The 72,089-nt window shown below is 38.9% G+C and overlaps 1 protein-coding gene and 1 long non-coding RNA gene across 2 annotated transcripts; both read left to right on the top strand.

The window, feature by feature from the left end:
* The first annotated feature begins 24,409 nt into the window (after positions 1-24,409).
* LOC113975147 lies at positions 24,410-27,443 on the top strand. Its single transcript, XR_003536763.1, has 3 exons — positions 24,410-24,531; positions 25,037-25,697; positions 27,310-27,443. It is a non-coding gene; the product is annotated as an uncharacterized LOC113975147 (long non-coding RNA).
* Positions 27,444-31,022: 3,579 nt separating this feature from the next.
* IL15 (interleukin 15) lies at positions 31,023-62,254 on the top strand. The gene is given in 8 exon segments (XM_027698890.1): positions 31,023-31,119; positions 36,160-36,257; positions 36,260-36,289; positions 58,744-58,847; positions 59,255-59,336; positions 59,783-59,824; positions 61,370-61,513; positions 62,049-62,254. Coding segments are annotated over 7 exon segments (564 nt in total). The 5' UTR covers positions 31,023-31,119; positions 36,160-36,209; the 3' UTR covers positions 62,163-62,254.
* The last annotated feature ends 9,835 nt before the right edge of the window (positions 62,255-72,089 follow it).

Below are 72,089 nucleotides of genomic sequence, written 5' to 3'. Positions count from 1 at the left end.
ATCTGGAAAGACTACAGGAAAAAAAAACTAAGGCAACATTTGTTGTAGCTAGAAGATAACAAGCAGCTTATCAGTGACAGCCAGTTTCTGTGCCTGCATTTAGACAGAAGAGTTCTTCTGATTTTACATGTTATCAAAAAGTACACGAAGATATTGCTATAATCCTAAAAAAGGATCTATAAGCAGTAAAAAATAATTTATCTCACAAAAAAAAAAGGCCACACTTTCTATTGCTGCATTGAGTAAACATTGTGCGAGAAAAAAATTTCTCTTAGAATGTCCAAGTAGTTAAGGAATATTAAGCAAGACAGAAAATAGGATTCATAGCAAGATCATGGAAGACAGTGGGAAAGAAAAAACCCATCCTACTAACTTCAGTGACTCCAAGATCATTCACAAGATACCTACATTTGATTAGTATTAAAAGAGGGTATTGGAAATCAAGTCCTGAGCTGGGATTTACAGAGAGTGATCTGATCTCTGCCTATGGCAAGAGGGTTGGACTAGATGACCTTTAAAAGTCCCTTCCAAACCAAACTATTCTATGATTCTATGATAAGCAACAATTTAGTTTTTTTTCTACACAGAGATGTTTTAAAAACTTTCAAATATACTTGCACTAAGCTTTTCCTTTTTTATTTCTTCTTTGGTGTTTCGTTTTTCTTTCTTTTTTGAGCATGAAGATGTAATTCCTAAAATCTTTTCAGCCAGCTGTGTGTATTTTGCCCAAAGTTGTCTCCATATGTCTTATTGCTTTGGCTTTGTAGCATATGGCTTTAAAACAGTTTCAAAGGTAGCAGAAATACGTGTTGTGAACAACCTCAAATAATTAAAGGAATAGGAAAGAAAGTTCATTTAAAAAATTTCCACTGCACATCAAACAACAGCAGCATTAAATGCAGTGATAAAAGTACTGCAGTCAGTGTTACTGGACAATTTCTCCTGCTGAATCCAAAAATCAATGTTACTATTTCCACACTGGAAAGTTCCAGAATTATTGGATTTGAACCGTCATTTGGGTTTTTTTGGAAAAGTCTAAACAAGCCAACCAGCATTTTAAAAGAACCTCCAAACCTTGGCATTTTATTGTATCTCTAGTCTTGTCTCTAGGTTTTTCCTCTGAACTAAGAATTGTCAGCATCTCTCCTTGAGCTGGGTTGTCATTTTCTTCCTACTGTTCCTGTATTTATGAAGCTAGAGTCAAGAAAAGGCTAACATGAACAAGAATTAAACTGCAATGGAAGTGTTTATGCCCAAAGGCGTAATTAATACATCCCCCACACTTCTTTCCCCCTGCAGGCATGTCGCTGCTCACCAGTATTTTACGCACTAAACTTCACACCCCCCTCTTTTCTTGACTAGACTAAACTTCACATTTCTCCAGGCATCTGCAATTAGATTTCCAGACATACTCGAAAATGCCAGTCCTAGTTCACTATCTGAGTCGGGCTGCATTTCAAAACAAGATGGAAAGTCTCCATCTAATAGATGTTCTCACAGTACATTCCTACACCACAAAACCCAGGTCTCTGCAAGACATTGTGCTAACCTCATTCTTTTGAAATTGTACATTTGAGCCTCCCAGTTTCGAGAAGCTCAGGTTTTCTTTGCTGTGCTTCCTCTGGCCAGTAGCAGTCAAGTTATTTAAGCACACACCCTTTCCTCACTCTACGTCAAGAGCTGTAGGCAGCACAGGCATGGAATTGGGAGCAGCCTGTTGTATTTCAGACAGGTTTTATTTTCCTCCTTCAGATAAGAGTCAAAAAACAACATTGTACCTACTTTACTAATTAAAACATTCAATTAAGGATATCACACCTGCTTCTAGTTATATCACCTTCTAGAACAGATACAGTCACGTAGCAACAGTATCACAAAGAAAAGTGTCACCTTTATTCCAAAGCGGTCCTAACACAAAGCATTAGGCACAGTAAAACAGAGGCCCAGGAGCTCAGCTGAGGGCTCACACTGTACTCTGCATCTGGAGCTACAGTATTACAGGAATGCCAAACAACGGACTTTTAATAGAAAAGTGTGACACTGTGGTTTTCATTGAAAGCAAGGATGTAATTAATCAAAATCTGGCAGCCTCGAGGCCGTGGATTTGAACAGAGAGAGGTATTAGGAAGAGGAAATCAAATGGCCAAAAAGGCCAGGAGTTTAAAATTACCACTTAGCACCTCAAAATATATTCATGCCCAAGAAACAGAAAAAGAATGACACAGATACAAAAAATTGTACCTCTCATTTTCAGATGTTATAGAAACATGTACAACCTCATTTATACTTAAAGAATCAAAGAGAAGTTATTAGCTGAAAGTTGAATGGTACTGGATATCTGCAGAGAATGCCAATAGGAATTTAGGTACACTCATTCCCCCCAACCAGCATCAAATCTTTGAGGACAACCTTGCTCTGTGCTCCCAAGAAAAGCAGAGTTTAGAAGAAATGATGCCCTAGTCACAAGGTAACTAAATGCTCTCACACAATTTCTCTTATCCATTCAGCTGCAAGTTAGAAAGGTCTTGTAACATTCTAGTAAAATCTCTGTTAAAAAAGATTTTGGAGAGGAACGTTTCTGACCATTTATTCTGTTATTTAAATTTAGAAGTCAAAAGGAGCAGAAAAAAACTTCTCCTCTAGCTTTGTGTTGAAAGAGTTGCCTCTGTAGTAGCAACGAGAACTCACACAGAAAACATGTTCCTGATCAGTGGCATTTATCCATGTCAATATTCACCTTCAGAAGAGAGAACAGGTGAGGCCACATACAAGCTGTGCATTTGAGAAGCTCTGATGTAGGCCTGTCTTTACTCGTGTTCATTAATAAATTCTAGATTCAAGCCATTTCGATGTCCTCAGTACTGCTCTTGGTAACCAAGGAAGTTCTCCACGAGAGACACGGAGATGCAGAGAATTCTGCTTTTAGGTTCCCAGTGTGTTATAATGTCTGCACAGGTGCACTGCATCATTAAGAGAGGGAAAGAGATGCTGCATTGCACAGTCCTCGGTGTTCTTGGCTACCACAACCTTAACTGGAATTAGGGTACTTAACGCCTTGAAATACCCATTTTTCAAAGTGTCAGTTCTCTTAATGAGTCTGTCTGAAAGACAACATACAATCTATATCACCTCAGAATTACACTCTAAATACTCAGTTAAATGATCTATTAAGTAATGCTACTTCTGGGCACACTCCACATTAAGAAACGAAAGGGAATGGACCCTGTAAAAAATTTCACAAAGAGACACTCTTCAGGAAGGATTCCCCACATGAAACATTTACTGTCCAGTCCTCTGTCCACTTGCCTTCCCTGGCTGCAGCTGTTTTACACTTGTGTTCTGAGGACTGAACCCCAACTAAATAATATTCATTTTTTTGCCACAAGCTGTCACAAGTCCTTTAACTCTGCTCACTGTCAAGCTACGCTTCATGCACATTTTCATTTCTTTTTGGAAACAGAAAAAAACCCCACAACTATTTTGAAAAGTTATTCTGAAAGCTGGATAAAAAATGCCAGAGGACAAGCCGGACAAAAAAAAATCTTACAAGATACACAAGACAGAGTTAGTGATCCATCTTCACATTTTGATTTTGAAGTTTTGAGCAATAAAACTTGTTTATAAAACTAGCATGGCTCAAACTATTCTATTACTTGCTATTGAGTTCAGGCAAACTTAACAGATACTTATATATCAAACTGACATCATATTGTAGGAATTTCTTTCCTGCCTGCATTTTTACCAATCCCCAATTCATCTTTCCTCCTTTCATCTGTAATCCTGAAATGTCCTTTTTATTTGCTTCTGAGTTGCATCGGGGATTATTTAAACCTCACCCTAGCTTCTATCTGCCTTTAACTTTCACAGCTAATTTTCACTTCAATGTGTCTAAAAGCCATTCTGGTCTCCTGATCCCAGTAAAGGCTTCTGCAATCCCATCTGCCACTTGAAGGCACTCAAATTTGCAAGATACCAACAGCAGGTACAAGTACACTGAAAAACTGCTGCAGTCACAAAGCTGTTCCCCATGAGCCTTTGCTAGGCAATGCACAGGTTAACTCTTTCCCATGCCTTAAATTTGCTCCTTTTGCCAGTTGGACACGATGATCTTAAAGGTCTTTTCCAACCTGAATTTTTCTATGATTACTCACAGGGTCTACTGCAGAGATGTCTATTCTTTTTTACAATACCTGAAGCTAAGAAAAAATCCTCAGTGCTGTAACATGAAAGACCTACTGGGAAGAGGCACCAGAGTAAGATGAATATTTCTGTGAAGAAAACATAGAATTAAAATTAATATTTAAAATAAATATTAGATCAAAAATTAGTAAGCCAAGGGTCTCGGAACAAAAATGTATTGAAATGGAAATTGCTACTGAACTAACAGAAAACATGGAGAGAGTAGAAAGAACAGGAAAGGCTGTTTAAGGATAGGACTGGAAGTGCAGGGGAGTAATATATCTGGGTTTTAATGCTGATGTCCTGCTGCAGCTGCACAGGCCCGCACAGAAAAGATAATTCTGGACAGCTGGGTTAAGTGGAACTCTGACTCATAAATTTCACCCTCCCAGATTCCTACACAGTGCAGGTATACTCTGGATAAGGACACAGATGAATGCTTAGCTTGGGTTTTAGTAGACAGAATTGATGAGAACAGCTCCCTGCAGACTATAGAGCAGTGATACTTCAGCTTCCCTTCACAAGGTAACAGGAGTGATGCAGCTCTGCTAGTTTCCCAGACAGATAAAGTGAGCGCAGGGAGAGCTACAGAGTGATTGTGTCTGGTACATGAGTCAACTCTCTCACAGCATCTTTCGGGACAAAATGTCCAGCACACAGCTGAATAAACAGATCCTGTGGTGGGTGAGCAATTGGCTCACGGGTCAAGCACAGAGGGGAATAGTGAATAGCGAAGGGATACTAAGCAAGTTGGCAGACAACACAAACTCGGAGGAGCTGTTGACTCCCTGGAAGGCAGGGACATCCTGCAGAGAAATCTGGACAAATTAAAGGGCTGGGCAATCACCAACCATATGAAGTTCAACAAGGGAAAGTTCTGGATTCTACAGTGGGGATGGGGCAGCCCTGAATGTTCATACAGACTGCGGAATGAGATGCTGGACCTGGGGGTCCTCGTTGACAGCAAGTTGAATAGTCAGCAGTGCCCTGGCAGCCAGGAGGGCCAACTGTGTCCTGGGGGGCATCAGGCAAACATCGCCAGCTGGTTGAGGAAGGGGATTGCCCCACTCTGCTCTGCACTGGGGTGGCCTCACCTTGAATATTGTGGCAGTTTTGGGTGCAACAATATAAGAAAGATATTAAGCTTATAGAGAGTGTCCAAAGGAAGACCGTGAGGATGGTGAAGGGCCTTGAGAGGAAGCCGTGTGAGGAGCGGCTGAGATCACTTGGTCTGCTCATCCTGGAGAAGAGGAGACTGAGGGGAGACCTCACTCCAGTTACAACTTCCTTGTGAGGGGAAAGAGGAAGAGGAGGGGCAGACACTGATCTCTTCTCTGTGATGACCAGGGACAGGACCTGAGGGAATGGCCTGAAGTTGTGTCAGGGGAGGTTTAGGCTGGATATTAGAAAACAGTTCTTCCCCTAGAGGGTGGCTGGGCACTGGAACAGGCTCCCCAGGGAAGTGGTCACAGCACCAAGGCTGACAGAGTTAAAGAAGCATTTGGACAATGCTCTCAGGCACATGGTGTGACTCTTGGGGATGGTCCTGTGCAGAGCCAGGAGCTGGACTTCAATGATCCTTGTGGGTCTCTTCCAACTCTGTAATCTGTGATTCTGTGAACCCACTTAGTGGAGGGACCCATGTTTGTGCCACACAGCCACGAAAGTTAATAGGCAGCCCCCTTTGTATAACAGCCAGTACACTACTGCCTAGGACTTCTCTTTCACCCCTTTGCCTTTTCCTTTTGCCTATTTTCAGGCAGATAAAAAGGAAGATGTAATAATTTCATACTTGGACTACAAGGTATCAGACTTATGAGATGTTCTCCTCATTATCTACCCATTCCATTTTACTTTCAGGTAACATAATTTTACATTATTCCTATTACTTCAATAGTCAAAAATTAGTCATTGTTTTTTCTTGTGGTCATCCAAATTATCTCAGCTGTTATATGTACTCTATAAAAATGAGATAAGCAGTTCCTACTTCAAAAATTATGTGATCTAAAAATGGAATCATTGTCTATCAGCATTAGATGAATTGCTGGTGACCAAAGAGATGGAATAGGGTACACAGGGATATCCACTGAAATTATTGGTGGAGCATACACACAAAAAGTCCTGTTGGTTGTCACAGAATGGTGTCTTCTCCTCTGGTCACTCGTGTGTAACCTGCTACTGTAACAGCACCTCCTGTTCTGCATCCTACCCCTACTCTATATGATGCTGTATAAAATTAAATTAAACAGTATTCCCTGAATATAAAACAAACAAACAGTTTCAGAACAAATATGAGGCCTTGATACTTATTTTAAAATTGTTCTTTAAGCTTCAATGATTGTTTGCTACTACCCTTATCTACAGTCACGCTGAATAAAGCTATAGCTAAATGGAAAGTTAAATGTATTCACGAGGTGTTAATGTCTACATCTTATTATTTGCAGTCTCTCAGAGAAAAGCAAAAGTAACTACAAATAGCGCTATGCCAAAAACTGGTTTCTTGACCAACAATGTTGCTTCAGCATGCAATGAAGTCGTTCATTCTAAAGTGGTCACAGTTGTTGATGACAAGAGGCTTTGTATTTGAATATTACAGGTCTTTTGGTCCATGTGAAAACGAAGTTTGAATGTTAAATATGGGCCAGAAAAAATTTGGCCCTGCCAAGGCTCTGCTACTTCAGTATAAGGGAGCCTCTCCTGAGATTTCTGGCATACCAAGTAGCCCTGCACAGTTCAAAATACTGTATTTGCACGGACAAGTTACTCCTGTAGCTTCAATTTTATAGAAGACAGAAAGCAGTAATCCATTTGCCTGTGATTTTCAGCAAGTTACTTACAAAAATTCAGAGGGGAAATATCAGGCTAAGGGAAATGATATATCCTGCATTCAGACCTGCATGATGAAAAATTCTTGTTACCCCCACTAAGTTGCTTCTACTATTAGTGGGAATGCTTCATGTTCTTGAAGAGAATCATAGTTTTAGCTGAAACCAGAGTAGCACAAAGCACTCTTCCCAATTCTGGGAGTGCAAACAGCAGGGTCCTTTCAGCAACAGTAGCAGCGGGTGCAAAGAACTTAACCCAACACAGCTGAGATACTCAAGCTACAAACACAAGGGTAGGCTAACAGCTTTCAACCAAGCACGAAAATAATTGTGTGAAGCTGAGAAGAAGCCAAACATGTGGAAATACTTGTAAGACAGAGGATTTGTGGCATGATATCTTAGAAAAACAAGAATTGTTGTTGTGTATATTCAGAAAAACAGGACTGTTATGTAAATTTCTTTGTCTAACTAAGTATGCCCAGGTAAAATCTTCCTTTTTTTCATCAGTTTTCATCCCAGAAGTTTTCATCTTCAATCATAAGAGGTCATAAATATGAAACACTTAGGTCAAAGGAAAGCAAGTACTTATTGTATACAGCACATTGAAGTTACTTTAACTTACCTTCTAGAGATATAAAACATATACTACCCATTGTGTTATTTGTACCTAGTATTAAGGAGACACAACCAGGACCTCAAAATCCTTGAAAATAGCATCCTGATCTGTATCAGAAACAGTGTGACCAGCAGGACCAGGAAAGTGATTATCCCTGTATACTCTTGCAGTGGTGAGGTTGCACCTCTAATTCCATTTTCACTTTTGAGTCACTCACTAGAAGGAGGACACTGGGGCACTGGAGCATGTCCAGAGAAGGGCAATGGAGCTGGGGAAATGTTTGGAATACAAGTCTTATGAGGAACATCTGAGGGAGTTGGGGCTGCTTGACCTGGAGAAAAGGAGGCTCAAGGGAGACCTTAATGCTCTCTACAACTACCTGAAAAGAGCTTGCAGCAAGGTGGGGGTTGGTCTCTTCTCCCAAGTAACAACCAAAAGAAGTGGACATAGCCTCAAGTTGCACCAGAGGAGATTTAGATTGGATATTGGGAAAAATTTTTTTGCTGAAAGGGTTATCAAGCACTGGAACAAGCTGCCCAGGGGAGTGGTTACCATACCATACCACCGGCCCTGGAGGTATTTAAAAGATGTGTAGATGTGGCACCTGGGGACACGGTTTAGTGGCAGACTTCGCAGTGCTGCGGAATGGTCGGACTACATGACTTTAAAGGTCTTTTCCAACCTAAACGATTTCATTATTCTATGAAACTCTTGACCAGATCTAAGGGTGACTTGTGAGCCTAACAGCAAGATTTGTAACAGCAAGAAGTCAGTAAGCTGAGTAGAAGCTTCCCGTTACACTTTTGTGGTGTGTAATAAGCAGAGGCAAGCAAGATTCAAGCAGTCCTCTGGAAGGAAAGCTGTCTTCCTTTTGCCTCTCCTGAAATCTCCCAAGTACAAAGAAGGAAGTACTCAGAGACTTTCCTTGCCTCAGTTTTTTACCACTTTGGAATTATCTGATTTTACTTGCCAATCATGGGACCCTCTGAGGGAGTCAAGGATTTTTGCTCCTACAGCTCCCACTTCTGCTTCACAACAACTGATTTTTCCCCCCATGGCTGCCTGTGGCTTGTCTTGTACTTACAGTTGGCTTTTCCCTTTCATCTCCAACTGCGAAATTGCATCCCTTCTTACCTCTCCTTTACTTTGCTGCATCTCCCAAATTCAGCATGCCATCCTGACAGCTACCTTCTTTGTCAGCTCACTGGAATACCTCCATTTTTTTCCTTCATCAGTCTCTGCATACAAAACCATATCTGAGCTCTAGGCAACACCTGAAGAGAGCCACAGGATTTTCTAGAGCAGTCAAGCTGACTGTCTCTCTAGAGCCAAACAAATAGTCTAGGATAAGCATGTCTGCAATCATCTCCAAATTCAGAGAGACAGTCAGTATTAGAGCAATCTCCATAATTGCAACTTGACCTTATCATTTGGAGCCCACCAAAGAACCTGTGAAATCCTTGTCACAGTAGGACTCTAAGGTCTAACAAATATTTCTTCAGAAATGGTATTGGTTTAGACAGCCTGCTCGAGGAGGAAGAGGGACTAGGTGACCTCTCGCTTCTCTTTCAATCTTACTTTTCTCTGATTTTCTATGATCTCATAGAGAGATTCTACAAAGGGCATTAAATTTTCATGGGCTGAAAAGATAATTATTTTTAATGAGTACCAGGATTCTAGTCTCACAGTGTAACTTCAGGGGTGTTGTAGTAATGCTAAGTATATTATTCAGGTCCTGTGGAGTTTTCCCATGTTAAAAAATGCTGCAACCATTCCTTCCCTGATGTTCTGTCTGAATGGCAGTATCGAGTCACTAATGACAGCTTTTTCATCCTTTTCTCCTGCTATTAAAACAAACAAAACAAACAAATGAAAAAACCCCAAACAAACAAACAACAACAAAAAAGAAAAAACAGTTATGACTTCCTTCTTTATATTAGTGCTTTAGTGCTTCTTTATATTGTTGATTTTTCACTGTATCTTGAGAGTAATTAGAAAAAAACCTAATGTTTCTATGTACTTGCACAGGTAGGGAGTTTGATCTTTCATGGGATTTTACCTTAATTAAAATAATCTAAAACAAGTGAAGTTTGCTTCTTTTCAAAGTAATTGGATTAATGCAAACATTTTCAGTACCTACTTCCAACTAGTATAAATGATCTGACATTAAATGAGGTTAAAAAGTCCCCTATAAACTACCACTATTGTTATTAAATTTAATTAAGATAGGACACCAGGCAGTTTCATTGGGAAAGTGTTGTTCAAAAATGGCAGCACAGAAAAATTATTTCGATATTGTCATTAAAGCTAATTGGAAGCCAGGGTTTCTAAATGACAGTATAATTAACAGGCTAATGAGTACCAGATTGTTATTAACAATGAAATTTGCAAACATACATGGAAAAATAGTTAGGGATATCACACTATTAGAGATATTACAAAGTAAAAATCTACAAAGAAATTATACAGCACTTCGTCTGATGATGACACAGTGCTCCAGCCACGTAGCAGCAATTAAACCCTTTGCCCTCTCACACCCCTCTTCTCCAAATTAAGTTATAATTATCCAAAATTAGCTATAAAAATGTGTGTTTTGAGAAATTCTGCCATCCTAAAATTCTGCACAGAGCTCATCGAAGTAACATTTTTTGAAGAGGCAATGATCAAAGCTGGGGGAAGGCCCTTGATTACACGCAGCCCATACCCTGAGACTGAAAACAAGCCACCGCTGGGATTCATCACCGGACAAATACTCCACACAGCTGAGGAACAAGGCTTCTGCTAAATTAAACTAATGTATTTTTATGCATAAATGAAATTATTTCCACTTTCACTAGGAGTATTTGGGCTGGCTACCTTTCCAGGAGTCCCTGCTAAACAGCAGATGGGGCAGTGCTGGCTCAGATCTAGGACACTGTCCCTTGCAGGGCAGTTTGTCACTGTTTCAGTGCTTGAAGTGAAACTTCAAGGACAGGGCAGGAAGGATAAGAGCTCTCAGTGAGGAGGAGACCATAATAAACAACATGAACGATGACAAAGTGAATGAATTACAAGAGAGCCTGATGGTGGCTTAAGATTTTTTGCTCCCAAAGAGCTTGGCTGAGTTCACAGTGCCGTAAGGATCCCAGGATTCTTACTGGCTTGAGATAGTCTAACTGGAAGGTATTACACTTGAGCAAATAATATCATAACATGCCCTTCTCACTGGGCATGGTTTAGGTTTCATTCTGTTGCTGAAGAATGTGTCACAGGTTTTTGTACATGAAAACCACGTTTGCAGGTTTGGGTTTAGGCATGTAATAAGACCTGCTTGTCCTGATCTGTTAACAACTGCCATTATTACTTCTAGTCAGGAACAAAGGCTCTAGAAAGAAGTGCTTTGATTTTACAGGCTTTTCAATAATGCAAAGAGAATTGGTAAGACAGTAATTAAGCAGACTTGTGACAGATCTTTGCCTCTGGTTGGTTTCTGAAACATGGATACTTGTATATGCATTTAACAACACATTCGTAGCAAGATGGGTTTATCTTCTGTGAAATTTGTTAACGTGAAGGACCGAGTAAGAAGAATTGTCTTTCAGAAAAAAAAGAAAGACAAATATAACCTCAAATGGCTTAGCATAGTCAAGTAAGTTAATTTTCCCAGAGGCTGCAAATGGACAAACATATAGGCCTGAAAAGAATATAGAGTGTTTCACAGAACAACAAAAATTGCTGGATTTAAACTATTTATTTGAACTATATGCCAAAATTTCAGGATTTTGTAAGAAATCTGGGAGGGAAAAAGTGAAGTGCTGATTAAAAACTTAAGAGCAGAATTTTAAAGAAAGATTTTACTTAACTTGCAAATACTAGGTGAGAAAATGTGATACAAGAGTAAAGGTGTGAGTAAAAGAAGGAAGGAAGAAAATAATAAGAAGTGCTTTTCTGCAATTGTACTAGACTGATTCTTAGAAGACATTGCAAATTTCAGTTTATAAGCATTTTTACAGGTCAGAAAGACTCAACTTTTGTCATGAAAAAGAATTTTGAGTGCTCCAATCTGGAGATTCAGACTTCTAAGTTGGAATATTAAACAGTATCATAAACAACAAGTAAACTATTGAATATGCACATGAAAAGTTGTGCAATTTCCTCTGCCTTTACAAATTAACGTATCTAGATAAAGATATATTTCATCCTTACTTGGGGTATCCAAACAAAATGAAGTGCATTGAACAAATTCAACCCCAAACTATTTTATGGAAAACTAAAAACATCTGGAGGAGACAGCATGAGAAACAAGCTCAATGACAATTTGTAGGAAAAGATGGCCTAGATAACCCAAGGTTTATCTCATATCCCTTGACTCAAAAATTGAGATTGCTTCAAAGTCAAGATTATTTTCTTCACCATTGTGACCTAAAGAAAATTTTCAGCAACTACTCTTTTGCCAAGATTGCATTGGTTCACATCCTTTAAACACAAATCTCTTTACATAATCCTTGCCTCATGGTATTTGGTGGAGCCAGTTATGTGGACAGAATGAAATTCTTAAAATGTCAATAAAACTGATCATATTGAGCCCTGAAAGAAACTGCATCTTGCAGGATAAGAAGTAGATTATTTCAGCAGTTACCAAAATGACATCCTATCAGAAGATTAAAATCTTTGGCTGGCATATACGTTTCTCACCTGTAATCCCTTGGAAGGGAAAGGTATACCTTTACTTTTAGGTTGCTACTGAAATGATCTCAGCTAAAGTCACTTTATTGCCAAATGAAGGCAACAGAACACAGATGTTAAAGCCTTAATTTACGCATATCACTCACTCTGCTTTGCCTGAGTTTTTCTGAATATCTCTGGGTGGAGAAGCTCTTACATGGGTTAGCATCTAAGTTGTTACAACTGTGATATTCAGACTTACATAACACACTCTTTGGTTGTTGATGGAAATATTAGGAAACCCACATTCATGCTAGTGCAAATTATGTCCTAAAGGAATCTTCTTAAGATTGGCAGCAAAAGCACAACTAACTGAAACAACTATTGCTTTGTTACTGAATCTTGAAGCTTCTCAAAACCAGCAGGGAAAAAAAGCCACTACTTGTTTCAACTGACTATAAAATAAATACTTGTTGGAAACAAGACGTGGTTTCATTTGAAGTAATCAATCCTCTCTCTGCTCTGCTGCAGATTGCTCTCGTTGTCTGTAAGAGTTTGCCTTCTGTATGGTCCAGAAAACACACGCTCACCCTGGTTTTAGCTACACCAGTTGCTGTAGTCCAGCTGGCTTTCTGGCAGCCAGGACACTTCTCAGCAAATTTATGGCTACGTGGGGCCATAAGCATTACAGCACATATCCACAGGCACAGAGTGGTCCTGCTTTTTAAATCAAAGTATGCCCCAGTACTGTTGGCAGTGTTTGCCTTGGTAGTGAAGACAGCAATATGTCAAGAAACTGAGCACTTCCAAAGGGTGACTAGCTGGCAACTGCTCCATGCAGCTTCTGTTTCTATGCCTCTTGTGTGTAAAGTCCCTGTTTTTTAAGCATGGTAGGAAGGGTCAAGGGGAGATGGAGCTCCCCAGAGAGAAATTTTTCCCTAATATGTGTCAACAGATAGACACAGTACCAGTTCTGTCTGCTGGAGCTACCAGCACAATAGTTTAACAGTTACATTTTCTCCACTCTGTTGGCTTGAAAAATCAGTAATAAAAAAGTAGAGTTTGCACAATTATTTTCCTTATTGTTGTAAACACTTCAGTTCCTGGACAATCTCCCATCAGTTACATCTACTAATGAAAAGTTCTTCTCAAGACTCTTTTGGCTATAAAAGCCTGGAAGAAATAAAAGCTTCAATTCTGTAGAATAAACCTCCATTGACTGCAGAAAAAATCCACAGTGAGCTGAGCAAGCAGTGAATTCTTCAAGTACACACTTTTTTGGTCTAGTATTCATTAATATTCCCCATTCAACAGTGTGTGAGGGAGAACTGAATTGTAAGATTTATTTAGTCAAGAAGAGGAAGCTTAAAAAGGTCAGGTCATGTAAAGAAAAAAGAGACATATTACCACATATCTGCACATACTGCTCACTATGAAAGCATACAGTAAATAAATTGGAATTCCTAGATTTTATGTAGTATTTTAAGTTGCACATGAAACAAAGCTAACACATGAATTTGCAGTGCTAATTCCAAACACATAAAAGAGAGTAATCTTACCAAAGTCAAGATTCTTTCACAAATTGCAGGATAACTTGATTTATGATGCAAGTCTTCCATAGCCATTATAAACTAATTTTTCATTCAAAAGGTTAAGAAACTGGAGTTGCTCCATCTATTTATCTTCTAAGGTGGGTGAAGGGAAAAAAAAACTGTAGGAAAAATAAACTGCTATCTAAATGGCTACAAATCCTAACCAGCCTACCACCTAAAAATCCATTTTATCTCTTCACTGGGCTAAGAGAAGTTAAGATACTTTTACTGAATTGGAGATTGTTTAAAAACTTACAAACTTTAGTGAATTGTCCTGAAACATTAAATCCCCAAGCTCCTCTCAACTTTTACCCTTTTTTCAACTTGGAAATAATATTTTTCCATTTCCTTTCAATCTGTCCTTTTGACCTCTCTTTCTTCTTGTAATAATGTTCATATATTTTACTAGAATGGTCTATTATTTTACACTGTCCCACACAGAAGAGAGTCATAGGCTCTATAAAACCAATTAAGTTGGTTGTGGCTCTTGGAACACAAATCTTTTTAAAGCTTCAAAGATATTATCTGCATATCTGCTAACTCCCCTTCTGATCTACTGTATAGAATTGTCTGTTCTTTAAAGGCAGCACTCTCTCCTGTCCTTGTGATTCCTAGATGTGAAGATCTTCCATAAATCCTCATCAAGAAGCCCATGTTAATGTTTTCACCCATGGGATTATCATCGTTAGTCTTGATATTCACACTTTAAAAGTACCTTCATTTTTCTACATGACAGTAATGCAAAAGTGAACTTTTTCCAAATGAAAAATCATCTTAAAAAACTGACTCTTTCCGATAAATATCTAATCCATACATGCTAAGTGGCATCCTTTTGTTTATTTGTCGTAACAGCATGAGCTGTTATGAAAACAGAGAAAGAAGTAATATAATATTTTTTTTCAGACAGAAAAGTAGTTTCCCTAGAAGTGAAGATTTCAAAATTCTCCATAATGGTAGAAAATTATCATAGAATAGCATATAACAGACTACACCAATTTATACCAGCTGATATTTCCTTACCTGACATGTGGTTCAAATCTGCCTTTATCTCTAAAAATAAGCAATTTTCTGGGAAACAGGTTAATAGTGAAAGGTTGGATCAAAGCAAAATTATTTCTTTGCAGTTCTTTTTAAATATATTGAGGGATACTTTCCACTGTAAACACTTAAGTCAATTTGAAAAGTACATTAAGAGTTACTATAAAGCTGTAAGTCACATAAGAGAGCTTAGATGGCAGAAGAATAAATGTATGGAACTTTTCGAAAGCTTAATTAAAAAAATCACCTACTGAAGTTGCAGTATTTATCACTTAACAGTGTCCAGTACACACTCAGATGAGTCTAGAAATAAATAAGATAGGCCTGGGGTCAGCACATCAAGGCTTGAAGGTCAGTGTGCTAACGAGGTCCTTTGGTCTGCTCTCTTAGTGGAAACAGGGGATGAAGATCCGTGTGGCAGCAAAGACACAAGGGTCATTGATGAGTTAGAAACCATGGAAGCACCTGACAATGGTCACATAGAAAATAGGGACTCTCCCCCCAAAACGGAGGATGTCTTACCAGATGTCTGCTGGAAATATAACATCACAGAGAGAAAACAGTTTGGGAGGCTTCTGGAGTGTGTATAAGAGAACTTCCTGACTCAGCTGGTGAGTGAGCTAAGTAGAGAAGTCGCCCCTCTAGACCTGCTGTCCTACTGTTTTTTCAGATCCTCTGTTTGGGATATGCTTATAAATGAAGTATACTTTCAGTGTTAGAAATTGTTTTTAATTTGCCCATGCTTAAAATTTTTCAAGATGTATAATCCACAAGCTAGTGGCAATAGAACAATAAATGAAGACATGAGCATAAATGAAACATAGGCATTTACTGCAATGGTTTATAGGTTTATAAGATTCAACTAGTAAGTCTGCCATGCAATGTCCTACACTGCATTAAAAATCTAATGCCCCAAATGTCCGTATATTTATATAGAAAGGTTTAATTGATTCTGAAAGCGCAGCACAGATACACCTAGGTCAGCATTCATGAACCAAATATGCACTCACTTAGGGCCAAACTGGACATTCGCATAATGAAAGAGTTGTACTTTCCATGCCTCTGGAAATGTTGTCAAAGGACATGCTGCATTTACCATCAGATGTAAAGGGTGATGTTATCATAAATTTTAGATACATGACTATTTTAAAAATAATATATAATATTTCACTTACCAAGACACAACACAGCTGCAAATCACGTGGATCTTCAGTGACGAAATTTAAATGTTGAACTTTGTTTGTGACAGGGAATAGATCATGTCACCAAAAATAAGAATTAAATTGTCTTTAGCAGGAAAAGGGTAGAGAACAAATAGTGAACAAGTAGCACTGTGAACAAAAGGGGAGTCCTGTTTATGATTTGATGTGAGTTCTTGTGGCAGCTTGCTGAGCTTTTTGCTGCCTGAAAGAGACAAAAGGTCTGAGAGATCTCTGGAGGACACAGGGGTATCACTGGGGAAGGGTCCCTGTGCCCTGGCTCTGCTCTCACACTGCCCAGCTGCAGGCAGGCTGCATTCTGGGCTAACAGACCTTTGGTTTGACTGAGAGGGGGCTTCCTATCTCCTTCCCTTTTATCTCCTTCCCTAACTTGGTCTGATTGACGTGTTAGGCTCCAGGTTGGTAAAAAGCAAGTGTAGAATGACTGCCCTCAGGATGGGGGCAGAAAGAGTGAGGGCACCAGAGTGCAGACACATAGTCTCCCCTGCTTGCAAACCTAACAGAAGAGGCACTCAGGGAAAATGGAAACTGGAGGAGGAAGAAGCCCACGCATTTTGTTACAGACAAATTATGACAAATTATTCCTTTTGTGACAGGATAACAAATATAAGTGATACAGGAGGAACAGTAACTGCCACATGTCTTGACTTCAGTAAGACTTTTGACATGCTGTCATGTGAAATTAATATAAGGAAGCAAGGAATCTGTCAGCATGAGGGGGCACAACCTGTTGGAAAGGTGGATTGAGGAGTGAGGCTCACAGAGGAACTAGTGTTATTGAAAGAAAGGGAAACGGGTAGGTCATCCAATATTATTCAAGCACTTTCACTTGTGATGCAGCTATCAAACGAAAGCTCTGCTGACAAAACCTCAGACAGTACTAAACAGAGGGAAGGAAATGTTTTGGAAGGAAAAAGTAGACCGCAAAATAATAAAAATCCAGAGAAGTGGCCCAAACTGCAACACACCGAGTGCAGAACCTGCGTAATCAGATGCTGGAAAATGGCATGGGGATAACCAGCCATGGCACACTTCAGGAGAAGGCAGCCAGTGACATTCAGCCATGCCCTGGAAGAGGCCTGCAAAGGAGGGGAAAAAAGGGAAATCAAGAGTAGCCTACACACAAGGCAGGAAGGAAATCCACTGCTTAACTAGAGGCTGGAGGGCGGTTAACAAATCATAAACAACACCATGAAATCCTGAACAGCAGAAAAATACCCAAGGCATAAACATACCCACATTTTCAATTAACTCAGGGTCACCAGGTCAGAGAGAATGGATATTTTAAACACAACTCCCTCCCTGCCCACACATCGTTGCACAGAGGAACATCACTCCTGGTCCTGAGTTAGAGCCATGTTACTCTGATACCCTAACAGGTCTTTCTGCCCACCTCTAAAAAACAGCTTATCTGCCCTTTATTTTGTCACCCCCTCAGTTTTCCTGCATTTGCCACAGGATCCTACCTTTGCTGTGCACCTTTCTTTCGTGTTCTATTGTGCTATATCCCTGTAAAGTTCTTCAGCACACTGGACATTTTGAAGAGAACCTCAATAAAATATCCACTAGGTATGGTTTAGGCAGACATGCTCACACCTTAGGGCAGAAAGATGGACTAAACACTGTCACAAAACCTTTGCAACTCATTCTTTTTATTTATTTTAACAAGATAACTCCCAAACTGTATTATAAACACAAATGAAGAACATTCCATATGAACATCCGAACAACCAAACAATGTAAATGGTGACAAGAAAACCAGCTTTTCTCTTTCTCAGCTGAGGAAGTAATTGTTTTTAAATTATCAGATGTAATACATTAATGTTTCTAGCACTGTTAAAACCTCAAGTTATACTACCTGTCCCTCAGCAATCACACAGGGGCCATTTAGGATCCTAAGCAACCTTGAGAAATTTACTGATTTCATATATTCACCCTGCTTCTGGGAAATGTACAAATTAGCAAAACCCCATTATTTTAAGATAAACTTCCTACTTCAGCCAGAGCACACAGGATTTTATTTGAAGTTGCTGAATATCACTATTGCTAACTGGGGTGACTGACAATAAAAAAGGCCTCCAAGACCTTGTGGTTTAGGAATATTATGAGTTTGCAACATCACCAATTTCAATTCACTTTTTCATATGTTCAGTGCAAAGACTTAGCCAAAGATGAAATGATCTCCTGCTCCTCTGGGAGCAAGAGATCCAGAAGACTGTTTTTATCAGATTCTTAGGTCTAAGCTTCTTGAAAGTAGGTTAGAATTGATTTCATACAGTCATACCCATCAATGAAACAGGTGAAGCATGTAATTTTATGGACCACCTGCATGTAATATAAATCTTGGAAATCACAGAGTCTCCACTGGTATAAATACATGGAAGAGTTTGCAAGAAAGTGTTATATCAGCAGGAACTCAATTCTATCCCTCCCCTAAGCCACACAATGCTGATTTTAAAGACAGGAAACTACATTGGGAGCTGCACAAGATAGATGCTCTCTGGTAAATTCAGTGGGAGTCACTTAAGAAGGAATCCCGTAGTTAAATAAAGCAAGTGACAAGATGTTGCTAGTAACAAAGGTACCTGGGAAGTGACAAGAAATGTCACTAGTTTTTCATATCTGAGATCTTGGAGATATTTTATTAGCCTTTCTCAGGTGACATCAAGTCCACTGTCCTTCTGGAGCATGCCTACACTGACTGCATGTCCATGTCTTGCAAGTTCACTACTCGGTATCTTCATTACACAGGTTTTACAGACTAGCATTACTTTCTGTAGTTGCACTCTCACAAACTGAAATCTCTTTGAGGCAATGTATTTTCCTGAGTTTGAACTTGATTTGCTTATTAAACACATACATGAAGCCTAATGGCCCCATACCATTCTTATTTGCTGTGTCCCCTAGAGTCTGACTCCCTTTCATAGCACTCAAGTCTCAACTCTGTTCCAGTGAAAAAACATCTGTCGATTAAAGTTTACTCTATGTGATTTTTATTTATATTTCAAATATTTCTAGATGCTTATCTTTGGTTATATTTAACAAAGTACCGTGCAAGTAGCTTCTGGAATCACACAAAAAAAGGCAAAGCTAGCAACAATGGGTGCTCTGAGTCTCAACTCTTCAGGGATGTTTTTTTACAAAAAGCTGCACTTTTTTCTCCTACGTTTTCAATTCTGCAAAGCGTTGAATAATCTTTTGAGCACCTTTCATCTTTTATCTTCATGCACTCAAACTTTGATCCAACCATTCTAACAAAAGATTTTGGCTTATTGTATTTCCCCAGTTTGGACAATATTGCAGCGGCAATTTAAAGGACTGCTGCTGCTTTACCCCCTGCACTAGGACACAGTCCAGAAGTTTGTCTTTGGTGTTTCTCTATTTTGAACAATCTTGAGCAGATTTCAAAACCCCATTGAGGAGTAACAAGAACAACAAGCCATATATCAGGGATAGCTAGACATGCCAACATTAGGAAACACGGCATCTGCAAGCCAACCCCATTTTGGACCTTGATATAGACAATTCATGGAAACTGCTCACTAGACAAGTAGAGTTCACTGGCCTGATACTGGAGAGCCTGTCTATAAACACTTTGATTGTTTTGGTGGTACATGAAGTACACATGGATAAATAATCAGAGAAACAGAGTGGACTGCAAATGCGCTGGACATTTCTTCTGTTACATGCCACTGCATGATTTCCTACAAGGAATTTCAGTCACTTAGTCTAGGCAGTCATGAGGCAGAGGATAGAAGAATTCAGAGTGAGTAGTGGAGGTCAAAAATGGGGAATCTCTATTCTTATGCATGTTGAACACTTCTGTGTCCCACGAGGCACCAGCAAAAGCAATGGCACACCATTCAGGGGAAGCTGCTGCTTCTGAGTAACAGGTGCTCTGGGGAAAGGTAAGAAATAACAAATGGGAAAAATTGCTGGTCTGAGGACAATAAGCTATCAAAAAACCCAGGACTGAAATGAAAAATGGCCAGTTATTGAGCGTAAATTTCAAACCACCATCTTTTCATCAACTAATCAAAATTTTGCCAACTCCCGGAGCATCCATCCTTTCTGTACATAGTATGCCACATATTAAGATTCCCTACAGAAAGCACATCGATTTTTTCATGTAAAGGAGTGATATTGCAGAGTGATGTGGGAGTTTAATATTCCACAAGTGTCACAATATATGAAAAGGCTCTTTATATACCCTAGAAGCCTGAAAGCAATGTGAAAAAACTAAAGAAAACTTTGCGTTTGGTATGACTCCTAATTTAAACTACTTGGAGAAAGACATTGTCTTCCTTTTAGCTAAACACAGTATGTTCTGCAGAGCCTCTTAAATTTTAAGTGTGTGGAATACGTTCTGTCCACGTGGTAGCTAAGTGTTTTGTTTTCTCTATTTATACAGAAATTACTTTCCACTAATTGTTTTATACTTTTGTCACAATAGCTCTGAGCATTAAAGAGACCGGTTGTATTACAGCGTAATGAAACTACAAAACAGTTGTATCAGATGAGAAATTTGATAAATATGTCATGGTTATTGTATTTTAGTATTAAAGAGAAAAAACAGGAAAATAATCTTGATGGAATGCACGTCGTTACTCAGTTGTGTTCTTTCCTCTTTCATCTCTCATTTGCATGTTATTTCTTTCTAGTAAGACTTATTTTCATTGTCATATGTGTTAGGATCTAATTCTCCTGAAAGCTTTGACTACAAGTGGCAAAGTGAGCCACAAAGCAGTCTGTTAACCTCAGAGAGGATTGTCTACATGGACTGAGACTGAGAGATCTTGATAAAATGTTTTAACAAATAGTTAGCTTTGAGGAAAGAAATCCACCCCCCTCCCCCAAGGATTCAGTTTCATTATTATGATGTAAAATTTTGTTTCTTCAACTCACTGTTCTGAAATTTCTCTTGAGAAACACATGGAAAATCCTTATGTAGTAAAAAAATAACGGACTGACATAAGTTTTGAATGCTGTGCTTTAAACTGAAGGAAGGCACTGCTTTCAGGGGAGGATCTTGAGCTAGGGATCCTGGTTGGAGGCAGTTAAACTCTCAAAAGGCTTTTCCCAGCCCTGCTACTTGGCTGTGCTCTGTTCAGCTTGTCCAACTTAACAGTGAAATGGGCCTCATTCCCCAAGGCATGTCACTGGCCTCCAGCTACCCAGTTTGGAAAGTGTCCAATCACCCGAGATCCAGCAGCACAGCACCTAATTTCAAAGAGGCACTTGAGCAGAGAACTATTCCTACTGGAACTATCTCAGGATATAAATTAGGATTAGATTCAGTAGCAGTTTTGTGGATTTGGCTTGTAGGTCTCTACCTCAGAGACCACTGAGAGAGCATAGACCGCAAGGGCTTTGTGGTCTGGCCACTCCACTCAGGGTTGATTAGACAGAGAGAAATAACACAAGTATATTTTGAGAGAATCGCTGTAGTGAAGACATTCCTTCTGGGATGTTAGGCAGCTTTTTCATTCATATAATTATTTTATGTATAGGATTTTCCTATCATGCAATTTAAAGAGAAATACTCTTAGGAGAACTTTTAGGCTGCAATACTGCAAATATTTTGCCTAAATACCGTAGTGTTTGTTCAAAAGGTGCTAGACAAAACACTTAGGATTATATGTTTCTCACATGACTCCAACTAAGAGCTGCACACTTCTCTGTGTTAACTTCTTTCACAGATTCAGAAACATACTTCTACTCATTTTATGCATTAAATGCCTTCCCTTTGTTTTGTTTTTGCTAAGTTAGCAGTTGATATGCTTTTGCTTGGAAACACTATCTCTTTAAATAGGAATAGCTCATTCTTAATGGCAATAGTTGATAAATTACAACATGCCAGAAATATTGTGCATGCTTCTGAAAGGCAGAATATTAATGTCTCTCCAGATGTGTCTAGAAATTAAATAGTAGATTTGCAAAGTCAGTTTTTAATAAGCAATCTGAAGAGTCTGTAATTTAGGAAACAGTATAATTTAGTATGAAAAAAAAGGAGACAGATTATAATGCTATACCAGCCATGAAGCAAAAGTTGCCTGGATTTTCAGGAGGCACACATTCCCCCTTAGTAACATGTTTAGTATATTACATGTTCTATTGCAGCAACAACTCCTCCGTTGAAGTAATTCACTCTTGAATATTGGTTTTTGTGTAGTTACAGCCCTGGTGCAGGACAGTTCCCAAATTCAAATAAGCATATGATTTGCTGAAGATGACAATTTCCAGAAATGCACCTTACCATATATCAAAGACAGATTTATATAAGACCCTTATCATATAAGTCCCTCTCTGTCCCCTCCTGCTCAGTAGTAAGACACTAAGCTGCTGGCCACTAGAATCAAGGCTCACCTTTGCTGAACATGGAGGAATAATGGTAAATGCTGGGGGGATGACTGGGATGTGACTTCTCAGAGGCAGAAGACTGTGTCCCCAGAGCTGGCTCCTCTGGATGCCACACCGGGAAAGAAGGGAGCCAAAGCTGTACGTCCTTATCAGCTCTTTACATCCACTCTGTCACCTAGAGGGAGAAAACAACAGATCTTTCATTTTCCTGTGCAGAAATTCGTGGGGTTGATAATTGAGGGTGTAGTAGTTCAGCCCTGCAGGCATAAATTTGAAGACAGAAGGAACACTATAATAAAAAAAAAATACTCAGGAAGAGATACATTTCAAATTGCAATTACTGTCTTCCCCATCTGCCTGTATATTTGGGTTCAGGTTCTTTAAAAATTTTGAAATTCATTTAAAGAAAATTAAAATCATTACGCTTATTAGAGCATAATGCCTTATCAGAGCTGACGACTTATCAACTTTTTTTTTAATAAAGGACTAATACTGAGACAGTAGGTGAGAAGAGCGTAGTGCAGTCCCATCGTTTAACATTCAAAAATTTAGCAAAAAAGTTGGCTCTGAGCTGAGTTGGATGGGGACATCCTAAAGGGATCTGTGTTTGCTAGAACCACTGTTTTTTCGTATACATGCTCACATCACATATAGCGCTCTGGAAAGGCCGCCTTTCCTCTCATTTCTTCACTCTTGCTCGTGTGGCAATACTTCCTCTCCTGGTGTTCAAATGTTGCTTCATATCAGGATGGTCATGTTTGAATTTTCAGTTATCCCGTTTTATTTTCAAAATTACAGTCATGCATCTGTTTTCACTTTACTGTTTGCATTCATTTTCTTTGTCACTGCATTTAAAACACTAAATTACAATTTAGTTGCTCTTTAGAGAGAGTAATTGCCAATATCTTGCCAAACAGCTTGTGTCCACTATAAATGAAACTTGCATAAATTAGAAAGGGTCATTTTGATTGTAAGAGAATATGAGAGTAATTTATGCTATAAATAAGCACCTTGATGTGGCTAGTAGCATTTAGATGACTATAAAATGTCCCTTGTGTAATTAGGGAACACATTTTTGTCTAATTAAGAAAATGAACAAGAATTATATTTTGAGGGAGTGCAGGTGGTATTGCCACCCTATTGCAATGTAATGCATACTGACGCTTGCATTACTTTTATATACAACTACTGTAATGTTTAGGAACAGTTTTTATATTAAGCTAGCAATCGATAGATTTTAACTTCAGAAATGCCAGCAAAACCCAGCTCTTAAAGAAAGATCACACTAAGAGAGATGGTTTAAAAAAAAATCCACCCTATATACAGTGATTCCATTTTGCTGTGTTCAAAGGGAACTGTTTGGAAAGTGATTTAAAAAAAAAATAAGTAATTCATTCCCTTCTCTCACATAATATAATTTATTAATACCTAAAGCTTCGTGTGCTTTCTTTTGGCTGTTTGCTTATAAATTTGTCCCAGTTTAGAAAAATCTGTCAACTTATAGGTTAGCAAAGGTATCACATCAAAAAGCAAAAACAAATGGAAAACACTCCAGTTTTAAACAGTGACAAATATGAGAGACTTTGGGGTACAAGTCCAAATACGTAAAACTCACATGTATGCTTGAAATCATTTACTCTCATTCTTTGAGCTGGAGTGAGCTGAAGAAACAGAGATGTTTATGACCACTTTTGTTTGAAAAAAAGTGCTCTTATAATAGGACAGTCAATAAATGAATATGTTCCTTTGCTTTAAATATTTCTCCAGGGAGGTGTTTTTTCCTGCCATGCTGGTACCTCCTTTTCACTTGCATTTTTGTAGTCTGTCACAGCAAGAATTCCAGCCAAGTCTATACTTTTATTTTCGCTTTCATATCCAGCTTTCTATCAGCTGCCAGTTGAAGCACATAACACCTCTCATATGTGCATAACTGCTTAAAAAGGGACATTCTCACCCTGCACTGATGCAGAGTATAAGGAGCGCGAGTAGCTGCTTTTCTGGAGGCACAGATACAGAGTCATGTGAGAGAGCCAAGAGTCCCTGGAGAGCATGAAATTGTGAGTTCTGCTTTTTTTTCCTTGTCTTATGTTAAATGCTGGAAGGTTCTTTGCAGTGGTCGTGATTGTCAACCTGATTCCACAGAAGAGCTAGTCAGCATGGTTGCATTTAATTTTGATGCCTCCTCTGTGCTATGGATGCTGGACCTGAAAGTTGGACCATAGGATGCAGTTCACTGGGAAATGGCAGCAAGTTGCCCCCTGTAATGAATTTGTCATGCAGCCATCTAAAACTACTCTCTGGAAATGTTCAGTTCCAGTCCTTGTTTCTCTCACTTGTATGACAGCTATTGAAGACAGAGAAGTCTTATTTAGCTTCACAAATAGATTTTCTGAATCTGGCTTTAATAGACCATGACAGCACAGTGAACTAACTGGTATTGTAGTGTTCCTGAAAAAACGTTATTTCACTGAGAAACAAGAAGGAAACGCCCAACCCTAGAAACTCATCTCTTTTTCAGTAAGGAGACAGAGCCATTTCTAAAACCTTGTCATTTTGCTGCAGAATATTTTTACCACCTCACAGTGCGACATGCACAGAATAACAACCAGTGTCCAGAATGACACAGATGAGGACATAAAGAAGATTGCACAGAGATTAAGTACTATTTTCACTGTTGCCTCTAAAGTGCATGAACCTTACATAGGTAAGCGACGGTTCCTGGAAACCTGACAGTCCTCCTGATGAGCTGTTGAGACTCGTCTTCAAGACATTAAAGTTTATCTCAAACTAGAAAAGTTTTTCATGATGCTGATCCTGTCTAAGCAGGACTTGGGGATTACAGCTGCCTGTCATAATCACCTGGGATTTAGTGCCTGTCATTATCACAGGCACTAAACCCCCACTTTTCTTAACAGTTAAAATCCACAACTTCTGAGTTCAGTACAATTTTCAGATTATATTTTTTAGCTCATTTATTAGGATCCTCTTCTGCTGTCACCTGGGCCGCTGACACCTCTCTGCTCTGGTGTTCCACGGCAAGCCAGACGCTGTACCTTTGGGAGAAGCTCTTTTCTGTCCTCACAACCCACTTCCGCGCCTTCCTGGCACTGCCCTGAAAGGTCACTTCTCTTTCCCTCCTGTGGTGGCTGCCCCAGTAAAACACTGTTCGGGTTGCAGATATGAGGAGTGGTCACGGCATAAAGCTACAGTGTTCGCTTCCAAGGTAAGCAACTCTTCCTAGTCCTGCTCAGGAGAATACACTTAAGCTGCAAGCAGGGAAGGGACTGTGCAGCAACAGGAGCACAAACCATAAACTCTCTTCCCTGTAAGGAATGATATGAGGGAGCTGCACAAACGTTACTGCTTGGGACAGCAAACAGCGAGCTGCCTTTCGTGTTTGTCAGTCACTTGCCTGCCTTCTAAATCACAGGCATATGTATTTCCCCACCGGGTGTTTTTTGGGGGAGGGGGGTGGGGGTTTCCAAGTTTGAAAATTGCTCAGAAATGGCAGCAGGAATTCCCTACTATCTACTCTTTGTCATAGGAATAATTTCCGCCTTATGTTAGGTACAAATATAGTACTATATTATTATATAACAACTGAAAGTAAAACAGAACGGAGGAGGGGGTGGAGCATTTGTTGCTGTCACTAGTGCAAGCCTTATCCTAACTTCTCTGTCAACTTGCTGCCCAGCATAACGAGACTTGTGAGTACTTCACAACTTTTCACATCCTCTTGTTTTTCTTTCTTGCTTCATCGTATTAAAAAGGTGAGGGAACTCATACAGTTTAACTTCCAATTATTTAATGTTTTTTGTAAATTGTCTTATAAGATTTGTTATAAATATAGAAGACATAGTTTTATTGTATTTAATCTTGTTTTTGCCTGGCACCTGTTTCTCTGTTTCTGCTGTGTGAGAGACATCAACAAGTACAGAGAACTGGTGCTAGCCCATGAAAATTTGTCATTGTTTGCTAACGGATTCACACAGCAAAAATGACAAAACAAAGCTACTGATGTGAGCCTAGTTAACATAGCAAGGACAGAGACAAAAAGCTGGGAGGAAAGTTATTTACATCTTAGTGTATACACTTGAAAGAGCATTAAATGCAGGCAGGAAACTGAAAATCAGCAGTCAGGTGGAATCCTACTGAAAGCAATGACTCCGAGATCCTGTAGATGATAGCAGAGTAATAGGGAGGTTTTAGCCGGTAGTAAACAAGAGTAAACAAATGCACTTAAGGAGGCTTGTGAAAAATACCACTTTCTGTCTAATCATAGAATCATAGATTCATTTAGGTTGGAAAAGAGGGGAAAGATGTGTGGGACAGAAACTTGTCAAGTATTGTATTGTCTAAACCTGCAAGATTATATCTGTAAAAGCCAATAATAAGAAGTTCTCCTTCCTGTGCACAACCCCTACCTCGTGATTCCTTCTGCATACAGCAGGTATATTTGTGTTGCTTACTTTTAAGAGAGTCTGGTACTGCAGAACAAACTCCTGTTTATAATTATCACAGCATGGTTTGCTATACTTTCCAAATAGTCAATAGTGCAGCATTTCCTTTGTCTGTTTGGATTGTATTTATTTCTACTTACAGTTACCAATTTATTTGACGTGTACCAGTTAAAAGGAAATCTATCATTTGTTTAATTTATCTTGGAAGGAGATAATTATAGATCAATATAGGATAAACAAAAAATATTTATAGACCAGTAGAGGTATCGAATATCATTCTGTGAGTGTCTACTGGACTGTTCTAAACTTTGAGAACATGTAATATGACTTTATAGCCATTTCACAAACATGAACAACAAAGGTCTGCCTTGGCAGTTCTTTGGAGTGTAACACTGAGAGAGCGAGCAGCCCCGGTGCCGGCAGGACCCGCAGCACATCGCTGCCGTGCAACGGGGGGGGTTCCTGGGCTGGGGGAACCTCGGGGCGAGCCGAGAGAGGCGCCAGGAGCTGCAGACGGCGCGACAGCGGCTGGCGGGACCTGGGAGCCAGACGGCCAAGCCCCTCACACGTATAAAAATCCCTGAGGGGAAGGGAGTGACCAGGACACTGTCCCGGAGGGCGCGGCACTCGCATCGACGGGAGCGCGGGGCGGGCGCGCCAGCGCGGCCAGCCCGGCCGGGGAGGGCTGGGATCCACCCGGCAGAGCCGCGGTGGGAATATGCTGTGCCCGGCTCCAGGTACAGGGGCGACTCCGCTTGGTGCCAGAGATCCCGGAGGACGCGAGTAGGCTCGTCTGTGTGACCGGCCCAGCTCCCCCGGTGAACGGAACGATAAGGAGGATGATGATCCGTCTAGCTTGGGGATGCCGCTGAGGTTAAGTCAACTCCTGTGCCTGTGCCAAAACTGCTTCCATAAAGAAAAAAAAAAGGAAAGACAGGTTGATGTCATAGACGATCCCTTCTGAAGGGAACAGAAACCCCCATATCTGATTAGACCTGCTGCTTCAGGAAGTCTGCTTCCTTCCTGGGGCCTGGATTAAAGATGTGGAGTGTTTGGTACAGCCTTCCAATTATTATCCGTTACTGTTTTTTCAGTTGCAATGGAAAGTCCAAAGGCAATAAAAAATATTTCAGGGCCTTGGGACGACTGTTAAGGGATCTGGAACATAAGTGGTGTTCTCCTCTATCCTTCCAATTGCAGGGAATAATAAGAGAAGAAGTGGGATGAGCCAGCAGACCAATACCTGGCTCTTGAGCCTAATGACACCACCAGAATTTAGGAGTTTTGATCATCATTTGGTCTACAGAACACTGGACCTGATGGCAATAGATGGGGTACACCTGACTCAAAGGAGGAAAAGGATCTTCACGCAGGAGTTAGGAGAGCTCATTGCAACAACTTTAAACTAGACTTGAAGGGGGGAAAGGGGTAAAACCAGGCTTACTAGAAGAAAACCTGGGGGTGGCACGCCAGTTTTTTAGTTACTATGTACTGGTGAATTCCTTCTGTCTGCCATTGGAGGTAGGGAATGGAGATCCACATGGAAGCAAAGACACAAGGGTTATTAATGCGTTCAAAACCATGGAAGTGCCTGAGAATGGTCATGTAGGAATTAGGGCTTCTCCCCCCAAAAAGGTGGTGGGATCAACAACTCAACTGAACTGCCTCTGCATCAATGCACACAGCATGAGCAACAAACAGGAGGTTATGCAGGAAGAAAATTAAAAGGACCAGAGTCCAACCAAAACTTTACCTGGCTACTGCTATAAATGACACTAGAAAGTGTTTTTATGAATGCATCAGCAGCAAAAGAAAGGCTAAGGAGGCCCCTCCATCCTTTGTTGGATGCAGGGAGAAACATAGAGGGGATGGGCCCCTTCCAGCCAGGCTGGAAGCTCTGGGTGGTGCTGGGTTCTGCTTGTGAATTGTTCTCCTCTCTTGTACACTCTGTTATTAATGTTCTTGTTGTTCCTTTTCTTATCTCATTGCCGTTTCTAGTAAGTTGTTCTTATCTCAATCCATGATCTTTACCTTTTGGGCCTCCAATTCTCCCCTCCATCCCGCTGCAGGGGGGCTGGGGAGTGGGATGGGGAGTGGGACAGGGAGTGAGCGAGCAGTGCGTGGAGTGTTTCAGTGGGAACACTAAATTGGGAAATACCCTTCCTAAATGATGACAAGGGAGAAATACTCTGATAATTTGAAGGAGAAATACTCTGATGTATTTAATGCCTTTTTTGCCTCAGTCTTTAATAGTAAGACCAGTTGTTCTCTGGGTACCCAAGCCCCTGAACTGGAAGACAAAGCCAGGGAGCAGAATGGAGCCCCCATAATCCAAGGGGAAATGGTCAGCTACCTGCTACACCACGTAGACATGCACAAGTCTACAGGGCTGATGGGATCCACCCAGGGTTACTGAGGGAGCTGGTGGAAGTGCTCATCAAACCACTTTCCATCATTTATCAGCAGCCCTGGCTAACTGAGAAGGTCCCAGTTGACTGCTTATCAAATGTGACATCCATCTACACAAAGGGTCGAGAGGAGGATCCAGAGAACTACTACAGGCCTGTCAGACTGACCAAGCTGCTGGAGGAGGTCATGGAGCAGATTATCTTGAGTTCTATTCCATGGCAAGTACAGAACAACCAGGTGATCAGGCCCAGTCAGCATGGGTATAAGGCAAGTTCTGATTGTCTTACCTGATCCCCCTCCACAACATTCTTCTGGAGAAACTAGCTGGTCATGGTGTACGTCAGCCAAGCCCAAAGAGTGGTGGTGAATGGAGTTAAATCCAGCTGGTGGCCTGTTGCAAGTGGTGTTCCCCAGGGCTCAGTGTTGGTGCCAACCCTGTTTAGTAACTTTACTAATGATCTGAATGAGGGGATCAAGAGCACTCTCAGCCAGTTTGTGGACGACAACAAGTTGGGTAGGAGTGCTGGCCTCCTGGAGAGTAGGAAGACCATGCAGAGAGATCTGGACAAGCTGGATCGAGGGGCCGAAGTCAACTGTATGAATTTCAACAATGCCAAGTGCCGAAGTGTGACCACATGCAAAGCCACAGACTTGGGAAAGAGGGGCTGGCAACCTGCCTGCCTGGAGGTGTTGGTCAACAGCCGGATGAACATGAGCCAGCAGTGTGCCCAGGTGGCCAAGAAGGCTGAATGGCATCCTGGCCTGGATCAGAAATAGTGTGGCCAGTAGGGCCAGGGCAGCGGTTGTCCCACTGCACTCGGCAATGGTAAGGGTGCATTTCAAATCCTGTGTTCAGTTTTGAGCCCCTTGCTTCAAGAAAGACATTGAGATGCTGGAGTGTTTCCAGGGAAGGACAACAGACCTGGTGAAGGGTCTGGAGCACAAGTCTGATGAGAAGCAGATGAGGGAGCTGTGGTTGTATAGCATTAAGAAAGGAGGCTCAGGGGAGACCTTATTGCTGTCTACGACTACCTGAAAGGAGGTTGTAGTGAGTGTCCATTTTTTTCCTTAAGTAACAAGTGACAAGACAAGATAAAATAGCCTCAAGTTGTGCCAGGGGAGGTTTAGAATGCATATTATGAATAATTTCTTCACTGAAAGGATGGTCAAGCATTGGAGCAAGCTGTCCTGGGAAGTGATAGTCACCAACCCTGAAGATATTTGAAAGACATGTAGCTGTGGTGCTCAGGTTAATGGCTGGACCCAATGATCTTAAAGGTCTTTTCCAACCTAAACAATTCTGATACCTTGCTGTCATTATGAATGTTTGAATACTACAGTCAGATCTGTTCTAAGGCTTCTTAGAAGTTCACTGAAAATAGAGAGGGATCCTAGGGGCCAGAGGTACAGGCTGATGTGAAGTAATTGTGCAGTGTAGATAATACAATGCTAGATTTTTTCTTAAGAGCAGTGCCTTTCAGGCCATGGACAGTAATACATTTGACAGAAACCTTCAAATGTTAGGTTCAGGGTTCTGTCAGGCAAATGTTTCCCTCTTCTGTGCTCGGGGAGTTCTGCTTGCTGCAGCCAGCACAACAGAGAGAAAGGCAATCTGGAACAGCCCACTGTGAGACATGCTGTTCTATCAGAGTAACATGGTTTGTGATGTAAAGATCACTGTTCTACAGGACACCACAGTGTTGCTGCTTGCAGGGATCAGTAAAGCACAACAGCCCAAACTCAGTTGTTGGAACAAACTTGTTGGTCTGCACAAAAGTACGGATTTTATTCCTCTTGTTTTTCACGTGACACAGTCTTGTTGCTACGTTCTCTATTTCATCACTGCACCATCACCAGGAGCTAAACCCCAGGACAGTAATACCCATGCATTTCTGTTTTTTTATGAGGTCTTTCTGTGCACATAAAAACTTGTAATGGAAGATAGTGAGTTTAATAACTTTAAAGTTGTTTTTACCACAGGACTGTAATTCACTGCCAATTTTCATTATTATAATACATTTCCAATTCTCTACACCAAATTATAGTGTGTTAGGCAAAGCAAGAACAACACAAACATGTCCATTTGCTTGTATGCACGCTAAAATATTTCTAATTTTCAAGAGCATTTCAAAAATAATTGCTCAGAAATGGAGGGAGGAAAACCCTACTATCCATTACTTATTATCAGCTACTTATTTCTCAGAGAAACGTGTATGAAGCCAAATCATATCTCTCTGAACAGTTTCCCAGTTTAAAGACATTCTTCCCACTCAACTCAGGTTTCTGATTCCCATTTTACATGTTTTGATGGGACAGAAATTCACTCCAGGAATGAATGCTAACATATTAACAAACATACTGATAGAGTTTGTGTCTACAAAGTGCAAACTCTAGTAGGTAGCACTGTTAATAGGTCCTCATGGGAACACATGCTCAAAACTCCTTTTTGAGCAGAAGTTTAATGGGGTAGGACAATGTTGGAGGTCCCTGGTACCTACACAGACAGATTATTCTTTCAAAGACAAAAGGATTTTCTATCATTAACCCCAGGTCAACTTACCTTCTCACTGCTTCTGTGCCAAACACTGAACCTTAGCTGCTTGTGCCACCTCAAAGGTTCCTGCACACCGAAGGTTCCTCTGCTCTTGCTGGGCCAGTGCTGTTCCCAAGAAGGGTGCTCTGATCCCACGCTCAGAATGAACCTGAAGGAAGGACTAGAAGAGAGACATATTATTCAAGCTCACTCTACTGTATCAGTGTAAACAGAGATCCCACTTGGCCTGGGCTGAGTGCCACCTTTGGATTAATATGCTGCATAACCCTCTGAGAAGTCTAGTCTGGGATTTTCTCCACATCCTTTAACTGATCTGGGGCCTGTTCTCCATCATCCATCAGGATTTATGGGCAGCCTGGGCTAGATTTTTATATCATGATGAGAACACAAAGAATTCAGGCACCTTGGCAACTAATAAAAGCTTTCTGTCTCTCATTCATAAATTAATGTTCTAGTGTAAAATAAGGAGACTGATTCCTTTTTAGCTAAGAAGTTAGTGAACAGTAGCAGAAATATTGGGAAGCCAGCAGGAGACGTACTATATAATTAAACTGTTGTCCTTGATGATAAGTTATTATTAGCAGACAGCAAGATATATGCATCACTACAAACCATCTTATAGTACTTTGTGCTATAACAGATGAGGTATATCCTTAGAGGCAGCATAGGGTGATCATTCAGACATTGTTGTCATTATAGCTGCTATAAATTACAACTTAACAGTTTAATAGTTTACCAATTGACTCTAGTGTCAATGATTAAAAATTCTTTATCAAAAAAATGGTTGGTTTGTTTTTTTTCCCACCAATGAACTGTTTTTAAAAGCCTGTTTTATAAAAATAAATACATGTAGACAAGAAAGGTTGTACTCTTACACCAAAGTTGCTAAACCAGCCCACCCATGACTAGAATTTATCAAATGTATTAGGATGTGTTTTTGTAAATAAAAATACAGGAGAAAAATATTTACTGGCTGTAATTTATTTTCGAGTAGACAGATCACTGTTTTCTAAACTACTAGCCAGAAATAGTTCCCACTGCACCTTTTCCTGGCTGCAGTCTCTGCCAGAAGGCTGTGAATATCAAGTGCTTGGTAATTGCCTTCCCTAGAATTTAAGCCATAAATAAGGACAAGTGGAAAATTTTATTGTGTCTGCAGGAGAAAGGACTTGGGTTCATTGATGGTGTCACGTCACCGTCTGTCACAGATTCTGTTTGTGCAGACACAAATTTGACAATGCAGTTGTTGAGCTAAGGATCTTATAAACCACTCATGCAGTAGAAGACCCATTTTTTGTAAAGAAATAACAGCAGTGACAAGGTTTTACTCCACATAACTTAAATAAAATTTTAACTGCGAATATGTAGTTAACATATTATTAACATTGGTTCCTGTTGGTTGGTAAGCAACATGATAGAAAGTTAGGCCTGAGCTCTGTGGCCTCTTTTGATGCAGCATTGGCTAATTAAGAATTATGGCACTTCTACCAGTGGTGCCTGCATGTATCTCTGGCAAGTGACAGTGTCATTGTCTGTCTTCCTGTAAGGGAAAGTAGGAACCTTAACTGCCCTTCAGAACTAAGGAGAGGTTTTGCAGGGATGTGGAAATCTAGGTACCCGCAGATGGTTACCACTGCCAACCTACATCTAAGAACAAAAGATGTCAACGTGAGCACACTTATTCAAAAGTAACAAATTATATCTGTTTGTGTAAGCCATACAGTCATGTAGCCTCAGGTTGAATGTCATTTTAACCTCAGGTTGAATGTTGTGAAAATGACAGACACGTAACAGGCACACCTGTTAAAACCAAGGGTTTGTAGTGTGATTGTAAGAACATGGAAATGAAGAGTCAGAGTAGCTCTCACAGACTCATCCACTGTAACCTGTGGCAGAAAAACAAGGAGTATAGTTTGGTTCACTTGCAGTGTATTTTGGTAATGGTATAGTTGGTAGAGTTTTTCTTTATGCTGCTTCTTAGCAGGGTGAATAGGTCAAATGGTGTTTCATATTCCTGAGGTTTGATTAATTCTGATACTACATGGTCAATTGTACTCAGGGCTGTCACGTGCACCATTGAGGCTGGGCAGCAGAGAGGATGGGAAGGAAGGTGGCAATGGGAGCCCACCTGGGGTTGCACTGGGTCCTGTTCTCAGCCTGGGGATTCCAAAGATAAACCTGTTCTCCAGTGTCCAACACTGAATGCTGGTAGTGGCCAAAGTTATCAGACTGGGGTTCCCATATGCTGCCTCACTGCTTATAGCATTTCTTGTAGGAGGGAACTCAGAAAGTGATTGTTGCTTGTGACAAATCTGTATTAAGGAGCTTACCCAAATCACAGGGAGATGGTGAGATGAAGGCAGGGACAGGACTCTTTTCCTCAGGGCAGCATCCAGCTGTCTTTGTCAGTGAACCCCTGTTTTCTTTCTGTGAGCTCCTTTTTCCTTTTCTACACATCTTCCTTCTTCAAACAAGGACATTTATACAGGTTTGGGTTTTTTTTTCTTCCGGGAGCTTGGTCCATTCAGTGAACACAACCCATTTGGTTCATAAATCCTGTAAGAGAAAAAGGAAATCATTACATCATACTGTGATTAAAGATTTAATATCTTTTTAAAATTATGCATTCATGGGAAGGCAGTGAGCACAGGATTGAGTTTCAGGTTCTTGAGTAGAATATGCTTTAGTGTTCATAAATCCTTCTACTTCTGCTACATTCAGCCTTTCCCACTTCCTTTCACCTCCACCATGTCTTAATTCTTTGCTGTGCTCTCCATCCTGTCATACTACTCGAATTCCACTGCTGTGCACCAGCAGCATCACTGATTTCTGTTCCTCGCCCTTTACCATTACACATACAAAGAGTTCCACTTGCTTTGGAAGCTCTGAGATGGAATATGTTCTCGTCAGTGAAGAGACTGTTGGAGACCACCTACACAGTGCCAACAAATCTCTTCTGCAATTATGTAAATCAGCTAAGCCACTCACGACTTGACTAAGTTTATGCCAGTTTTCTAGACTGCCAAGCTTGAACACACTACTAAAAAGCACAGCTTTAATTAAATACTTGTAAACATTTTCTTTATACCAAAGAAATGCATATTTTCTGCTAATTTGCTTTTGGAAATGACTGAACTACTCTTAAAGGGACTTAAAAGAAAACCACAAGCCTGAGTAAGTAATTTAGTGTAGGAAATTGCAGCTCTAAAAAGTTCATCTTGACCAAAATAAAGGTAACTGAAACTAAGCCTTATTGTTTGATACCCAGATGCAGATGACCCTAACAAAACTGGAGGAAATAGTGCCTTTACACATATAGAAACAGGACTGTGTTCTCAGCCCATATCTTTGAAATTCTCAGTGTTTAATTTAATTTTTGAAGAAAATGTTTATGCAATCTCACATGTGTGTGTGTTTGCATATTTCTGCCTCTGTCCTCCATCACATATTTTTTTTAATTCAAGACCTATTTCTATTGTATAGTTTACACTGGAAAAGGCATCTACAGGACCCTTCTTCCAGCCTCTCACCTAAAGCAGGGCTAACTTCAACATTACAGCAGATTGCTCCAGGCTTGGTTGATTTCTCAACACCTCTGAGGGTGGAGCTTCTACAGCTTCTGTTGGCAGCCTCCTTCACAAATTTATTTTCTTGCATATTATGCAGGGACTGCTTTTATAAAAAATACTGATATAATGTCCAAATAAACTGTTCTGTCAACATGTTTTCATTTTCTGCTGTATGTCTTCAAGGTCTTGCTATGAGTACAAACCAGTTACTTGAACAAAAATTTTCTTGTTTCTCCAACCCCAACACTTGCAAGATTTGAAAGCGAATCAAATCAGGAAAAAAAATTAATAAAAGCGAAGGGAAACATTCCAATTTTTTGGAACCATTCCACAGGTTTTATTGTGTCATCCGTAGAACAGTAATAAAGAGGGGAATGAGCTGGCAAGACAGTCACCATGATTGTTATAAGAAGTCACAAAAAATTGTCCTTTGCTGACAATATTCATTTTCCAGGGGGAACCCCTCTTATACTGCAGCATTCAAAAATCAGATTCTATTATCTAAGTAAAAATAACCCTTTTAAAAAATTTGTGTCTTGTGTTTTTCATTGATTTAGAAGATGTAAAGGCAACTTGCAGAAGTTACTTGTGAAATCTCAGCAGCTTCCTGCTTTGAATGAACTTAAAGGTGGGCTGAAAGCCACTCAGAAATCTATTGCAACACTGTATGTACTTTTTTTTTCCCATGTCTAGGTCCCACAATGTAATTTCCTGATCCAGATTCTATGCTTCTCTTCTGAGTAATGATCCAGCAGGCAGGATGCTGGGGATGGCACGGCCAATACAAAACTCTGCTGGAGCACTGAGCAGGCTGGAGACTCAGGTAGGTGTCACTTAAACAACGTGGTATTTTAGGAAATTTCAGCAAAGCTTTTCATGTTATTTTGCAACCCAACAAGAAAACCAGGTAACAGAGCAAATTTAAGGCTTGGAAAACTTTCCAGTATTTTAGATAATTTTCTGCTTTGGTTTTTCCGCTCCTTGTTGTTCACTTATACCAGAATTACATAGTAAATCAGTTTGGTTTTATTCACATTTGTATTTTTCACAGTTAATTTGTGGCACAGCAAGTTCTAGCAGACTCATGCTTGGACCTAATGACTTTGTCTGACTGATCTTTCACAAATTGAGGCCAAAACCCTTTACCCACAAGGGTGTTTAATACAGGAGGAAAATCCTTGCAAGTGTCCAGCCTCGTTAGCACTCTTCAGAGCTCCCCAACACATCTTCTTGAAGTTTTATGTATCAGTTTCATTTCCAGAAGGCAGTGTGGCCAGGTGACCTTGTTATAGCCCCAAAGACATTAGCATATGGTGGTGTTCCAAAACAGGTTCTGCAAGAGGCTTCCGTGCACAGAGTCGAGGTATTTGATTTATTTACAGTTCTGCACAGAAATGGGGGCTGGGTGGCAAATCCACAACTGTCAAAACTTTTCTCTAATTATACATTTTATCTAACAAAGGCAATAATATTCCTGGGCTACAAGTTACATAGTTCTCTTGCTAATTACTATTCTATAACTCCCCTCACTTCTTATGCTAATTAGACTGCATGCTCAGTCTTTCTCTTGTTTTGAGTTGGTGGGTCACTTGAGTTAGTGGTCATGATCTCCCCCTAATAGAACTAAGTTTTACCCGTTTGGAGCTCATTTCAGCTCAGTTGCCAAGTGGGCTTTTTTAGTTTCTTCCTGATCTTGGGAGTTCTGCCTTGTGGCCCATAAGTTCTGCATTCTTTGTGTCCACTATCAGTAGTGCATCCTTCCCCCCAAGATCACCGAAGCATGTCCAGCCCTAAACTTTAACAAGGCAATTCTACAAACAGGTAACTTATCTTTTCAACATTAGGGCATTGATGACACCTGGTAACCCCCTGCCTGCACTGGAAGGCTGCTCCTTACCTTCCTCCAGGTCAGCAGTGAGACCCGTTGCTGAGGGACCTGGCAGTCTGAGATAGGATTCACCCATTTCCAAACACTTGATTGTCCCATGACAGCCAGCAGGACAGAGGGCTGCTTGCATGGTACCTTGCCATGAAGGAAAAAACAGTGCAGCAGGGCGCCAAAGCAGGCAGGCACCGTGCTTTGCCTCCATGATGCCTCCACAGCCTCATCCCGCCTGGCCTTCCCTGCCAATATGCTCCAATGTGGATGAATAGGTCCCTGTGCAAAGCCGGTCTGCCTTAATATAAGGGAAAAGCGAAGTTGTTGCTTAGGACAGATTGTATTCTATTTACAGTGAATTTTGATCAAAGTTTCTTTAGCTTCTTCACTCCTAAGGGTGTATTTGCTGATAATTGAAAATAGAGCTCATCCTTTCCGCTGGCTTTCCAGCTGCTTTTCTGCAGAAGTCATGGAACCAATTAATCAGCTCAAAACTCAGTTAGCCCTTGATTACCCAATAGCCAGAGGGATTATATCAGACTCTTAGTTTTTATTAAAAGAAAGAAATATATAGACCTCCTGATTATGAAGAAAAATTCGGAACTCCAGTCCCACCAATGCAGCCTATGGAAAGTTGGGAGGATTGAAGCAGAGGGCAGCAGTTTATGGCACAGATGAAGAATACAGCCCGTATTGAGAGAGTCAGTTGTCATAAGATTTGTTTCTTGTTTCTATTCAATTCCTTACCATTTTGTTGTTTGTACTCTGTTGTGAGAGTGGGGTAAAACACAAAAGATCACTATAAGGAAATCATATTAATTTCTGCTTGTTGTTGGCTTCAGGTGTCTGCGAGTACTGTGGCCTAGAGAGCTGCACGGACCTACTTGTCACAGGCCTTGTTATAGTGTTCCCACTTCTACATATCCTTCTTTCTGACCTATGCTTCTACCATCTTCTGCATTATATTCTGTCTCTCCACACTGAACTATAACTCCCCGAACCTTTGTCCCTGTATTTTCAGCCTTCTGCCCGTGTTCTCATATAGAGAGGCAGGTCCTGGCACTTCTCAGATGGCACTGAAGATGTTAAATGTGATATTTGTTAATGGCAGAGCAGGTCATGAGTCACTGTCTTGAGCAGGTAAAAGTTACTGCCTGCCAGTTCTTGCACAGTGATTGCCTGTAGCACACGTGAGTCAAGTTAAGGTTATCTACACTTCTAAGCTTGTAAAAAAATCAAATGCGTCTCAAGTCTCTATTTATGCTGAGCATTTCAAACACAAATACAGCCAGTGTTGTTTTGACTTCAGTATTTCCCCAACTGCTCTTAAAGAGTATAAAAAGGCATTACTCGTGTAGCAAGATGCCGACACAGGATTGTGTGGCTATCTCAGTAAGCAAGCTTACTTTGCCCCCTGGTCATACTAATGTTGCTTCTGTTATGACTTATCTATTTGAACACCTTCATCCTTCATGATAACTTAAAAGTCATGTCTTCTGGAAGCAATTCTGTTTGCTTCCAAAGCTAGTGAACATTTTTAAGTACAATTCTACCGCTACCCCTTTTAAAGGTTTATGCAAGTTTATTCATCTGGTATTTTTACTGTTAGTTTATCATCTCTTAAATTAGTCATTTTATGCTGTTTCTCTTATTTATATACAGTGAATGATGTTGCTATGAACGTGCAAACAAAAAGACAACATCCTTCCCAATAAAGCTTAGTATCTAAAAACTGGTGTAACCTATAGCCAGGTGTAACATCTAGGTGTAACATCTATGTTGTGCCTCTCAAGAGAATAAAAAAATGCAGATAAGTTGAAAATATTAAGTCATGGTAGAATAATCTTCTATGAGGAAAAAAGCTGAGGAGATTCCAACCACTAAGAATGCATTGTTGTGCACTTTGTCATAGTTTTGTATGGATTTTTTTTTCTTTAAATCTTTAGTGATCAATAAGGATTTGAACATGATGATGCTTTTCTAAATAAGCTATCTTTCCACTTGTTTTTAACAGGGTATTTATATAAAATACTTTCTGAGAAACTACTGCACAAAAGCTAACTAAGCACATTCTGATGATGTTAGAAGTGTCAGAACAGTTTCCAGAGACAGCTCTAAAAGGTATCACTCACTGGAACAGAGAGGTAGCTACAACATTACCAGAACATTAGGAATCAAGGTTCCCAGTCAGTTTTCCAGAAATCAGATCAGCTTTTCATTATCAAAATGATTTTTGGTAACTGAATCTCTGTTGGTCACTTTGCCATGTTATCTCCATACACTAGAAGAAAAGGTGCCATAAACAAAAAGTTAGAAAGTAGCTGGTCCTTGGGAACTTGACAGAAAAGCAGTCAAAGACAATATTAATCTACAGACTCACAAATAACCCCTTATCCTTAGGGTAGCAACTGGTGTTTCTGCCTGCACTGAACTAGCTCCGGTCCAGGGCTAGTTTGTGGGCTGTGTGATGCTCTTAAGTGGCGTTTTAGAAGGTCATTGTTTAGGAGATTACTGAATAAAAACTTTTTTCTGACATTAATCTTTAATATAAACCATTAAATTAATGTAAAAATGAGACTAAACTAAATAAAAGGGTTGGAGAGATGTATGTTTCACCTGGTGTCCGGTTCCACTGATTCTAAGAGCTACTAGCACTAGCAGGATTTTACATTCTCTTAGAAGTTTCCAGAATAGTTTACCTTATGATTTGAAACTACAAATTTAGACTAAATTACATGTTATTCCTAATGTATGTTTCTGCAGCTGAAGTTGAAAGTTTAAAAGATGTGGTTAGAGTATGCCCTTGTGCACATTAGGGGATCTGAAGAAAATGTCATCTTTTTAAATTTTTTGTCTCCTTCACAGAAAAGAGAGTGGTTTTGTCATTTCACTAAAATATATTAGCAGGTATATTTGCAGGGATACACATACATTTACATTGCCTTCATCTTTTCTTCACAGTCTTGTTGTATCAAAATTTACTTTTAAAAAGATCACTGAAATACCACCAATACCTATAATTTATTCATTCACTCATGAAAATTTAAAAAATCAGCCCCAATCTTGGTTGTTAATTTCTTTTCTCTGAAAGGTGTTAAAAATGCCTGTTCATTACTCAGTTGAGCCAATGAAATTCTGTGCCAGTTCAAATTGAGTGTTAGGCCTATTTGTCTATGGAAGGAATAAAACTCACTGCACATAGCCTTTGACTTCTGGTGTTCAGAATCTGCAGCTCTGTGAAGGATGACACAATGCCACTGAGAGTGCATTTTCTCCTGCCTCCCTTTCCACCATCAATATATTAAGGATTCTTTTTTTTTTTTTAACACAACCAACTTTAGGTCTACAACTGGAACACAATCCAATGCTTTTATTATCTATTTCATAGTCATGTTTGAATTAAGTTTCATATGCAGTATTTTGTTACACCTTTGTAACCATCTAGCCAGTTGTAAACTACATTTATTCCACTCTACTTTAAACTTACCAAGGTTGCTGGGAAAATGAAACCTCCAGGCATATTCACTCTCCATATTCATACTTGAAGTTGTTTTTAAGACAAACACCAACCATGTAACTCTTTAGTGTAAGAGTTAAAATTTATCAAAGTCCTAAAAAGAAAGAAACTAGAGGTGAGCATAGAAATTAGGTTGCAACTTCAATGGGCATTTCTACGAATTACTGCATAACAATTTTTTAATTACATCGTTTTGAGAAGTGAGATAGATAGGTTATGACATGGTGGACATGATTGCTATGTGAGCAATTTCCAAGAAAACCAGAAGCAACTTGGGAGAGTTGCTTGCTCTGTGTCCTTTCTGAGGAAAATTTCCAGTTGGAGTCAAGCCTCTAAGTTACAACTTTCCTTCAGACTATGGTAGGTTGCAGACTTACCTTCTCCTGTCCTTGCTCCTATGTCTTCCATCCTCTGACATCCTTAGTCTAAACCTGAATTAGAACCTTTTTGCAAAGCCGAATGAATATGTGTTCTCTCTCCAAGCTTTACAGATTTTGGTGGCAACAAAGAGGGAAACCATGGAACAGCCATTCCAAACCTGATGAAAAATACAACCTTCATGATTGTTGCCAAGGAGAAATGGATGTAATATTAATATATTCTGTTCCCTAGCTCCTGAGTGAGGATAACGAAGTCTCTTTCATAGAGAGGAGCATTTTCCTTTTCAGAGTAACAAATAAACCTTTTATGATTATTAAAGGAATACACTAAGGAATATTAAAAACAATATTCCTTTTTTTGGCTGCTTTGCTCGCCATCAATGTCTGTAGAGTAAGATCAATTCAATTATCATATCCTGAAGAGGGCTCAGACCATGGAGAAAAACCTGTCTGAAAAAAGAGGCACAGAAATTTGTCAGAAAACAGTACTGAGAAACACAGCAACATCCAGCAACAGCTACTGAAGTAACTGCAGAAGTGGCTGGTCCTGCTTGGGAATACCCCAATTAAAACTTTTAAGCAATTAAAAAGTCCAGAAAAGCCTTACAGTCTAAAAGTAATGACATGCTGAGAACAACCACGCGCTTCTCCCTCACTGAGGCTGCAAGACAATAAATCACTCGCACCCCCACCTCTTTTCCTGCTACTTGCCTTTCTGTGCATGGACAGCAAACAGAAATGAAGTGTTTGTTGCAGCATAAACAAACCTGTGGCCTCAGTAATTGCAGGGATGCCCACTACATCTGTATTGTTACATTAAGGGATGTTTGAAATATTTATTCTTATAGGTTGAACTTAGTGGTGTAAGGTTTGCATTCTTGTGGGTTTTGGTTCGTTTGTTCTGATTAAAAACATATTTGACAAAGGCATAATGCAGCATCAAAATGTGGTTTTGTAAAGAAAGGGATGCATAAAATCCTTCCACGTCTTGCTTCCTTGAAGACTACCTTGATGCTGTGCTCAGCTGCCAGGTAGGATTAAATTGCATGGACAGCCGAAGTCTCAGCAGTCCTGCTACCCGGCCACAGTGGAACTGCCTTCCCTTGGTTTTGCTGCTATTGTGTCAAAAGGGGAAAGTTTTTCATGCACTTGAGGCAGACACTGTCTGTGTTACTAATTAGCCTCATCTTTAACCCATTGCAAACTCCTTTACTACCTTCCAGCTGAGAAGTTCGTGGTCATTCTACAACTTCTTGAGATCCCCCCTCCTATCCATTTTGTCTGGTGACTGGATCACAGGCAGGGTAGTGGAGTGCTGTCGTATCAGTATCCAGCATAGAATTATTGTGAGTCATTGTTCTTTCACAACACTCACTGGTAGTTTCCTAAGCCAAGAAATAATGCTTTCCTGAATGAAGTTATTCTGGGAAAAGTTTATTCACAGCTTTTTTTTTTCTGGAGGAAAGAGAAAAATGTCAGCGTGGCAACTCACTTTTAAATGAAAGCAGCTTCAAGTGGAAGTGTATTAGCACTTTTTTTTTTTTTTAAGATTAAAGAAGCTGCCTCCCTAAATACAATCTAGAAGTTTTGCTTCATTTCAAGATAGCTGATTCATGAAGTCCTTTTAGAAGGAACATGGGATTTTGTTAGTAGTTTCTAACAGATATCCTGGGGGTGAAGGGGTTGGCTGTGGGAGGAGGAAAAGACCTCACAGTGCCATTTCTTTGTAGTGATTTAAGGAAAATAGCTATGGAAATAACAGTTACTTTTATGAACTCTGTTATTTATAAAAGAAAGTACAGCTATATATTAAAAATATATTTTTCATGCAGATATTAGCAGTCAGTTCTCTGGTCTGTGCATCAAGACAACTTCCAACTAAACTCGTAAAGCACTGGCTGCTATAAAAGTAATTGTTTCTACTGCAACATAACACAATGCACCAGACCATTTATACCTCACAATACTCTTTGAAAAGTAGAATTGTTAGCCTTTATGTCTTGCCTCAATTCTTATGTGGTAAGTATTTTCCCTCTCTCTTGAATCCTAAGTATGTCTTTCTTCACATCTCCTTGTCTCACCTTCAAACAAACTTTTTAGCAGAGAACCTTGGTTTGCATGATTTGTACTCTTCTGTGTCCCTAAATGCTCTGCAATTTTTCTCATTTAACTAGTTGTGTTCCCCAGAAATACCTAGCTACATACAAATAGTGAGATGACTCCTGGGAATTCCCATTTCCTACATAAACAACATGATTTTTCTCTCTCTTTTTCTTTAATTAACAATTCCAGACAAACACAGTATTATGTAATGGACTGTGGCTTTAAGCCTGGAGTTATGCTCACTTTGTTTCATACGAAAGAGGTGTTTCTCACCTCATTATCCTGTTCCACACAGTTAGAGACTGGCACCATTTTCCTGCTCTCTTGCTTCTGTTCAGAATGCTGGGAGGTTGTGCTGCAATTTGGCTGATCTTAGGCTTTCCCAGGATATTTTGGTGGATTTAGTCCCTCAAAGATACAGCTCTCTGTTACTAAAGAGGCCTGGTTTTAAAGTTTTCTGTAATAAGTGATGTGCATTTCATTTTGCATCATGATACTAATGCAAAGGAGAGACAATAAAATAATATGTCAACATTAAGGTCTGGAATCATACGAATCAGCCACAATATTTCTCATTCCATCTGTTGTTAATGTGCAGGTAAAATTGTCTACTTAACTTGGGAGGTACACTATTGCATTTTAGATTGAAGTTTTTGTCCTCCTGTCCTTCTGACTGGGACAGAGTTAATTTTCTTCCTTGTGTCTGGTACAGTGCTGTGTTTTGGACTTAGAATGAGAATAATGTTGGGTTTTAGTTGTTCCTAAAAGAGCATGAGGCCATTTTATATCCTGAGATTGGCCATTTTAGCTACTAGTCTTTAAAAAAAAAATCCTCAAAATATTTAATAAATTAGGACTAAATTTTTGTTTAGTCTGCAGTAAACAATTGATTCAACCAGTAGCAAGGTCGGACTCCAGCAGCTCCCCTCTCAGAGGCAAAAGACCAGAGATGTCATTGAAGGTCTTCCTTCTTTTTCAGATCCTTTTCCATTTTAAGAAGAGTCCACATGATGTTACTACAAGAGATTAAGCTGTCATATGCAGTTGTGTCTGTATTATGAGGCAAATAGCTCCCTCAGAACGTTGAAGACTCTTCTCTAGCAGTCTAGGGACTAGGCAAAGATCTTTAAAAAGAAAAGACATTTTGTTTTGTTTTAGAAAGGGGAATGGTACTCCTAGAAGCCTCTTCTAGTCTGTGACATTAATAATATGATGCTGCTCAATCAACCAATGCACTGTCTGAAGACCATGGAAACCTGGCTGGGGTGTCACTGAAATTCTAAATGTAAAGTATTTGGTTTAGTAGCCAGTCTCTCAAGAATAATTACACTGTGTGAGCCCAGAGGAGAAACTAATTTAACTTCTAAGGAGCAGGATGGTTGTTTACCTGAAAATATACCCTGGCGTTCAGGAGCATGGGCAAAAACCCAGTTGCAAATTCTGTTATAGGCACTTACTCTTACCATTTGCATTCTTTCTAGACAATCGGAACACACAAAGTCTAGCTCTCATTTCTAGCATTTAAATTTAACTTTTCTCATGTTCTCCTTTTGAAATAATTCCTCCTTTTTTCTAGTCTTCACTTTTTTCTTTTCTTTTTTTTTTTAAGGACAAAACCTCCACTCATCTCCTACCCTCATATAACTATCTCTCAGATTCATAAGATTTTATGGTTGCCTGTAGATTATTTTGAATAATTTAAATGATATATGAATATTTCAGGTTTCATTTTAAACTGTGTGCAATTTCAGGATACACAGGTCATAGCGAGGCCAGAGTAGTTTTCTAGTAGTTTTCATCCAGCTAAAGATGAATGACTTATAATGACAATAATGCAATTTATGTGCTGTGCATATGTGACAATTTTTAACAAGAAACTAATAGATAATTTGACTACTACTCTCAGCAAGATAAACAGAAGTTCCATGATCAAAGAATATTTGAATCTTGTTTTGTGTGAGCTAAATATGACTAGCTAAACTATTTCTGACACAGAAGACAAAAAAGGAGCATTCTAAAAGTAATAGGTAATTCTTTTTCTCAGTATCCCTTACATTTTCTGAAGGAGCATCCTTGGGAAAAATATGCTAGGCATTTGAGTAGTAGAAATGCCTCACTCTTACTGAAACCAATAGAATAAACTGGTATTTTTCTTCTCTTCAGCTGACCACAAACTGGGGTCTATAGGATGCAATTTTCCTATGTGCTCTGAAGAACTCCCTATATTCCTGCCTTGGTCTAAAAAGGAATTTTGAAAGTATGTTACATTGTTCCAGGTATTTAGAACTACTAAATGATAGAGCTCTCCCATGCTTTTTTTAATTCATAGTTTAAAAGCAAGAGAGAAGAAAGTTTGTTTTCTTTTTCTCGGCTAGATGGCTCAGTTTTGAAATAGCTATTGCAAATGATCAAAATGTTCTCCCAGTGCCTGGTGAACCAAAACAAAAATAAATAGATCAAAACCAGAAAGACATAAAAGACTTTTTTTCATTAAAAGGCTAAATGCCAGCATTTGCTCCATTGTAATGTCTGAAAATAACACATATGTGTATTCAAGATAGTGACATTGTGGCTTTTAGAGAACTCAAGCTGACCTAAAAAAAGAAAGGTATGTTCCCTTAGGTTATGCAGGCTTGTAAAAGCAATGCTCTTCAGAAAATTACATTATGAAGAGGCCTAATTAATGTAATATTTTCCATTTTAAAATTACTTTCTGTCATATTTTACATTTAGAATTCAACAGTACCTGTCGAAAATTGAAATGTATTTACATAGAAGAAATTTTTACATAAAATTCTAAAAAACTGATTAAAAAGCAAATATTTATCTATGATGATAAATAGCGAGGGAAAAGAGGATAAAGAAGTTATAAACTTGGAAGCAATAGCCCCAAATCTGACAAGCTTTATATGAATTGTCCTTTGCTGGAAAACAAGGATATATCAGGGAGGAATCAATATGCTCTTCCCTTGGCATTCACAACTGGCTGCAGTTGGAGATGTCAGGCCTAGAGGACTTTAGTTTGAAGTCTGTGCTGGTATTTCTGAATTTTGTCTGCTTTTCTAATTCCTGTCAGGGACACATACCTAGTTTTTAACCTGTAAGAACTACAACTAAAAGGTATATACTACAGGAGACCAGCACAGGCTAATGAAAAGTCATTGTATGTGACATGGTTCTTCCAACAGGATTTTCTGCAGGCCTTTGAGTGTGCAGAACCTGTGTAAAGAAGCTTTAATATAAAACAAGCCGTCAACAAGATGATTGCTGCGTGGCCACTCTGAGGTAAAACTGTTGCTGGCTGCCTATACAGATGTAAGATAAAGATCAGTAATGTCATAGAAAACCCAGTGGGAAGGGAGCAGATGCAGCAACTTGCAGGCTCAATGTCCAAATATAAGGCAAATGAGAGCATTAGGAAAGTGTAAAATTCTTCAGTGTACACATTTCGGCCTTACTCTCTGCCATGCTGATTATCCACTTTGCATGCCCTATGGAAAGGGCACAAGGAACAGTGGTGAAAGAACCTGTTGTCTTACCTTAATCCTCAGAATCAGTGTTTGCACTGGTGACAACTCTGGTTTTAGTTTGAGAGTTGGGGTAGTCTATGAAAGTAGCAAGAGTGTGCTGGTGTGTTCACTCTGACCTGAGACAGATGTAACACAACCTCATTTTGTTCTGGTTTTGTTCTCTTTGTGGAAACAGGCAACCAATGCTATCAGTTCAGTTTAAAAAGAAAAACAACAAAACCTGAAGAGGAATGCTCACACGGACAGAAGCAGCTGATTCCTTGCCTCTTGAGGTCCCACACTGAAATGCCCAGGGATTTATCATTAGTAGCATGTCATAGAAAATGCAGTCATAAGACTTGAGTATAAAGCTAAGTCTTAACATCTTCAAACATATAGTCAGGGAAGTTTCAGAAGCCAGGTGGCAGCTTGGGACTCATCTGTGATAGTTCATGTGACTTTTCCTTACCGCTTTCATTTCAGTTGTGTTCTGCCATGTGTCTCTATGTGCATGATGCCTGTTTTGGCTTTAAGACCAAAAGGTGCCAGGCTGTATGTGAACGGCCATATATTTTTGGTGACTGCTAAATTTGTTTCTAGCTTTACCAACCATGTGGACCTCACATGGTGTTTGGGTGAATATCTGCCAAAACCAATTTTTGTCAGCTGTTCTTTGAAAGACAGCACAGTTAAGCAGTTTGCAACGTTGTGCTTCCATTCAGGACAAATAGACACCTTCCTCTGGTGGCAGGCAAGCAGTAAGCTGGTGGGAGAGCAAGGAAAAGCCTATATAGGACAGTAGGATTGTATTGCCTTCAGCAAACTGAGTAATGTTCAGGCAAACAATATAACACACAGCTTTTAATATCGCCAGTAATTTTTTATTCTTAAAGAAAGATCATGCTGTGAGGTAGATAAAACACTGTATGCTCCCTTGCTTAGAATGACTTAAGACTGATTTCTAGCTTTACCGTTCAAGTATGATGAAAATCTTGCTTGAAAAAAATACTATGGGGAAATCTGATCTTTATCTTATCATCCTCTTATGGATTATCACAGCGTGGATGTGGCAGTTACCTATAGCTGAATCAGGCATTTATTTCACTGGGAGCTCCTGAAAGCAGTCTGATTTGAAAATGAGACTACATTTTTTTTTATTATTGATGTTGATCTGAAGATATGCACTTCCCAATTTGTAAGAAGTATGAATTTCTCTGGCAGACTACATTATCTCGTTTCTTTTACTTATCAAGACTAATCATAATTCTGTAAATGATATTTATACACATATACACACATTCAATAGAATTGATTGGCTTTTTGCAATGTGGTCATGGATTAATCTTACAATTCGTATTTCATCTCTTACAATTTATCTTGCTTCGTGTATGAGCATATCAGAATCATTTGTAATCTCTCAATTACTGTCAATGCAGTGAGTTGCTATTGACTTGACAACTTGTGTGTTAAATAAATAAAGTAAGCAATCCTACAGTGCTAACTCTTTTAGCCAAGAGCTTCCTCCATTTCAATAAAATTGGTCTACACAGCTTTATAATATAAAGGCACCCAGGGAATCATTTACTCTTTGCAGTACTGCCAATTATTTTAAGATACAGCTACTTTTAACATCCCTGTGAAGTACTTTTTCAATCTTTTTTAAAAATACTTTTATCTAAATGAATGTTCTCACTCATAGAGTCATCTTACCCCTTCTGAAAGAAAATTTAAAGTTTTCTGGATGAGTGCTGTGCTGCACTGTTAGGAACTATGACTACCACATGCTTTTTTGGCTGCATTAATTCTCATTATTTTAAAAACACACAACCTTTTTCATTCCTCTGTTCAGTTTGGGTTTGGCTGCCAAGAAATGAAGGAAAACCATCATCCATATGAATAGATAGAAGAAACCTTGAAGAATGACAAATACTGTATTGCACTTAGCACTTGCTCACATATAGAAAAGAAGTGGTTCAGTGTGCACTCTCACAATGGCTACATTCCACAAAAAATATTCAAAATTTACATGAAAGGGGGAGGTTTCTGTAGCACACACACTAGAGCTTTTCCAGTAATCACTTCTCCTGTATCCAAAGACAAGAGACTAAGGACGATTGCTGCTGCTTTAAGTCCTACTGCATCGTTATTTAGAAGTGATTTAGAGTAACATAAAGCAGAAATAATTTCTTTTCCAGTTTTTTGGCCTTTTTTTCATATCCTAGATGAAATAAATCTACAGTAGAGATATTTTGTTCTTCTTTCTTAGAATTCTGATTCTATTTTTTTTCTGCCTGTTGGTCTGTTTACAAGAGTTTGTGTGCTGCTTTCCTCGGTTGTTCAATGGATCTGTTTTTCCTTGGTTAACATTTTGGTCAAATTCTCAACAATTTTGGAAATCAAAATAAATTTATTGGTTTAAGTAAAGCTATGGCAATTGACACATATTAGGATTTCATTCTGCTCTTTAAATAGGATTAAAAGCATGAGAAAAATTACAGTGTGTCAAACTGCATTCTGCCTCTTTACTTCAGAATCGGGTAAATTCCAGTGAAAGTATGGCTGTAAGAGAGGGTCATGGATCATAATTTTCCTTTATAAAAAAAGCTCTGAAAATACTGCCTTACTTTACCATTTTGAGAACTGCATTGTCTATTTTTAGTTTTCTATTAAAAGTGTGTTACAGATCTCTATTAGCATATGGTATCATTCACAGTCTTTAAGCTGAGTATTTTCCTAAGGTTGAGATATTATTTGTCCAGCAGTTGCTCCTGTGACAACTATTTTTGTCGTCTCAGAATTTCCAACTTTTATGCATCAGTATGACAATATTTTGCTGTTTAAGTTTCCATGTTTGATACTGTTTTAAATGTTAACATCCTACCACTAAAGGCACAGAAATTGTGTTTTCATTCCCTGTTGGATATTTGTTGCTACGATAAAAATACCACAAATAATATTTACAGGGAGTGCCTTATAGCATATATATATATATATAGGTAGGGCCACATTTTGTGGAACAAACTTCAGCACTGGCTAATTCTGGCCCTGTTTTGTGTGTCTTATTAATGTCCTTTACATTTAGAAGCTCCTGTTATTCCTACTGCTTATTTATCCGGTAGAGTTTATTCTGAAAGGTCTTTTAACTAATTTGTGCATGTTGCATCCTGAGGAGTGTTGCTTGGGGATAAATGGTCAAATCTAACCATCTGTGTCCTACAAGCGAGTTTTTTGCTATATACTTGTTCTTTACCAGTGTATTACAAATACTATGTATTTGAGTTAAATTAATTTTGCCACTAGCAAAACTTAGGGCTTCCATATGTCAATCACAGTGTTTGTCAAGCTAATCTAGCATTAATATCATGTATCCTTGCATTAGAACAACATTAAGTTGATCTTTCACAATTTAAGGAGTGACTGATACTTTGAAATGACCGAGATTACATGGAAGGATGTAAAGAGAAAGAAGCTTTCTTTCCTGGCTGGATTTTGCCATCTGGGAAATATTGCTTAAGAGAGATCCTGAACTGACAGGCAAGGGGTAAGCAACATGTTTGGTTGTCTTGGTCTCTCAATCATGTAAACAGGGACCTGGCATCCGTATTTCAAGCAGAGCTATTGATGGAAGAGGCCTGTGGTCATGGAGTGTTGTTTTATTTCTCTGAGACCGTGACTTTCAAATTAGTGAAAGCAGACTAAAAGGAAGGCTCTTAATTAGTAATGTTCATACTTATATTCAGCTAGTAATATTTAGCCCTAAGTATTGCAGCACTTCTATTGGGTTTCACTGCTATTGTGACTGTAAGTTTCTTTGGAAAGATATAAAATCTTTCTTTGCTCCAGGGACAAACTTCCTCTCAGGTCTATAGCCAAGTGTAGGACACACCTTCCTAAGGCCCAGGGCCTCAAACACGCTTTGCAAAAAAAAAAAACAAAAACAAAAAAACCCCAAGACAAGCAAACAAAACCAAAAAAACCCACAACCCACACCCACAAAGGAAATATTTACCTTCTTACATTTCAAATTCTGATGTTTAAGGTATTGAGTGGAATAGCAATGACTCTGTGACCTTTTGGCAAAATTTTCAAACAGGCATTGCAAACTTTACTCTGGCATAAATGCCAATTAGCAAGAGCACACAGGAGAAGGAAGTCCTACCGGAGAACTGTCAAAGCAAATCAACAAGTACTTAAGCAAACCAAGAACATATTTGATTAAACTGAGAGAGTTTCTTGCCATGCTGATTACTGAGAACACAATTTTGAAGGTCAACACCACTCTAATACAAGCAGAATAAGCTTTTTGGGATAGTATTCCAGAAAAGAGTCACCACCATACAGTAAAAATAAGGAAAGCTGTATTTCTTGGGGGGAGGGAAGTGACCAAATAGGAATCGTATTTAAAGAATGCCCAGTTTTAATGCTGCAAAAAATCTTTAGCCAGCCCAACTCTATCTAAATACAAAACTTCTAAGAAAGCACTCTAGTTTTATGAAATAAAAGCTTGAAGACATAACAGCCTAAGGCGTGGTTTGGCTCTCATCCAGACAAGCATTCAGCCGTGTGATTCAGCTTAGCACCTAGGAATTCCACCGACTTCCTTTCTGGATCAGTAAGTACAAGCTAGACAGAAAGCCCACTCTCTGCCTTCAAACCTTGAGGAGGAGGGCTGCTGGTAACACCTGGTGGAGCTTGAGACCTGATTTCCTAGGCTTCTATGCAAAGATTGGTGGGGAGGGAGAAGAGGAACAATGGATTCAGGCACCATGATAGCAAAGAAGCAACTTTTTAATAGTTGTGGCATCAAATGGTATTCATAAGTTACCACAGATGTAAAATATGTTTCTTTGATAGACGGGATTAATCTCTAGAAATTGGTAAATAATTTAAGGCCCTGGTACTAGATCCCTTCATAAGATAATATTACTAATATTACTTTTTTCTATTGATATAAAAAATTTCCGATATGAAAATGGAATTACTTCCAAAGTGTGTCTAGAGGGCTGTACCTAGGTACCTTTAGAGCCTGCACCTCTGTACCTGCTACAAAGTGCCTTATTGTCTCAGGGTACATTAATGCAGTTTTCCATCCTTTTCTCTGAATTCTATCTGATGTGAATAATTACATTCTGACACTAATTCATATTCAGGGTTTTTTTTTTCCCTTTGGTTGTTTTCTTTAAACAGACTAGAGGAACTTAGGAATGACAGAGCAGAGAGAGCCTTCAGTGAGTATGCTCCTTTGACTTTCAGTGTTTTCCAGCATTTACTCCATGACAAGGCACTAAGAATATGTCTTTCCTCTAAAACTTACTCGTGATCCATGAAAATTTGATTTCAAAATTACTTATTTAAGGCCTTAATATGGAAACATCTATCTAGTTCGGAAGTACTGCTTTCTTTATGGGCTCCATTCCTCTTTTAGTCACTTCCATTAGTTTATGAAATCTTTAGTCTCCATGACTTCTGTCCTGAAAAAAAAAAATCTGTTTTTAAAAAAAAGGATGAAGTTCTTTTGTTACAAGACTAGGCTACAAATGGGAAAAACATCTGATTTTCTCCCCAGTCTTATAGATTCTGACATTAAAAGCGTTGTCTTTGCTTCTGAGTGTAGAGAAAGAGCTCCAATATCGTGCAGAATACACAACCCTAAATAAATGCAGCACTCTAGTTGTGCAGCTACTTGGCACTTTGTCCCCTTGAAGGGAATTGCACTAGAACAAGAGGACAGAACATTTAATCAGGGGAGCCAACAGAGAACAGCAGAACAAGAGTCACAGGATGAGATTTTGTTGGGGGAGGAGGCAGAGTTCTCTAAGGAGGCTATAATTATTGTGGCAAAGGAGACACTGAAGAAGAACTGCAGAAACAAGGCAAATGAAAGGGTGTAAAACTGAGCTCTGTATGATGTAGACAGTATTTGAATATGGATTTTAAAAAGCCTACTTTATTCCTGAGGTGTTACTCAATAAAATGTCCAAGGACTTGAGAGAGCTGGAGGTGACGGTATGATTTTAGAGGGAAATTTGCAGCAGTAACAGAGAAAAGAAGATTTACAGTACTTTGTTGCTCAAGAAGCCAAAGAGAAAGTGCTGAGGACACATATTTGTAGAACAGGATGGAAGAAGAGACTGACTAAAATAGGATAAATAATGTACAGGAAGTCTATTGCATGACAGAATGAAGATGAGAAATGGGAAAATAGGTTGTTACAAGAGAGAGCAGTCTGAGCAGGGTGATTTGCTCTCAGGAGCAAGGAATGTGAGGACTAGTGACTTCTTTCAGCATCAGTTCTAGCCAGAAAGCCCAGAGGCAAAGGGAAAAAGGGCTGATCAAGAAAAAGAGCTGTGTGCTAGAGGTCAAGAAGTTAGGGAAAATTTGAACATAACCAAAAAGTAAGAAGTTTAGACTTCAGGGGTTTGGGGTTGTTTTTTTAAGGGTAAGAGTTTTCTGCAAATAGTGAAAAATTCTTAGGACATTCCAGGATTCTGAAAGTAGAAGACATAAAATTCTTGCATAAAATTCATATTGAAGTATGAGCCACTGGTGTGATACAGTCATGAAGAAAACACTGGCAGTAGGCATTTACCTATTTCCCATAGAAGCTGAAAATATTATCACTATTTTCTAAGTGATTCGTAAGATCTGAGTATGTTGTGTGCTTCTGGTCACTTGTTTTCAAGAACAATGAAGCAGATGAGGAATAAAGATATAAATAAAGAACAAAAAAATAAAAAAATAATAGTGGACTTTTGCCAAGAATACCAACTTGCACAGTCAGGAAATAAACTTGCTTGCATATGAATATCACATCTCAAGGATTCACTGAGAAATTTATAAGCAAATATTAATAAGGAAGTTTAGACATATAGTATATAGGCAAAGCCATGTAACTTTAGCTTCATATGTAACTTAAATACCGTAAAGAGTTATGAATATTTTCTTATTGTTTCTGTGACAGCCAAACCAGCAAAATCATTGACTGTTTCAGACTTGTTAAGGAAAATTTTTGTCATTATCTTATAAGTTTGCTTCTTTAAAAAGAAAACAGTACTACTGTGTCTTAGATATCACTCAGTGGTAACTGCTCTTAAAATGCTTAATTTCAATTTCATTATTAAAAAGCAGCATTCCTTTTACAAAGCTTATTGTGCATATCATTGATTTTTGGAAAGCATATATTCACTTACAAAGGTTTTAATCCTTAACTTAAAGTAGGACTTTATTAGGATACAAGCTACAAACAGAACCATTTACCCACGTAAATATGAGCTGCTCCCTTGTCCAACGGTCACAGGGTATCAGAGACATAATGAAGACAGAGAGGAATTGGTTAATGATTAAACAGCGTAAGACATTAAAAACAGACACTGTCCAAAGAAAATTTTTGCATTATAGCACTGTGTGTTCAAGGCAGGAGAATAATTTGTCAAAGCTTCCAAATGAGCTAACAATGCTTCTGTTGTTGAATAATAATTTAGATGAAATAATTAAGAAATTCAAGTGGAAAATGGCCCTGAATTGAAAAGAATGTGTTGGGTGATCTAGTTGACATCAAGAGCCTCTTTCTCTATGAACAAATGGGGTACCCTTCGGAGTGTGCATGTAGTATATTTTTCACATATTTTACCATCAGTACAAGTTTTCTATTACTTCTGAAAACTAAGCACTTATTTTACATCAGCAATTATTATTTTATTACAGTAAAACAGTTATCTCACATATTTAAGAAAACCAAAGATGCAGATAAAGACATTGATCATTAAGAACACAGTGTTCCAATGTCATCACAGCGAACAATTATTAAAAATAGGAAACAAATGGCAAACTAATGATAACTCTGGCCCATTATTCAGTAGGTATAATAATATATTATTTTCCTCACCTTGAACACTTTGTTCTCCAGCATAAATTGGAACTTCCTCTCGAATCACCTTTTTAAAAAGGCCCCATAACACTAATTATAAATCAGGAAGCTGGTAAATGCTTATGGACCCATCATAAGTCTTTCATATTTTAATTTGTCGTCACCTGATCTCATTTGATAAAAACTGGCTTGTGGAATGATAAAAATGTTTAACTATTATAAAATATTTCTAATACACTTTAAATAATTTTGATAAAACATGAGATTAAAATATGTGTTCTTCATCTGTATCTACCAAATAGATTTAAAATTTCTTTACATTTACTTGGAATTTCCCCATGAGGCTACTTTTGATCTTCAATGAAATAATAATAAAAACCAAACAAAACTCCCAACAAAAATAGGATATTTTCTAGGGATTGACATATTGAATCAAAGAAGTTGGTATGCATATTTAACAAAAACAAACAAAGAAAACCCCAAAACTAAAAGAAATAACATGAGAATTTGAGACCAAACAATATTAACTGTGAAAAGGTTAAAACCTTTCTGTCATACTATAACAAAATGATTTAGCTCTTTTGATTAGAGCCAAGCAGTCAATATTTCTTTTCCATTGCATTCCTATGTATATATACTTAATATTTTGGGTTTAATACTTACATGTCTTCAATTTCTTTTTGTTGTGGAAACAGTGACAGGTTGATCCTTGCTTTGTGGCCTACTTTGGCTGCTAATAACACAGCACCCTCCATACTGAAATTGTTCAGAAGGTGGATGAGATGCTATTTGCTCTGTCCAGACAGAAATTTAGTTTATCAGAGAACCATTCATTTACATAGTTCTTTTTTAACAGGTTTTGGACAAACAAAGGGGATAAAAGGGTCTGACACTACTTTCTGTTACAGGATGTAGACATTTATGTATGATTAGGTTATTATGCTATTTCAGCTGTATCTTTGGGGTTTGGAAACAAAATAATTGCGAAGTATTTAAAGAATTCTCCACTTAAGAGAGCAGCAAATATTTGTTACAAATACTCTTCAGAAGTCCCCTGTGACACATATAATTATCATGCTCCTGGTTTTGCTTTATTAAGGTGGCTTTCAGCAAGTTAGCTGGAATCCTGACAGTTTATGGACTGATCTCCCATTTGGAAATTTTGTACCACTGCACAGTGCTAGTGCTTGTTTTGTTATGTTCTCCGGTCTATTTTTAAATATTTACTTGCAAGTTTGTAAATAAATCACTGCTAAAGAAACATCATTTGTTAATGACATTAAAAGTATTGCATGTATGATAAGAAATACAACCTTGGATCAAAAGCACTGTACTTCTGCAGATAATTAACCTAGGTCTGTGAAGGAACTGTATCAGCTTAAGTCAAAGACTTTGTAACAAAGGTTACCAGGCTCTCAACTTATTTCCAGTTGCCAGACTCCCCTGACGAAATTCTTAAATGCATCACTACCCACTAGAAAATTACCCTGGGAAAATGTTTTTGCAGGTATTGGGGTTCATCAGTGCTGGTCACTTTTTAAACATCACTTCCTAAGGACACAGGAGCAGGCAATTCCCAAATGTCACAAGTTAAGCAAATGAGGCAGAAGGTTGTCTTGGCTGAACAGAGATCTTCTCTTGGAAGTAAGAGGATAAAGGAAGGCATGTGCCTAGTGGAAGCCATGTTGGGTGACATAGGAATAATTCAGAGATGTTGCTTGCCACTGTGGGGAGAAAATTTGTTTGACCAAAGCTCAACTGGAGTTGAAGCTGTCAGAAATGTGGGGGACAATAAGAAAAGTTTTTTCAAATGTATTAATGGCAGTATAGAAATAACATCAGCCCATTACAGGATAGTCACCTCACAAACAAGGCAGAGGTGTTTGATGCTTTCTTTGCCTCTGTCTTCAGTACGGATGACGGACCAAGGGGGTCTCAGTGCCCTGAGCTGGAGGACCAGGACTGCAAGAATGATCAGCTGACTCTGAAACTGTGCGCAATCTACTGCTCCAATGGGATCCCTACAAACCTATGAATCCAGACAGGATTCATCTGAGAATCCTCAAAGAGCTACTGATGTCATCGCAAAGCTTCTCTTGATGATTTTTCAAGTGGTCTTGGGAATCCAGAGAGGTCCTGGCTGACTGGAAGCTGGCAATTTTCAAGACAGGCAAGAAGAAGGACCCCAGAAACTATAGGCCTGTCAGTCTCGCTTCAGTGCCTGGGAAAATCATGGAAAAGATTATTCTGGGGAGTATTAAAATACACCTGGAGGACAATGCAGTCATCAGTCACAGTCAGCATGGTTTCATGAGGGGAAATACCTGATTTCCTTCTACGACAGGATAATTCACCTAGTTGATCTAGTAAAGCCAGTAGATATAATCTTTTCACACTTCAGCAAAGTTTTTGATACTGTCTCACACAGTATCCTTCTGGACAAAATGTCCAGCACACAGCTGGACATCCATGTTATGCAATGGGTGAGCAAGTGGCTCACAGATTGGGCACAAAGAGTTACACTGAAAGGAGTAACATCAGACTGGCGACCTGTCACTAGTGGGGCTCTGCAGGGCTCCATCCTCAGCCCAGTTCCCTTCAGCATATCCATTAATGACCTGGGTGCAGGACTCAAAGGAATACTAAGGAAGTTTGCCAGCAACACTAAGTTGGGAGCAGCTGTCGACTCCCTTGAGGGCAGAGGCCCTGCAGAGAGACCTTGATAAATTAGGGGACTGGGCAATCACCAACCATAAGAAGTTCAACAAGGGAAAGTGCTGGATTCTGCACCTGGGATGGGGCAACCCTGGATGTACAGACAGACTGGGGAATGAAAGGCTGGAAAGCAGTGCCAGGAAAGGGACCTGGGGGTCCTGTTTGATGGCAAGTTGAATATGAGTCAGCAGTGCCCTGGCAGCCAGGAGGGCCAACCATGTCCTGGGGGGCATCAGGTAAAGCATCACCAGCTAGTCAAGGGAGAGGACTATCCTGCTCTGCTCTGCACTGGGGCGGCCTCACCTTGAATATTGTGGCAGTTTTGGGTACCACAATATAAGAAAGATATTAAGCTCATAGAGAGAGTCCAAAGCAGGGCAACAAGGATGGTGAAGGGCCTTGAGGGGACACCGTGTGAGGAGTGGCTGAGGGCACTTGGTCTGTTCAGCCTGGAGAAGAGGAGACTGAGGGGGACCTCATTGTGGTCTTTAATTTCCTCATGAGAGGAAGAGGAGGGGCAGACACTGATCTCTTCACTCCTGTGACCAGAGAAAGGACTCGAGGAAGCAACGTGAAGCTGAGTCAGGGGAGGTTTAGGTTGGATATCAAGAAAAAGTTTTTCACCCAGAGGACTGGAAAAGCTCGCCAGGGAAGCGGTCACAGCACCAAGCCTGACAGAGCTCAAGAAGCATTTGGACAATACTCTCAGTCACATGGTGTGACTCTTGGGTGTCCTGCACAGGGCCAGGAGCCAGACTTGATGATCCTGATGGGTCCCTTCTAACTCAAAATATTTTGTGATTCTATGATTAGTCAGACATACACTATGTATACTCTAAATACTGTGTTTAACATTTATACGCATAACTATAGCATCTGATGCATTCAATGCAGAGTTTCATATATATGCAACCACAATATTGTAGTTAATGTTCTAGTTGTAGGTAACTAATTGAATTTGGGTGACAAAAGGTAGCCAGGGGAAAGATCGTAAACAAAACAAAAGCTCTTTAATATTGTCTCTGCATTAAATTGCAGCTTGCAATATGAGCAGATAAATAAATAGGGAGCCCAGGATGAGTTCAGGTTTTCACAGTGTGCCTTCAGCATCTGATTTTCTACCAACTGTTCTGTAAAGTGATTATATACTTCTGCAAGATACAAATCAGTTGGTCTTTCCAGCTACACACAACAGGTAGTCCTGCCTTGATTGGATGTCTTGGCAAATTGCTTAATTAAGTCAATACTACAGCAAAATTCTGTGCAATCAGATTGTGACAAGGTATCACCTTGGTTGTGTCTTTCAGAAAATACACCTGAAAAGTATTTGTCTGCAGTATCAGCTGTATCTTCTTCTGAACAGCCATTTCTTTTGCCTTTTAAAGAATGAGATGGGACTAATCATCTTATGGTAACTACAAAGTCAATGTTAATTAGACAGTAAATGCATATTTTTACTATTGCAGCTGTTACTTGTCTCCAGTCACTTTAGAGAATGGATTTGGAATTCTATTTGTATACTTTAAAAGAATTTTAGGTTTGTTACATTAAGTAATTGAACCTTTCTCTTGCATTAAGTTCTATAAATCTGGCCTTTAAAAAATACCTACATTGACTGTTTATACAGTGTGTGACAGTTTTATGTATCTGTATGATTTTATGATTTGTCAAATATGTGTGCTCCACATGTTTATCATATATATATATACATGTAAACAATGTGTCTATAGTATCTTATAATTTCTGACTCTTTTTTTCAGCATAAAACTTGTATATACCTGCTGTTTAGCCTAATGATCACTTTTTCTTCTGTTCTAGTGCTTATGTACCAAAGACAGAAGCAGGTCATTGCAAGTGGGCAGAAGTTCTGAAAGACTTGGAGAAGATCAAGACATCCAAAGTAAGTTCATAAAAAGGTCAGCATTTTATATAATCATAGGTGAAGACAATTAAACATGTAGCACTGTACTCAGCTAGGAAGCAGGGAAAGGGATGGTGTTTGGTGTTTGTATAATGCTGTTTCATGGGTGGAAACAGAGGGTTAAAGGGAATTGGAATTCACCAAATACTGCAGACTCTAGAATTAAATATCATTTTCTCCAGCACTTTTCCTAAGAAAAGGGACAGTGGGCTTGAGAGTTAGCCCCTTCAGACAAAGTATTGTGACACTCAGTTCTGAGAGTCTCCCTCACAGTGAAGCCCATTCTGCAGGTTACTGGCTGACTTTAGGACCTGGCTGGATTTGGCCTTTGAACTTGGTAGCTAATCCATGTATTGAAGAGTAAGCTTTATTATCTCTAAATCTGTTAGCTAATGCTCCTAATTCCAACTCTTGTTTTCTTTTAGAATATTGATGTCAGTTTATATACTGCAAACACAGATGAGGATGTAAGTAAACTTTGAATTTGATCACAACTGGTCTAATATGGTGGCTCCATTTCTTTACTAGCAACTTTCTCCTAAAGCAGTCTTGGTCTAATTTGATAAAAGTTTCTAAAATGAAATAACTCACCTTGGAATAAACAGTTCTGATAATTAAATTACTTATGATAAATTATGTAAACAGATATTGACTACTTTTATTGAATCACCTGCTATTAAAATTAAATAATTGAAAGGCCATATTGGATGGGGCTTTGACAAACCTAGTCTACAAGAAGGAATCTCTGTGCATAGCAGTGGGGTTGGAACTAGAGCATCTTTAAGGTCTCTTCCACCCCAAATCGTTCAGTGATTCTCTGATCCAAAATTATATTCTCCAAGCAAACATTTCTAAAATAATGTTGGTATTCATTTGCAATTTAAAGGAGAGGAAAAAAATGACCCCAAAAAATGCAGTATCCATAAATTCATTGCTGAAGAGAGTTTTTCATAATCTATTGCTGTGGAGCTCAATCTGTGCTCCATGGGACACATGAATCCCACCAAGAAAATGAAGCCAACCAATCCTCCACTCCTAGCAGTCACCTTTGGCATAGCCCTGGAGGAATTGTCTGGATTCATTGCTGTGGTAGTAGCCTGCTCCTGAGACATTGCTTTCCTGACAACATAAACGTTCACATACAGACTGTCCCAAACACAGACAATCCATGGATCCTGAAGTTAAAGAGTACAGATATCCTAGACAAGATTTTTTTTCCATAATGAGGAAGGATATTCTAGAAACGATGGACTGACTACCTCAGCACAGAACAGTGTCAGAGTGCTTGCAGAGTGCAGCAATATTGATGTCTTCAGTGGAACTGGCAAGCCTGAGAAAGCACAGAACCTGATGTGTCTGTACATGACATGGAAAAAGCTCACAAAACACACGTCCACACCCGCACACACATTCTCTTAACTGAACCAAGCCAGAGAGGTTAATAATCCATTAAAACAGATTAATGTCAGGAAGATTTTCTTACACTGGGACAGTATGATATGGAAGTCAGACGAACAACCTGGGACTTATTCTTGGCTTTATTGTTGACTTGATGGAGAAATTAGTACCTCTGCCTCTTTTTCTTTAATTTGTTAAATACGGGTAATATCTGGTTCCTCTTCTCCCCTACCCATTCTCAATTCAGATCTCTGAATGAAAGTGTTAAAATTTTTAAGAATAATACTAATTTAATTCCACTATGTTTAATTATATCCCAAACTTCTGTTCTAATTAATTATTTTCCTATATCCTTCACTAAAACACTACATTTCACTCATCTAGGCAAACTGGCTGGCCTTTTTGTTTTTAGGTCTCACAGCCCATCTCTGCTGATATTTAAAAGTATTTGAATAATAAGAAAAGATATCTAGTAAGTAAAACTCAGCCACTTCCAGGCTGATTGTATCTTAAATGGTATCTTACTTATATCATAAATTATATCATAAATTATGTCCTACATTCACTTATTCCTTTTTATTCGTAAAACTATTACAACTGCATTTTTTTTTCAGGAAGAATGCCAAGAACCTGTAATGAGATGCTTTTTCTTAGAGACAGAAGTGATTATTCAAGAATGTCGTATCAAAAATTGTAGTGAAACACAGGATGTAGTGAACATATGGAAAAATGGAAATGCAAGTTTAGAAAATAAAAAGGTAAGTAACACTAAGCGTCTGTGGGAAAAAGGCAAACGAAAAATGTTTCCTCAGCAGCAGAAATACCTTTTCTGTTTTATAAAATGTGGGATGTTGCAGATGAAAACAAATGAGATCCATCAGCCTGTACAGGGAACAATGAAAAAGCTGAGTTCAATGGTTTTTTTAGAAAAACACTTTCAGGATTCCCATCAAAGCAAATGCTTTTGTGCATGCATAAATATGTCAGGATGTCTGAATGTATAATTAACAGTTTGTAACTTCAGTTCCTAAAGTCAGGTATGCTTAGACACATGTAGAGAAGTGTCCTAATTTTCAAAGGGACCATTTGCATCTCTCACTGAAGTGATGTATCTTCGAAAGCTGATCCTATTCAGAAAGTAAGCCAAGAACTGCACAGACCATAAGTACCACCAATGTTTTCTGTGGCCACTATCTGCATTGGAATTATCCATATAAACAGGACAAACAACTTAATTCTCTATCAGAACCAATAGATTAGTATCCTGCTTTACTATTGCATTTTGTTTTTCAGTTGAATTCCACAACATCAGCAAAATGCAAAGAATGTGAAGAATACGAAGAAAAAAGTTTTACAGAATTTATACAGAGTTTTGAAAAGGTTATACAGAGGGACTGCAAACACTGACCAAAAGACACAAGTTGGGAAACAAGATTCTTCCATAAACATTCTCAGAGAAATTAGGTTATCACCAACAATAAATTGGAAAAAGAACATCATTTACAATACTCATGGCTATCTCTTAATATATTTATTTCTACTGTGGTTTTCAGGTAAACCCAGTTACTTGTTCTACCAAAGAATTAAAAGTCAAAATTTAGAATATTTATTTCTTCCTTGCCTTTTCCCCCTTTTATACAATGATAGTATAAGAGTATTAAAAATTTTCTTCAGTCTTCTTACAGAAGCTAAAGCTGGTGCTTGGTTCCTCTGTCCAAGGACAACATGTTTTTTTACTTCATTTATTACCTCTGACACTGACACTACTGGGGTCATTATGGAAATGACTATGGTTCCTTTAGCAAATACCAAAGATTTCAATCTAAATTTAAACCAAAACAGTGTTAATTTCATTCTCTAAATCATGGAGCTGACCAAGTGTTTCACATACTTAAAAAAAAACCAAACTAAATTCTAGGTTGTAGAAATCTTTCCTATGTAGCAGAGTTTGTAGCTTTGGTCTCCTTGTGGGAAAGAACTTTGAAGACAGGAATCACTTTTGACAAGCTGGAAATCACGATAACTGTATTTCCAAGATTCAAGGCAGTCACCTGTCCTCTGGTACTTCTGAAATGTTGCAGAGCCTTCTTTCAGCTCTTTCTAAACTAACTGCTTTCTTCGTGATTCATATCCATGTCGTACCAACTGCTATCCATAATAAGTAATTCTTTCCCCCAGGCACCTCCATTTCTGTGTCTTCATTTGATAAATGGCTGAGTGATTCAGCTGTCCACTTACCAGGAGGGAAGTCTCAATCTCATCAAATACACTGCCTGGTACTCTCTTATTGTTAGGTTACTCCCAACAGTCAATCTTTAGCACTCTGGGCAGATGAATCTCCAGTAAACTGCAAGAGAAAGAACATAAATGTGAGCACATGGGTTGTCATCTTCCAGGGGACTTCCAGACAAACAGATCTGTAAATTCATAAACACATTTATATAAAGATTAATCACCCATAGAGGTATCACAGGAGAAATAAATTATTTACCACCACAAACCATCAACAAAAGCAGTGTTTGTTACATAGCTTGGATGAAGTAAACTGGTCCTACCTCTTAAAGTTTTCCTTAAAACAGTGTTAAGCATTGAATATGATTTTCTCTTACCTAATGTCACATGCACAGGCAAGGTAACCAAGTTGCAAATTTGGTCTTTCATCAAAGAAATTTCTTTATTTCTAGCTTCAGGAGAGCTTCAGACACAGAACAGCAGCATATTTATGATGGGAGAAACAAACAGCTGCTTTGCTCAGAGTTTTCTTTATCTTGACCATTGTGAAAATTAATCACCTGCTTAATTTTGTTTTGTTTTTCATTAAATCATTCACCAGTGGCAAGTAGGTTAAATACTGTGAATTTGTCTTTCCATAAGAACATTACTAAGTTTGTGACCACTCAGCTTGCCACCCTGTTAGCCACTTTCTGCTGGACACTGGCCATATCCTTTTTATTTCATCTATTCCAGATGCATATCCTAGGATGAAAAAAGGCCATTTGCTAATCTAGCTCTCCAGCCTTTCTCCTTGGGCTTACTTTTTCCTGAGAGCTAAGCAGCCAACTGAAAGCTTTACTACCTCCTAAATCCTATGGTTATAAAAAATTATCTGATTGGTATAATGGATGAAGTAAATTAAGGCCAGGGCGGTTTTGTGTTTTGTTTTGGTTTTGGGGTTTTTTTTTGTTTTTTATTTGTTTTTTGGGGTTTTTTTGTTTGCTTGTTTGTTTGTTTTTGTTTTGGGTTTTTGTTTTTGTTTTTTGGTTGTTGTTGTTGTTTTTTTCCAGTGAAGGAATTCATATATCTACCAGAGGAAAAGTTTCAATATGACTAAGACATGGATGCATCTGATCTGACTTTTTAGTACTGCAGGCAGAACAGGCAGAACAGTAAAAACTAAGCCAAGATGCCTACTTTTGAAGTAAACATTTCTGGGTTGAAGGAGGCATTTCTTCTACACGAGGTCTAGTCATTTGCATGGCATTTACTAGCTAATATTTTCCAACTGCTGTGGGCAAATGGTAAGAGAGAGATTAATACTCTATTTTCTCTAATTAATCCAACTCAGTTTGGGATTAAGGTGACTCACAGTGGATTGTTTCCATTTACAGAACGAAAAAGAACTACCTTTTGACACAGAAGTTTTGGACTGCATAATTCTATGTTCCTGACTTTGCAATAATTTAAAATCTACTTTTCCTTTCCTAATATTCAGTATCCGTATTTCTGTCTATATCTTAACAGGATAACGCAACTAGCACTAGTGCAGGTGGCGTCTGACATCCTCTACCTTCTTGATGTTTTATTGGACCCTGAAGATAAATATGGGTTGCTCATCAACACAATGTTGTCTCTAGTGGCTCTCAAATATTTAAGCTCTTCTTGATCAGATATTGTTCAGATGATCTCACAGAGGTTTTAAAGTCCTCACAGTTTAAAGTCACTTCTGGATCAGCATCAGTATATTTATATGAGGACTATTGGCCATAACGCCTCCCTCTTAAAACACAGGAGATAATTTAACCAGTCTAGGGTAAAATGAAGCAGTCCAGATTTTCTTTTAAGCAGTCCATCTACACTGCATGATCAATAGATTTCAGTTACTGCCAAGTCCAACTGCTGTTTATGATTACAGGGCACAGTATGAATTATCCATTTCATTTCCCTAGTAGATATTTGAACCTTAAAAGTAGCACCTGACAGTTTCCCAACAATTTTTTTAATCAGTTCAATTTCTGAGTAAGGTTATACAGCGTTTTAATTATGCTAGCAGTATGGCATTATCACTGATGCATACACTAAAGAGTGGTTTTCTCTGATACCCAGAGTAAGCTTTTACACCCTGAGTGGCCCTTCTTAGGCATTTACATATGAAAGTCTGTAATTTAACATATTTAAATTCACACGTGTAAATAATTAATCACACTGTAATAATTAATCACTACCCAGGAGTAGTGGTCCATTTGTCCCTTCTCTAACCAAGGAGATGCTATTTTAATGGGCAAGATGCTTTCAGTGAAAAGCCAAAAGCCACAGGAAGGAACCTTAAGAGCAAGTAAAGTGCAGGCTAATATATTTCTCCAGGTCTGTAACTGATGGTCTGTTTTGCCCAGGCAGAAACAGGTGATTCCTCATTTGTCTTGAGTGATGGTATGAGCGGCTTCTTCTTTTTCTCCAAAGGGATTGAGAAAAGTGTTCACTGACACTCATTCATGTGGAAAGGAGAACTTCGTGAAAGCCAGAGTCACTAAAGGTATTGGAAAAAGGAAACTTCTGAACTGCAGCTACCTTTCTTGTTAGGAGATTCACTGTTTTGAGGAAAATATAAACAGTGGAATTCTTGGCCTGCAGTGAAGCAGTTGAGGGCTTAGTAGCCATTTCATATTATCCATCTTGTTCATGTGACTATGTAAGAAAAATAACAGTGAGAAACATACTTTAGGATCCATCCAGTTCCATGTGGCAAAAACTCAGAGAGACAATGCGTATTTGAGTCAGTCAGCCCAATGTACAGTGGTAACACTTCCAAAGGAGGGCACATAGTGTATTTAATACATATATCAACAGGCATTCTCCATGGATAAAGCAGCATGTCAGCTGCTTCAACTCTTCAACTAAGGGTTCAGGTCCAACATTTACTAGAAGCCAGGAAGGGTAGTGTAGAAGCCAGCACTGTGTATGTTGATTTAAACTTCCGGAAGCAACAGCCTGATTTTTTGTTTTGTTTTGTTTTTCCTGCTGCAGCTTTCTAAACAGGTCCAGCAGAGATTTCAACAGAGACTCAGGGTTTTTTTTCATAAGTCTGTGAAGTTTAAGCATGTGAAAAAATATTGATATTGGGGTATGTCTTAACAGAAAATATCATGAGTTACCATTGCCTGCATGTTTTGACAGTTGTATTTTTGGGTGCCAAAGATCTGTTCTGTTTTTCAGTACTTCTGCCTCTAAGTAGGAATACTAGACATGCCTGTGCAGCAGATCATAGGGACACAAGTGGCTACACTGGAACAACAATATTACCTCCTATCACACCAGAGGATTAGTGAATGTTTCCAGAAGTATCACCTATTTTATAAAGCAAGGTAAAGGACATTTGCATTAACAAAGAAAATTACTGCCCAGTAGGTTATGGCCTTCATGTACCCTGCCTAGGGCAAAAGCATACTGCAAATTAGCTCTCCTAAGACACATAGCACTAGATAATCACATCACTACCTGTTCCAAGTATGTAAATTACATGTACAATTGTTAGTCAACTCATTTGTTTAGGCAGCTGTATCATAGTTATTGTGCTTCTACTGTCCACTAAACCCAAACTAAGTGCTCTGTCATCCTAGTGAACCTCGTTCTCTGACATAAATCCTTTCCCAGTTTAATGTGGGCAACACCACAACAAAATGAAGCTATTAATATTTTGTTCCATTTCTCATAGGAATAATATGGAAAAAATATGGAGGAACAATATGACCGTAAAGTAACCTAAGATTAGCCCACCTGTAATTATTAACAATTCCAATATCATGAGATTTGCTTTCATCACAGTTATACTCAAAGGTGACTGAGCTGCCAACCTCTTCCTTGTAGTATTGGAAAGATGGGAAAAATGAAACATCCACTACAGGAACAAGAGCAAACAGGAGAATGGAAAATAGGTGAAAGTCACCTTAAATGATATCAGTGAAAAAAAATTATTCCAACTTACTGTGAACCCATTGCATCACTTCTTTCTGAGTAGCAGAATTCACTCAATTAAAAAAAGGAAATTTGTCTGGAATTCCAAAGTTGAACAGTAAAATTTCAAAGTGTACTTCCGAGAACTGCAGTCAAATCGTTCATGTCTTCACATAAACAGGCCCCAAAGGCAGCTTTCAGAAGACTTTGGAAATTCCCATCTGGAATCTCTGAGCCAAGGTAAATTGGCAGGAGGATTAAGCATGTGAGAATGAATTTGTTGCTCAGAATGAATGGATGAAATCAAAGCAAGAAACACAAATTTCATTAGTTTTCATCCAAAGTGTCCTTCACTTGCAGCTTGTACATATTAAGGCACACCTTATTAGGAATAGAAACAGCATCACATACTGGAATTTCTGTACAGCATCAGGAGACTAATCAATATGACACCAAGCCATGCTTAAAATGGGACTCTTCTGCAGTGTGTACAGAGTTATACCTTCTCTAGAGGCAGAGAAGAAACAAACTTTGCTACTATGAACCTATGGAATTTTACTCACACACACAAAAGGAGGAAAAGAAAGCCAAAAATGAGCAAGTTATGCATTTTGCAATAATTAGTTCAAATCAGCATCTTGAAACTGTCTCCTTCCAACTGTTTTCCTTCAAAACATGGAAATGTTGGAGAATTCACCTTTCCTTATCAAATGGCCTAATTAGGCCAATGATCAAAACCTTAAATAAAGACAAAAAGAAATATTTTTCAAAACCTCACATGACTATACATGGTATTTTCTTGGTCAAGTCCAGCCAACCAGCTATCAATTGGCTTTGTAAAAATAGGAGAGAAGATGGGGCAATACAATAAAGAATGAAACATCGGTTTAAATGACTGACTTACCTGTGGCATGAGCAGCTCACTATCTCTAAAAGTTAAAAACATATAGGAGGAAAAAAAGAATGAAATTACAACATAAACAGAAATCAGGCAGTTTTCTTGGAAATTTCTTGGGAAATACCAAAGGCTAAAGAAGTTTATTTTAACTTTAACATACAAATGAATATCTTATACTGGTTCTCTTCCTTGTGAGTCCGAATCAGATTTTTCGGAGGTGAATGGTGACTGACTTTGGTAAAATCTCAGGCAGATGGTGAATAGGGAGGGAGGCAGCTGAAGAAATATCAGGAGCTACTCAAAGTGTGAGACATAACCTTTAAAAAATGTTCTCATGACCAGAATAAAAGAATTGAGGTAAATGCCTTCATCCTCAACAAATTTATTAGAGTGCCCTTGTAAAAACCTATGTCCAACAGGAATGGATCATGACAGAGTTCCTATCAACTCTGACTAATGCTATGTCACCTAAGAAAAGGATTGAATCTTTCATCCTATTCCTTCAAAATCTGATTTTCATAGGGAACAAAAATGGGTTTATACTCTAGTGGGATGTCTCCAAAGTTCCTTCAGATTTCTAAACCTAATTATTTACTAAAGATTTATCTTGAAACACAGCTAGTCTCTCATTGTGTTTGAATTCCCTAGGCAAGAAAAAGCAACAGTGTGGTTTCACCTCCAGACTGTAATTCCATAAAGTCCTCAGTTGTACAAACTTTGCCCCTTTTTTTCATTTCCTAGTGAGACTCAGTATTCCTCAGGGCTTTCCACTTCACTATACACAGAAGTTTCTAATGCCTTTTTTTCACAAGTTTTAGTTAAGGAAAACAAAGAACTGCAACTAGCTTTTTATATGTCAAGATGCTTTCTCAAAATCAAATTTTAAAATACAGTGACTGTATTGCTGAAGGAAACTTCATCAGACCCAAGTACGGTATTTCACTGTGAGATGAATAGAAACCTGGGAACCCCTGGTGGCCTAGTGGTTAGCATGCAGGACTCTCACCTCTGCGACCCAGGTTCGAATCCCAGCCAGTCCCCCGGGCAGATGGAGCCCGTTAGCCCTGTGAGGCCATCCATCTATGAGAAGGTCACTCTAAACAAACCTACGTCCTGAGGACCTCACTGCCATTGTCCAAGCTTGCTTGGCCCCGGCAGATGAACCTTAGGATTAAAGGGTGGGCTCAGTTCAGCGCAGGCTGTGTCTCACCTAAAAAATCCATTGCGCAGGCTGGAAAGGTAAAAAGACCTTTCCCCAAATCTTCGTTCACGAAGACTGGCCATTATTATTAATAGAAACCATCAGTTTGCAGTTTTGTTTATTTAATGCCTTTCGAGAAGCAACTGTACTGGGCTTTTCAAAGTGAAGTATTGCATGTCAGTGACCATTAAAAAGCTTTAATGGCTGTTCTACTACACATAACAGACCTCATTAAAATGAGAAAAGACAATAAAAGAGAAATTTAAAATATTCTTATGTCATTAGAATATGGCACAAACAATGATAACATTAATTGGAGCAGTGTGCTCTCTGTGCCACAGGTAAAACTGAGAAACCATTCCATTTAAAAGTTACCTTTCCCAGCTCTTCTAAGACTCACATACTTCCTTCAGTTACCTCGAAATCTATAGTCTTGTAGTAATACAGAACATATTAGTAATCCCTGCTTGGGCTCTTTTGAGCCATTAGTTTCCCAATGAGCCAAAATTTTCTCTCTAAAAAGAAAAAAAATTCTAATATTTCCTATGATTGATAGAATCTCCCCTTTTCACTGGAGCACTGAGAAGCCAGACCATGCTTTTGGTCAATCTCAACACATTCAGGTCAGTTTATTGAGTTAGTACATGGACCGCCCCAATCCTCTGAGGCAGCAATACTGCATAGCAGGTGTTAATCATAATCCATTATAACAGCTGGGAATTTCTTCTCCTCATTAACCTTAATTGTGACTTTTTACATCACATTTTCCAAGAATCTTCTTTTTCTTCTATTAGTCGCAAGATAACAAATGAGACATTACTCTGTATTTCCTTTGGTTGTTCCTTTGGCAAGCTTGCTACAACTAATTCAAAGAAAATTAGATCATTATGAATAATTTCTGCAACTTTTTTTCCCCCTGTAACAAGCTTCCTGCTTTCATGCATCATTTGACATCTTAAATTTTTAACTGAAGCCTTCAGACAACATTTCTCTCTTTTATACTTCCTACTGCAGGACAGTGGCTGGGCTTTATTTTACCCTAGACAATCTTCCTAGCAGTAGGTATCAGTCATTTGGATAAGATAACTTAACCAAAATCCCTTGGCTGTACTGTAGCTTTATCACACTACATAATTCCTTTTTAGGACCTCATCCTCTAGTATTTTATGTCACTAATAAATTATGAAGATTTACCTGGGAAAACTTAGAATTCATTGAATTTCTGAAGTTGTTTGTAAGTTTTAAGTTCTCTGGCTATAACATATAAGATGCAGATATTAACCATTGGCTTAAAGACCCAAAGGGGGATATTTTTTTTGTCAGTTTAATGTCCCCTCATGATCTTCTGGGATCTTCTGAAAGCACTAATAACTGTGGGTAGTCTATGGCTTGTTTCAGCATTGGTGAAGGAATCTTAAACAGATAAACTTCCACAAATCAGGCATCACTTGTGTCAGCAGGTGGGACATAGGTTTTTCCAGATACATGCTTGTACGGGACCTCAGTCATTTGGTGACTGACAGTAAGGCCAAACTATGGAAATGATGCCTTGTCCTCCTCAGTGCACAGGAAAAGGACATCAACAGCCAATGGCTCTTTGGAAACAGTTCTTGAGAGGTTTTAATTTCTGTCTTTGTGCAGTGGAGCTTCTAGAAATCCCATTATCAACCAAGTAGGATGGTGATGACAGAGGTGAGACTATCAGAGAACATGGTGTTCATGCAGGTAATTTTTTTCTAGGCAAGCTGCCTTAAAATAAAAATTACAAAATCATGTTCTCATGACTTTATCAGAGACCTCTATGCCTGTACAGATAAAAAGAAAGAGTGAGGAATTATTCATTGGCCCCAGGGCCAATGGGCACAGCACGGCTTGTTTGTAGTTGGCCACAAAAATTAATGAGTCTGCATCTAGTGCCAGAAATCAAGGAATATTTTTAAGCTGCAGTGACATAAAGGGAGAAGAAAAAATTGATAGCACTGCTGACAAATTTGCTACAAGGAGTCACAAGAAGGGGTTGAAGATATAGAGAGTTGGGGTTTTTTCCTCTAGTCTTAAAGTCATTGTAACCACTGAATATTAAAGTTGACAAGACTCGGAATTTGGACACTTAGATATCTGTGACTCCTCTCACTAAGCTGTTACCTACATCTTCCAAGCCTACAAACCATGGCCAACTCAAGGTATACTACACTCAATATACTAAGGTATGTTGAAACCAGAGCATCCTATCTCCCTGCCCAGCTACAAGTAGCATTTCAAGTGCAAATCATCTCGATAATGGTGTTCTCTAACACCTAAAGGTAACCACCACAGTTATCCAAACTCTGGGAAATTGAGAAAAAATAATGCACAGCTATTTCCTCTGCTGAATGTCATGCCCATGAATGCCGAGACTAGCAAATCTCAAGGTTCTGAGAAGCAGGGGGTAAGAATTAAGTAGCTTATGCATCAGACACTGTTTTCAATGCCAGCCTGTGCCAGGAGTACCTTTGTTTACCAATGATATAAAACAAGAACTGCCTTTACCTTTCCCACACTAAAACGCTTCCTTGCTTCACGATAAAAATTGTTATATGTGCTTCTTTTTACAGGGCTCTTCTCCTGAAGAGAATTACACTTTTACTTTCCTCTCATTAAGCACCCAGGTTACACTCATCTCCAACCTAATTGCTGTCAATAGCAAGACCACCCTAGGTTCTGCAGCTGAAGCAGTACTGTACAGGAGACATACTGAATCTTTTGAGATACATATCCACTCCTTTCTTTGTCATGTGCATCTCCGTGCAAGAAAAACATTTCACTCAGTTCCATCATCGTGAAACGCTTCCAGAGCACATCATTCTGTCACTGTCAAACTGCTTTAATTAAGCCCTTCACTATCACAGCAGCCACTCCTAAGACAGTGGATACAGCTTCAGTGCAGGCAAATAACCTTTGGCTATGAAATCTGTAGAGCTCGAGATTGTCTCTACATTCTTGGTCATCAGAGTGAGCTGTTTTTGAACAAGCCATTCCAGAAGGGCATGATTATACCTACAGGCAACTCTAAGTCTGTAGGAAAGTT

This window comes from Neopelma chrysocephalum, unplaced genomic scaffold (genome assembly GCF_003984885.1).
Source record: "Neopelma chrysocephalum unplaced genomic scaffold, ASM398488v2 Primary Assembly neopelma1_133, whole genome shotgun sequence".
In the NCBI taxonomy this organism is placed as follows: domain Eukaryota; kingdom Metazoa; phylum Chordata; class Aves; order Passeriformes; family Pipridae; genus Neopelma; species Neopelma chrysocephalum.
The sequence above is the reverse complement of the archived record's forward strand: the minus strand, read 5'-3'. Positions and strand labels throughout refer to the sequence as shown.